This window comes from Rhipicephalus microplus, chromosome 3, assembly GCF_043290135.1.
Source record: "Rhipicephalus microplus isolate Deutch F79 chromosome 3, USDA_Rmic, whole genome shotgun sequence".
Classification (NCBI taxonomy): Eukaryota; Metazoa; Arthropoda; class Arachnida; order Ixodida; family Ixodidae; genus Rhipicephalus; species Rhipicephalus microplus.
In genome coordinates this window covers 122,668,071-122,740,159 of record NC_134702.1, presented here as the reverse complement: position 1 = coordinate 122,740,159, position 72,089 = coordinate 122,668,071, and the positions used below count along the sequence as shown (strand labels likewise).

The following is a 72,089-nucleotide window of genomic DNA, read 5'->3' as shown; positions in this document are numbered from 1 at the left end:
AATTTTTAGTTGTGAAGCATCTTACACCGGAGCTAAATCGCGTTTGCGGTGCCACGAATTATGAGCTTGTGCCAACACTGCCTTCTCTCCTCACGTCAGTGCGAGGAGAGGGAAGAGTTGGCGAGTGCGCCATGGGGGAGCGGAGCGTCGCCGAGGAGCCTCTTCTAATGTGAGCGCGAGGATGTGGGAGGAGATGGCATGACGCTGCCCTCATTTTTTAAAGACAATAGTTTTTCTTGGGGACCTTCGACGTAAAAAGTTTTGTCTGTATGTCTGTACATTTGTCTCTTTGTCAACTCCGTTGGTAGCCGCTATCAATGCCAGTGTCTTGCTGTAACATGACTTCTCTTTTACGTGTCCACAAGTGCGGCCGAAATAAACAGTTATGTATTCGACCTGCAGTCTGCTCTCTTCGTCCACGTCACGACCCCGTGGGGGGGGGGGGTACTTCTTATTCACGTACCGAATGCCTCCCTTCAGTCGAGAGCCAAGCCCCAACAGTGAAGCCAACCTCGACTTGCGAGCAAGTCGCAGGCACCACGGGCTACCTAAGGATTACGGGGCTCTAGCCGATAACTCTCGCAAGCCAAAGTCCACCACCACTACTGCGACTACTATGACATACCTTTTACTAACGCCCGCCATGGCCGTAATGCAGCAGCGAAAGGAGCCACCGATCTTTCATGGATCATCATTTGAAGAACCGGACACCTGGATGGAGACGTATGGCCTAGTGGCCGCCTTTAACAAGTGGGACTCAGAAGAAATGCTACGTCGCGTATTGTTAGTAAGCGCCGGGCTTGTTCCGCAAAAGCAGCCACTGCCGTGAGTGTGCTTTGGAACTCCAACGCAAACTTGTGCTGACAGCACTGGGTGTACAAACCACACTTATCAGGTTATCAGCGTTCAAGCATGCCGTTCGAGCCCGTCCAGCCATCTTGATAGTTATGAAGACGCGCTGAAACTGCCGATCTCTGAGTACCACTAACTGGAAATGATATTGCACCGTTAGCGTTGTGAACAACATGCTCTCTGTGGTTGAGACGTTTCGCGCTGAACGCTGCTATCGAGGGGTCGTAGATACTGATGAAACTTTTCTCGTTTCTTAAATAATTGACGACGTCATATTCGTGGTGGAAATAAGTCAGTGGAATTGTGGTGGGTCCCCACGTAAAAAACTTATGCGTTAAATGGCATTTCGCGATCGTGTTGCGTACTAACCCGTTCAGTGACCACTGTACCCCATCTATTAGGAGAGGGCAGGTTCGTTCGCGTTGTCCTTCGCTAAGTGCGTCAAGGCGTAGTATGACTAACGCGAATATACTGCCCCACTCTTCGGCCATGCGCTCGGGAGTGTAAACACAAGGTAAGCGCTTGTTGTTGGCACCAGACACCATCGTCGAACTCCGTCCGGGGGAATACCGAACGAAGGAGCTGGTGTTCGGGAACGAAACACACGTGTGCACCCTACGCTCTCTACAAAGAAAGTGTCTTCATATGATATGTGAAACGCATCTGGGGAGTTCACTTGGCGCTGGCGTCAAGGTGCGATTCCGGGTGTGGAAAGCCACCATGAGTTTCCTCGCTGCGCAAAATAAGTGCATGGTGCATGAAAGCCATCAGCAGGCGTGTTCAGAGCCGAGCTAGGCAAAATGCTTGTAGTGTCGACGGACAATCTTAAACCTGCACTTACTATACCATTCATATTTATGCTATGCTGTGCTAGCGTGCTGGTTAGCCGAGTAGCTTTCAGATTGTGTGACATATTTATGCTGATACCGGTTCATGATCATACACTTTCTAACTACAATACACGGCAAACTTCAAACATAGCAGTTCTCCTGCAAAAAAAATGCTGATATAGATCGGCTCATGACTGAACCCTCTTTTCGTATACGGAGTATAACAAGCGAAAGAAGAAAGGTCAGCCCAAGGCAGCTCTTCGTATACGGAGCCCCCTACTCATCAACCCTTTGTTACTTGCTTCATGATTTGCACATAAACATATTACGGGTCATAAGAATGTTTGGGAAGGTGGGTGTCATTCGGCGTTGACCTCATTATTAATGTACACTCTCAAACAGGTCTGCTGGCAGCCAGCACAAAACCAGTGGTCGAGAATTACACAAATGTGCTCTCGGATTACTATGAATGCTGTATTCCTACAGTGCTGTGTGCTTGCGTACGCCATTTCTCCGTCCGTTGAGTGGATGCGCCAGCAGGGAGATCATCCCAGAAGTAGTCAGTGCGCAATTGTTGGTGTGCTTTTTTTCGTTCTGTCGAGTTAACTAGAAGCTATATACACAGTAAAGAATGACACCGGGAAAAGAAGCTACGTCACGTGCACGTATTAAACGTGTCCCCACTCTCCCTCAGAAGTTTCGGTGCAGGGTGGTGTTGCCACCTCAAAACTTCAGCACAAACTTCCACATCGCGACACCCGGCACGTTGAAAATACTAGCCCCACGCAGAGCATGCGACAGAAACAGCGCTCATGTTTTACGCAAGATGTTAGTCAACCGAGCAATATGTAGTAGGGCAGCACTATGAACAGAGACGACGGCTCTCTTTTAGGAAAAGGCCGTTGTGTAAGTGTCAACTTTGTGCGCTACTTGTGAACTCTATCACACATGGCTTGATGGGTTGGCTGAGCTGATTAGAAACATGTTTGCTTTCTGCTGGGTGTCTTTTCACTAAGCATGAGGGGGTATATACGAAAATCCTGTGTGTGATAGGTCAGCAGTTATCTGCGGGCGTATATTGTGGCTGCAATACAGTATTTGGGCAGACTTGTGATCTCACGCAACCGGTTACACGGGTTGTTAGTTCGGCGCCTCATCGAAGACGGTATCTGTCAATATCGGTTGGGTGAACTATAGCTCAGTAGCAGCTATTGTTTCAATATTTTCTAAACTACCTAAGTTGATACGCCCAAGTTCGGCTGGTAATTTTTATTTATTCCTCTTCCCATTATCCTTGATATGAGAATCATGCGTATTCTTTATAAATAAATAGCTGTGAAGGAGGGCAAAAAATTTCGGCGTACCTAATGAATAAAATTTTTGCACATAATTAACCAATGATAATTCGCAGCGTGTGGCTCATGAGAGAAGGCGCATTATCTACAGTTCACGGAGATTGACAAAGGGCAATTCAAAGCTAAGTAACACAGTCATTTTTCCCCTTGTATAAACTCCGGTTCATGTGAGCGAACTTTGAATTGGAACGCCTAAATCGCAGCGAACATTATCTTCAGACTCCACAGTCGATGAAACATGGTATGGTTACCTCGAACGATTGCGTATGTGAATCGTTATTGTGTAAATTATTCATGAAGCGTTTTACTCAGTTAGCGCTGTGCATACAGACTCATGTTTTGTTTTCATTACAGGTTGAAGAATCCATACGTATGGGGATAAATCTAGGCCTCAAATATGCGGAAGCACCACCTTCCAACCAAAGTGCGTTTCAGAAGGCAGCTGCAATGTACCAAGCCTGTGTGTTTTTTGTCTCATCACACCAATCAGAGGTAACTGAAAATACCTGCTAATGTGTCATAAAATCGCTCCCTTCGACAAGACGGCATTGCAGCATGTTGTAGATACTAGCAAATTATAAGAGGTATTGCCCACTTCGGCGAATGCGTGTTGACTGATAATATAATAATAGCTTAGGTTTTACGTCACATAATAAAATTATTACATTCAAAGATCTTGACGGGGGCCGTAATGCAGAACTCAAGAAATTCACGGTCTATCTGGTTTTTTTTTACAAAGAATGCTTTACATGGCTAGGAGAAACGTAAAACTGTGCGGCAGTGGTGCCAGGAGTGGCCTACATTGGCTCTCCTATCGCTTGCGTCATTCTCAGCGTTGTATCCAACAAGCAGGTGCGTCATTGACTTCGCTTGTAGTGACGGCAATCTCGTCGCAGCCGTGGCGTGAAGCACACGTGCATGAGTTTCTCTTGAAAGCTTCCACATGAGTATGCCACGGACAACTCTATAAGAGCGCTGACAGTGGAGGCGTGAGAGCTTGTATTCTTCGGTTTAATGGTGCGGTCCTGGCCGAAAAAAAAGACCCAAAGGGCGAGTGCCTGCCGCGATTGCGTACCAATCGTGCGCCAGCCTTTAAAGCCGCACTAAACCACGAACGGCGATGCAAGTGCCGTTGGCGAGATAATTCTGCAAAATACCCAAGTTAACCACACCCTGCAATCTACACCAGACCACGCCAGTTAACCACGCTCTGCGGATCCTGCAAACCACGCCACTGAGCCCGCGTTGTCCAACGCTTCGAACAAAGCCGTGCCAAACAATGAATGAAATGCCTGGTCCCAGAAGGAGAGGGAAAGTGGTACCTAATTTTTTTTCTGCCTATAGGTGACATAGCACAGTGCTTACGCCTAACGAGTGGCGTTGCGGCGTCAACGTGATGATTTATTAGCGACTCACCGAACGCCCGCTTTCAGAGGGAGTTTCCCAAGAGGCACTTTGACTTCAGCTGCGACGTCTGTGACAGCCTGTGGTTCGAGAACAACCAGTGTGATTACCGCGTTGCGAAATGTATTTGACCGCTCAGTACACTCCTTCATGATCCTGATCACATGAGGAAGAGCGTGTGGCCTGTGAAATAACCACTGTGAAATAAACACGTTTGTCTAACCTCATTAAAAGGCACGAATATGTAACCAATAAATGGGCAAGGCTTGAGTGCCACGTCACGTGTTAACCCACTGCTAAACACCGATGCCACACGTCTCAGCTTTCGCTGGTTAAGAATTTATACGAAGTGCTTGGGCGGTGGCCTTTATAACGTGTGCTGACATGATAAAGCACACGCGCATTTGCCAGTTAGCCTTCAATAATTAAAATGCTACAACTGCGACCAAGATCTAATTCGCGATCTTAGGAACAGCAGCCAAGAACCTTAGCCCGTGGTCTAGCAAGGCGGACTTGGCTGTTAACATAAGCGGGCATGTATCTAAATGTTTTGCAAACATTTACCAGCACATGGCATCACTGATGCTACAGTTGTTAGCATTATACTTATGCGGTGGCGTGTAGTAGATTTATTTTCGAGAGATGGCATCTTAAAGGCTGGAGTTGCGATAACTGCACACCGCTTTTTCTACCACAAGCGTTAAGTAGCAGCGTGGGTAGCGAAAGCTCGTCATAGTTTTTCTCTTCTCCTTTTCTCAAAGCACATGTCCACTACCTTCATTACAATCACTCCCGGGCAATATGGGAACAATCGTGGTACCCCAAGGGCAGGAACACAGGGGAATCACAGTACTTCATGAGTCTGAAAACGTGGACAGTTTCTCGTTCACGGGGACGCTTCTGCAAACACGCCTCGCCCGGCTCCACGAGATAATTGGCTGCAGACGTTTGTTGCGTTAACCAATAAGGGCCGCAGTACTTCTAAGATAGCTTGTGGTGAAGCCCTGCAGGAGTATATAAAACCCACAAGCTAACCAGTATGTACCGGGATCAAATTATGTGACAGTAGTCGATTCATCGTGGTGATATTTCTGATGACTTTGGTTGTGTGATGTGAATGAATGAACAAGCTGGCGACATTCTTCGGCATATCAAGCTGCTCTTGAAATGGTTGTGAACTCTGAAGGGTAAGGCTAGTATGGAAGTACTGTATTCAATATGAAAGAAAGTTCATATTCCCAAAGAAGATAGAAATGGGCGAAACCAGTGGTGCTGTGTGTTGTCCCGTTGTATGCACCCGTGACGGAAGGAAGTATGCTGTCTCAGATGGTATGGTCATGATGAGCGTAAATGGAAAAAATATCGCCAAAGCTGCAATTGAAACGCTCCATTGTCCCATTAGTTAGGGTATGACATGTCATGGTAGTGTGGTGGATGAGGTGGCGCTCCTTCAGCAATGCTGTATTGTCGTCGCCCAAAAAACATGGTCGTGGGTGCTGAGCATTTTTGGATGCTTCATATCTTTAGAGAAGATTTAGGAGTGTAAAGTTAGCAACGTCTTTTGCGGTAGCAGGAATTAGCGCTGATGTTCTCTGTACCGCATCACGTGATCGACGCCTGCCTTTTAACCCAGCACTTTACACTTGGAGTGTAAGTAAGCGGACCGTGTAAGTCCATTTCCACGCGCTCACGAGGTTGGTCTGAACAAAAAGTGCGGGTGAAATCTTGAGGTAGCATTTTGCGTCGTTTGAACGTAGGGCTCGAGCGGATGGACTGGTGAACGAAATAGTACATACCACTCCACTAGTACCAAAGGTACAGGTGTGTGTACGTATTTAATACAATACCGTGACCGCATTGTGGAATATCGTGAACCGTGCCCAGATCTCGGAGCGGAGTAGTTGGGGAATAAGAAGAAGCCACTTTCGGCCACTCTAACCGTAGCTGCGTTGATTATTTCAAACGGCGAAGTGTTGTGCTTGACGTCCAAGTACCCGATAGACAGTGGAAGGTGTTTTTCTTGAGAGAATCCCAAAGAGAAGTGAGCCAAGGACCTTTACGTTGCTCGGAAGGCATGTCAAAAATATTGATGGCAAAGGCACCACAACGAGCAGATAAGCCTGCCAAGCAAAGGTGAGTGGGATGAGGCACTCGCATCAGAATGCTTCTTAGCAGAATGGTCAACATTACGGAAGAAATTTATGTAGCGTGAGGCGAAAAAACGAACACAGGAAAGAATAGACTGAGAGGACAGAGCGACATTACGGATGTTGAAATTATGTGGGTGCAAAGCCCAGCAGCTGAGCCGATTATTCGGATCTTTTAGTGAAGGTAGCTAGCGCAGTGCATGATTATCAATCCCAGCATCAATTTTATGTCCGTACAGGCAAAAATGAAATTCCCAATCACTTCTATAATTAGGCATAAATGAAATTACCAATCACTCCTATAATAGCGAGACTTTCTTTTTCTGTGACTGAGTAGTTCTTCTCAGATTAGGTGAGCATGCGTATGGAGTAAGCAACGATGTACTGTTCAAAGCCACCTTTGTGTTGGCAAAGTACGGCTCCCAGCCGGCGGCCACGAGCGTCAGTGTGAAGCTCTATGGCGCTGACGGATCGAAAACTTGCGCTTTTGGCGGGTAAGTGAGGAGGCACCAAAGTCGTTGAAAAGCACCGTCAAACGCCAGCGACCAGGCTGAGGTATCGCAATTGCCAGCAAGAAAGTTGGTCAAAGGGGCCATGACTGAAGCAAGATCATTGATAAAACGTCAGAAAGCGGAGCACGAACCGATGAAGCTTCGAAGCTCTACAACGTTGATGGGTTCCGAAAACTCCATAACGGCACAAATTTTAGCAGGGTCCGGAATGATAAAATCTTTCGAAACTACATGGTCAAGAACGGTAACATTGCGGGCAGACAACTATAATTTCATTCTTGAATTAGGTTGAAGACCCTTCGTTGAATGGCACGTATAGTCTTGCTCGAGGCGAATAAGACGGGATGCGAGGTCGATTCAAAATACTACAATGCCATTGAAGTAGCAAAGACGTGTGTTCCATTTTCAGACCACGAAAAGTAGCGTCAGTCATTCTTTATTTTGTGGCTGAGACACTGTAGATGCCCAAGGGCATAACGGTGAATCCGTAGAGCCCACTAGGTGTAACAAAGGCCGTCTTCGGATGATCGGGCTCTGCCATTGACACCTGCGAATAGCCGGTAGGCAAATATAATGAAGGAAAATATTGTGGTCCCTGCAACTAGTTCATTGCCTCATCAATACAAGGTCAAGGGGTTAGGTATTCATGAAGAGTGTTGTTTATTGTGCGGTAGTCGACACAGAGCCCGAGGAACCCGTCTTTTCTTTAACGGGGACTGCAGGGGAAGCTCAGGGGTGGATGAATGGCTTCACAATGGTACGTTACGTCATGTCATGGACTGATTGGTTGCTAATATGGTGTTCAGCAGATGACACATGGTATGGTATGGACGCTGTAGTTGAGGGGCTTGCTGGCCAGTGTAAATTGTTTGAACGACTGTTCAGGTTCTGTCAAAAGATGGCTGTTCGAGAATGAATCAATCGCGAAGACGCCGGCTAACAATTTTCAGCCCAGGATCAATAGCAGTGGAAAAAAACGTCTAAGTGATCACCGGTCGCAATAAATTGTTTGGTAGTCAAATCGAGACAGACACAGAAGGGTTGGGCATAGCAGTGAGGCTGATTCAGTTGAAAGCTTTGTAGCCTCAGAGACAATCTCCACGCGGTAATAATAAAGGGCTAGCCACAAGAATACACGCGTACCCCTCCAATTAACTGTTGTAGAAACTGACAATGAGAAACAAAATGGAGGACATTTCGACTGCGCTTGGAATAGCTAATTGCGTAAACAGAACAGGCGTGGTCGCAACAGGGAAACATGCGACCGCCATGAGATTAACGGAGAATGGAGCAATGGTGACGCCCGATGCTGAAAACGCTTTAATAGATTGGCGGTCTTATGGGTCAAAGCACGCCATAGATATTGTTAGTTGAATGAGCACAATCCACTATAGCAGAATGCGATGATATGAATATATATCCAAGAATATTGTGGAGCAAGAAACGGAACAGGACAACAAATCTGACAGCATATATGACACCCCGAATGGCGGCTCGTGCGAGGCACATTGCTGACGTCTGAATGTTGTGTGACGTAGCCATTCGCAAAGAGATAATTGTAAGGGTATAGTGGTCACGTTGTTCAAATTGCGGCAGAGCTTTTCGCTAACGACATATGTAGCAGCAACAGTGTCGACAAGGTGGCACACATTGACGCCATCTACAGGTAGTTCACTTTTGTTTGGAGGACGATGATCAGGTTTTGAAATGTTCTCCAGTAACGCAGCTCTTGAATTTGAAACTGCGGCTGTCAGTTTTTCTCTCGCGGTGGGCTGTGGTAACTTAAGATTGGGGAGATGAATGGGTGACGAGGAGAAGTTGACCGGTGTTCGTCGCATTGTCGGTCACTTGGCAGTCACCCTCTAAGGAGGATCAGCAGGAACGATATAGAGATGTTAAACGCAAACTCAGTTGGAGGCCGCGGCATACGGCGGTTGAGGCTGAACGTAGTTTGAGGCCTCTGCACTGTGACCACGGGGAAAGCTGCGACGGCGGCAGTGGCGAGTGGCGGGGCCTTGAATGACACAGAAGAAAAATATGGGCTGACTGTCCTGTATACACCATGGGCTGAGAACAGTGGCACTGTTGGCTGAATGAGAAACTGAAGGCAGGACTGCCGGTATTGGCTAAGACGTGTAAACTGTGCCAGTGGCTTGGTAGGCAGCAGGAGGCAGCGGAAACCACGCTGAAGCAGCAACGGGAGCGTAGATCAGTAGGCCAAGAACAGACAATGCAATGTAACTAGAGGGCAATCCTTCGGCAAATTGGTATTGATAAATTGACAAAGACAAGGCATCAAGGACGACATCGACTCCGATCTGATCGTGGTGAAAGAGAGTTGTCATGCGGCTTTCTCACGAATGAACTGCTTTATCTGTGGAAGCAAAATGTTATTTCTGGGTCAGTGCTGTCACGGCGCAAGCCCATAAATGAAAGATCTGCAGTATCTTGAGCAGCACCATGTTTGAAAACACGCCGCCTGCGCAACTCATCGTAACTCTGACAGAAGAGAATGACATCGGCGACAATTTGAGGGCTTTTTTTGGATGCACCTGGATCGCATCATGATGAATGCCTCTCTGTATGTGCTAGATCTTTCCCGTTTGTTCCAGGAATGAGTCGACGAGTTGCCAGAAAGAAAGCCCATACTCAATGAAACTCGTTAACGTTCCGCCCTTCCTATAGATTCTTCCACGCAAGCGCTATTCAGCTCGAAGACAGTGTACAGCAGAGTAAACATACCCCCGGGAACGTTGTCGTGAAATTCTATCAAGTGGTGTAATCGTTCCGGTGATTCTTGTAGCAGAGTTTTTGAAACGTAGGTTAAGTATAAGTTCAAGCATGTCAGCTTGTCCCTGGTGTCCGATTTATTGCCCACAGCCACCAACTCATACTTGGTCATCAAGTCTCCTACGTTGAGCTCATCTTAACCACTTAACATAGGAAGATCACGCTGTCGGAGTGCGTCAGGCCATAAAACAGGCATTGGTGCAACATCAAGAGCGTCATGAGACAGTACTGAATCGGCCATCGTGACAGGTCGTGGCAGTGTCCGGCTGCGCAGTTCCAGCAGTTCCTCGATGAAGACCAGGCTTACCCCCACCTCCACCAACTAAAACGAGCGTGTTCTAAGGGCAGGAGTCGCGACAACTGGACACCACTTTTACAATATAAGGATGAACTAGCAGTGCGGGTGGCGATCGCTCATCGTAGTCTTTTTCTTTGCCCTTGGTCAAACCGCGTGACAAAATACCTTAGCTACAATTTATGAATGATCTGTTACACTACCAACGGTCAAGATTGCAGACCTTTGAGAGATTTGTTCTGCCTGAGGTCTGAACAAATGAAAAAAGTAAGTTCCACCACAAGGACCAATACGAAATGCAGAAAAAACAAACAAATCAAATTGTTACTTGAAGAACGGCACGTACAGCTAAAAAACTGCAGTGTGTTGATTTATATTTTGGGTTTAAGGTCCCAAAGCCACGATATGATTATGAGAAATGCAGTAGTGGAGGGCTCTAAAAATTTCGAGCTCCTGTGGTTCTTTAACGTGCACCCAAATCTGAGCACACGAGCCTACTGCATTTTCGCCTCCAACGAAAATGCAGCCGCCATGGCCGGGATTCAATCCCACAACCTGTGGCTCAACAACAAAACTGCAGTAAGTTTGCTCGCGTACAAAGCACAGCAAAAAAAAAAGAAAGTGGCAGATTTCACGTAACGTGGGAATCGATGCTATGTGAAGCGTGTCGACGGAATTGTGTCTGGGACGCAATCTTGTTGAGCAGAGCGTTACAAAATGACGCTCAAGATATATAGAGTCGCTCACAAAACCTTACACACCACGTGTTAGCGAGGCCAGGAACTTATTCGGGCCATTTCTGGTATGTAAGCAGCCATTTACTTCAGCACCGAGCCCAAAATGCATCAATCCCTTATTCAAGGGCTTCTTTATTTCCCGGTTGGCATGAATGATTTCCACCTTTCACCTTATAGCGCGGCAAACGTTTCGGCAACCGACGCGACGAGTTTCTGCCACAAAAGCAGTCTATAAGCATAAGGTATCAGTCATCATCCTCCCAAGGTGACTTGTAGCGAACAACACATCATTCAAATCACGCCATCGTAACTTTGATTCACCTACCATTTTAGAAATACGATGCTCATATTGCAGATTAACGCTTTTAGGAAAACAACGGTGTTCTGCGGGTCGATAGAAACTTGATTTACTACTGTATAACAAGAATACGGGTTTCCGGCCTGGTGCTGCTGTCAATGGTAGATAGCTAGGTGACGCGGTCAGGCAGTTTGGCACGCGCTGGTGCAGTCATTAAGCTTTTGTTGATGAGTTTACAAATACAGTCAGCACTGACATACGTGAAACAATTGAATAAATTTTAAATAACCGGTTATGGGTCATGGGTGGATCAACAACATAGCTCCTACCAACACGAAAAGCGGTGAACTGTTTATCTAGGGCTTGCTAATATGGTAGTCGTCAGTGCTACACAAATGAACTTGAGTGAGTAACCCCTAACTACAACTTGCGGTAATTCGACGTGACGTTAGTGTCATTGGAGTACATAGTCATGTTGATAAAATTTTTTAACCACCAGTGCAACTACACTTTACCTTTAACCGACATTACACTCACATGTGGTGTTTTTGCAAAGCAGTTCCGAGACAAGACATGGCACTGTTGGTGAATTCCTTATTGCCACACAGAATGATTGACATTGATTGCAGCATGAGCCCTGATTATTCTTTGCTTTCGTCCTGTCAACGCCATCATTGTCTTTCATTATTCTCTACAGCGAGAGTTGTTGTGGAGATCGCAAACAAGGGTAGTTTTTAGCACCGTAGTTGTATGCCACAGATTCCATCACAGCTGCTTGTTTGCGTAACTATTATCTTGCGAAAAAAGAAATAAAACTAAAGAATTAAATTATTCTCGAATAAAACGCAATTAGAACTTGGGTCCCAAAAAAATATAAACCAGGAGAGCAAAAATAACGTGGACGTAAAAAAGTGAAACCAAACAGACGCAAAGAAGACTGTCCAGGTCCACTGTTCTTTCAGACTGGGCCTCACTCATGCGAATCTGTCTCAACTTCTTTTAAAGCGATAGCGTAACAGAGCTCATGTCGCAGAAATTCTACCGTTTGGTGTGAGCGAAAAATTACCCGCGAGCAAAACTCGAGAAAAGAGCAAATAAAATAAACAATTGTATTTTTGCGCCTAATAAGGATTGAACCGGGCGCATTCGCGTGGCAAGCCGATATCTTAGCACAAAGCTGCCATGTTACTTGCAGCTGCTTCACAAGAAAAAACACTGCGTAAAGTACATGTAGAGGAAGGAGTTTCCTTAACGCATTTTGTTTGACAAGCGTCACGACGAAAACAAGCCCTTAGAAGTGTGGCAGCTTGACCTAGTTGGTATGGCATGACGATAGTTATAGCATGAGAACGCGTGTTATAGCGCTCGTGTCTTTCGTGCCCTTCTTGTCTCTGTGTAGTCGTTTTGTTCTCGCGCAATAACTATCATCAAAACAAGCCCATTCGGCGATTTGCAGGCGAATTTGGGAGGCCATCAAACTACGTCAAAAAAGGCCAGGATAGTGCAGCTATCGCCGCTAAAGACACACAGGAACTTTCCAACAGCTTTGAAAATGGACAACTATGTCCATGTAGTAGAAAACATATCATGCCTCTCCAGATGCGTTGATCAAGCAAACAGCAAACGCTAAAAAATGTGCTGCCATCTGTGAGGCACTGTGATGCTCTTACTGACCTTTCCCTGGCCGCATGAGTTTGGTGCGCACACCGCCACGCGCACCCGATCCAGGCGGCCGTGGCCTCTCAGATGGGAAGCGCTCGGCGTGTATCTTAGAGGCAATGCGACTCTTGCTTTAAATCAAAAACCTTTATGCACCATTCACGCGCACGCGGATGTGTGTGTGAGTTTGTTTGCCATCTGCCGGACATCGTGAAAAACGTGTCTTGACTACAGCAGAGCGCTGTTTTAGCAGAGCGAAGTTCCCACAATGCACATTCTTTGCATTACTATAGATAGGTCGCACGCGCACGCACGTGTGTGCGTGTGCGTGTGCGTGTGCGTGTGTGCGTGTGCGTGCGTGTGCGTGCATGTGCGCGCGTGTGTGCGTGCGCGTGCGTGTGTGTGTGTGTGTGTGAGGGAGAGAGAGAGAGAGAGAACAAAGCATATTAATAAGTATGAACTTAGCGGTTGAAGGGCGTACTAGGGGCTAGATTTCGCTATCGCGTTCAACTCTTCAAGGCGAAGCTTAAGGGTCCCCCACTTTTTTATCTTCTCTTTGGATTGTTTTGAATAATGTAATACATATACAATGATATACACTGAAATATACAGAATTCGATCACTTAACAAATGTTACAATATTGACGCATTTATGCCACAGACCGTAGAGCTGGTGAAGTGGATGAACGCGATGAACCTGGACTTTCAGAACAAGACAAGACTTCAAAGTGTCGATCCGGTTGAGATGATGGTGCGTGGCTCTCTTGACTTGGGAGTGTATGTCATCATCTCTATTATAGTATCCGGCAAACGATTCGACTACGGGAGGAGAGTGGTTGAGGTGCGTCAATGAATTCGCGCTGTCTATAAGTTCAGATAACAAGGTCAGTTGATGGTGTGCGTCACATAACATACAAATTTGTAGTATAGGTACTGTTATGGTTAATGTGCATGATGATCTTTAGGATCCAAATGGAGCAACTTGGGCTTCGTGGTATTGGTTAGTTGCGTTAACGGTTAAGTAAAAGTGCTTGAACAGAGTGTGTGGAATCGAGCCATAAAGCAGTCCATGTGTGCTTCAGCAGTGTGTCAGTACAAGTGGTGAACAGCGTGGCTGGGGCCTATGAAGTGCTTACATTTAGTTCGAGGTCAATTTATGCGCAGTGCCTTCACTAATGCTGTCGTAATATTAATGGTTTATGTGTATTTTGGGTATAAACAATATTTCAATATAAAGAATGAACTTTTTTGCTGATCGAACTATGTAACGGGGACGACGGACGCACCTGCAATTTTTATTTCTGTGTGCAACTTTTGAGAAGCAATTGCTAAAAAATTGCAGAATTTTGGATGAACTTGTAGCTTCGGGCATAGTGGCCCATATTTCTGTCCGTTTAAAAAAAGTATTGATAACACACAAGGCAAGAGACACTGCGAATCTGTCAGTGGAAATGAAACACACGTAGCGTTCAGCACACGAACCCTTCCAAATGAACACAGCTTAGCCACTCTCCTAAATAAAATATGCTTAATTATCTGAAGTTCAGGTTTTTTCTTTGTTAACTATTACGCTTGGTATAGTTTCGAACTGGATCACATTAAAGACTAAGGTAATGCTTATTGATGGCGCAGAACTTCTCCATAGCATATGCCTGAGAGTACGAGAATATAGGCATAGGGCCCAGTATTTTTGCTATTGTTCATAAAGCTATGGCTTTCTTATTGAACAGCGTTTGCAGACGTATTAGTTTTTTTGCTATTTTTGTTTTTTTTGCTATATCCACTTGGAACACTTTCTTTTAACAAGATATTATTGTGTGGAATTTGTGTAATTAAAACATACAAGGATATAATTTCATGACTAAGAGTAGTAGCAACGACTGTTGTAACAAATCAATGCTTGTCTTATACTCTACATGCACTGTCACTATCAGCTGTGAAGCATGGACGAAAGGGAAATACAATAGTGTTTGTACGTCCTAGTTCTTGACGAGATAAGTGCAAACTGTATTGACGTATTGATTTGGTCACTTCGTTCGCCTACGTGGAAAAGCCGTTAGGGTGCTCCGCTGCTGGCCCAAAGGTCGCTGGTTTGATTCCAGCTATGGCGGTTGCATTTCAATGAAGTGTAAATGGTAGAAGCCCCTCTACTGTGCGATAACGGTGCGCGTTAGAGAACACCAGATGGTCAAAATTTTCAGAGCTCTCAACTGTGGCGTCCTCCATAATGACATCATGGTTTCGTGATGTAAAACCGCAATTATTATAACATAAAATGTTAAGTCCAAAAAAAAGGTTTAGCAAGATGGCATACATTGAAAAAGTAAGGGCGAAACACTGGTAGAATCGCTGTCATTATTTGGCAAGTAATACCTCAAATTGCCTAAGGTCTGAGCATGGACCAAAAGTGAATTTTGTTTTATACACCCTGCCTGATTACGTAATAATGAAAAATTGTGGGTACAAACGTGCCGTAAATTTTGGGCTCATTTTATTGGGTGACAGATTATGGAATTCTAGCTATAAAAACGCCTGAGAGTGCTTATAAAATTTTTTTAACCATCCTTATATTATGTAACTTTAATCGCAGCCAAACCTGGTAAATTACGTGCCCAATCAACTAAATACATGATTTCTAGCCTTATGTTCAATTCGTTAATTTGCAAAAAGTTTTAAAGCTACAATGCTACCACAGTGCAAATTTTCGTATGTACAGATACTACGCACCCGTACATGGGGAATAAAGGTATTATATGGATCTGCATGACACCACTCCCTCATATATGAAAATACAGTCAACATATAACACTACCAATTATAAAAATATATTTGGACAACGATGAGCAACGATCATATTATCCTCTTTTGTATGCTTTCTATGGTAAATGGAACCACCTAGTACGATACTTCAGTGAACCCGTAAGGAACATAGCTATTGATTCAGGCTACAGCGCATACCGAAATTGGCTCTGCGCGCCGATGCCATCTATTGCTATGAAACCCGCAGCAAGCCCACACCGACAGAAAATAGAATCGCTGCATATCCAGGAAGGGCATGATGACGAGTGGGTGAAGCACTGAGGATCATCGGGTAACAGTGTATCCCTTAGACTACCCGCTCTACTTCATATAATCAGCGAGAATATTTGTGACATTAGTGAAGTTGTTATCAAACCATAAATGATCGTACACTATGCGACAGTATCAGAAGCTGTGGCCGAAGAAATTATGTTTTAAGTGGGCGTCAGCACCATTCACGTCGGGTACCGTGCACTCATACGTTTGGCCTCAGATGATCGAGCTCTCACTACTGGGTCCACTTGCCTTCGCTGTCACTTTCCCCTTCTTCAAACGTTCTCACCGCCTCTCGTTGCACTTGCGTTCTTTGCCCATGCGCTACAGATTTCAGCGCTCTCACTGCGTGTGGTTCTGCTTGCTTTGTCGTCGTTATGCTGCGAATTCGCGACCTCTCAACTGCAGCTTTGGTTGCCGATGCCTTCGCACCACTTCGGCTTTGCGAGCCTTCAATGCTTGATTTCGATCGTGATGTTTTTAGTGGTGTGTTACACAGATTGCATCGTCGAAGTGGTAGAGGGTCAGCAATTACGCGCCTAAAGCACTTCTAGCGGTCGCCATGGAAACCTGATCCCAGCAGTGCCCTTGATGGGCGTCAATGTATTCAGGGGGCTACGCCGGGGGTGTGCCGCAAACTCGGTCTCAAGGTGCTTCGGATATAAAAGAGTTGACTGGGCCGCTAACAAGAAAGTATTGATTGATATGTAGGGTTTATCGTCCCAAAACTACCATAATATTATGAGAGACACCATAGTGTAGGGCTCCGGAAATTTCGACCACTGGGGTTCTTTAACGTGCACCCAAATCTGAGCAAACGGGCCTACATTTCCGCCTCCATCGAAAATGCAGCCGCCGCAGCCGGGATTCAATCCCGCAACCTGCGGGTCAGCAGCCGAGTACCTTAGCCACTATACCACCGCGGCGGGGCTCTAACGAGCAAGTAAAAGGATGAGGAGCTTTCCTTCAGAACTTCCGAAGCAATCCCAGCAGAGGCCCATGAATTGTCTGTCGACAATGAACTATTGCAGTTGTGGTCAGCGCTTAAGAAATATCCGTCGTCTCTGAACCACTAACTTCATGGGGACCATAGCCTCTGAGACAGTGGGTGCGTGGTGGGTTTCTGTCCGGCCATCCCAATCACACGGAGCGAGTGAGTTCGCAGAGGTGGGCGTCTCCCCCTCGTTTCTCCTCACCGCGGCGCTTCTTCGTAGGCTGCCGCGCTGTTGGTTGTCGCGCTGTTGGTCGGCTGTTGGACAGCCAAAAAAGGCTGCTGCGCTGTAGGTGAAGCTTGCATAGGGCGAGAAAAAAAAGGGTTTTGTGCTTTTATGTAATTTTGCGCTCATTTTCGAATGTCAGGCCATGGTATACAAGAAGTAAAGCCAATGCTTGGGCGTATACATTCTCAAATTAAGTTTTTTTCTTTTTGCTGTAGACTTGGGCCACCCATATTCGAGCATTTATAATTGCAATGCCTTCGCAAAAAATACAGATCTGCTGGAAACTTTCTTCACTTTGAAATTTTCAGGCTGTATAGTAGGAATGGTACTGGCGATGAAAAAAAGGCAGCCCCATCAACAAGCGAAGCCAGAATTCAGACATCAAAAATATGAAAGCAGAAACCGCCTAAACGAAGTTTCGCTTTCAAAAAAACAGTCTATTGGTGAAATATTCAGTCACGCTTTGCTGCTTGAAACGTAAATAATAGGTATTCAGTAATCAAGGAATTGAGCAGAGCGCAATAATAATTGCAGTTCGTGCAATTATCAACAACATCCCATTGGTCAAGGTGTCCCATAGAACGTCGGCATAAGGTACGACGCACTCTATTTGAAGATATGGAGTTGTGCCAGCCCATAGGGTGAAACCATGGGCCGCTCCCACATGGGCGTATTTTTTAAAGATATCTTTGGCAGCTTGTTTATTGTAGGAAGCCAAAGCAAGTCTAACCTAAAATACCGCGATTCAATGCTGGTGTACAATGCCGATGCGTCAATTGCACAGGTCTTAACGTGACGGAGCACGTCATATAAAGGGAGGGGGGAAGGGGGGTGCGACACCTACAACGGCGGCACACCATCAGAACACATCTACAGCAAAAAGAAGGTCTTTGTGGAGTGTATGAAGTGTAAATATAGCAGTCACTCTGTATTTGCTCCTTCCAACGAGCTTGCAATTTTTTCTACAGAGTCTCAAACGCTATTCAAGATCATTTGATTGCCACGCCCGAGGCATTGTTGTACAGAACCTAATAAAGACGCTATTTTGAACTGTGTGTCCTACGTAAACCTGAGTCTGTTATATCACCACCAAATAGTGAAAAAGATGCGTATTCTTTTATTCGCACCTTACCAATTCCCTTTCTCATGAGGTAGATTTAGTTGTTGGTTGTCACCGCGAAAGTCGACAGGGATGGTGCCATCTCTATCGTCACAGGGAATGACGAATGCAACACAAATATTCTTCTTCTATTAATCGTAGATGAAATACAGCAGCGAACAAGAAAGCTGGCTAAAGCGGAGGAGCCAGCAACCGGCATGGATGAACACAGACTACTACGTCAGGCTTTTCCTTATGTATGGAATACCCTTTGCAGAAGTCTACCCATACGCTGAAAAAATACTCGCCTACGAGGAACAATGTGAGTATAGCTAGTTTTGTTGTTTACCATTTTCAGTGCACAGATTCAAAACAGATGATCACGTGGTTGCGAGGGAGACTGCACAGTAGTATTCTTTGCTATATGGCTTTCACGTTAACTGCATTTTTCCCGAAAATTTGTATTCATTAATAATTGTTCCTATGTTGATGCTGCGAATTCACAATCAATAATGCTAAAATTACTTTTACGAGTTTTCCACAGACGTTTGATGTCATAGAATAACCTTGGCTTTTGTACAAGAATGGCGCATTCTAGAAAAAAATATTATCCTGTAAATTTGTCGTTTTCATATTCTTTAACAAGACTAAGATCTCATAATACACGGGACTCCTCTATTCTACCTTCATAGAAATGCAACCGCCGCGGCCGGGATTGAACCCGTGGGCATTGGGTACCAAGTACCATAATCATTGTTCCACCTAAGCGGACGCATTTCGCCGAGGATTCGGTATAAACTCCCAGAACGTCATCCCGCTTATACGCTTTGGCCTGTTCGTTTGTGCCCCTACATGTCTGTGCGTTAGTACGCCAGTTAACTAGTCCATCTACCCGCCTACCCTGCCTGCCGACGCTCCAGCCGCTTTCCCCACGTTTCCCTTCTTCAAGGATCCCAGTGTTTTCTGCCGCCTCGAGGGTTGTGACATTCACCGATGGCTGCTCCTTTACGAATGAGTCAGCACTATTTGTAGGTGGGACCCACATTCTTGGTGGCTAACATTACAGTTTACTTCGACGTAATTTCTCGTACTTCGCATGACACCAACGAGCATGACATACCAAGCTGAGACAACTTCGAGGAAAAGATTTGTGAACTTTTTGCTAACCCTTTGCTTCGTAGCTTTGCCATCGACAAGCTGCAAAGAATGAATTATGTACTCCTGCTGAAGCTTCCACCGAGTCCTACACCAGTAATGGTGAAAATGTCCAAGCCCACTGCCACAAAGCCGTTGAGAACATGTCCCAGCCGGAAAAGGCTGGGAACTTCCTCAAGCGTTTTGCCGATGAAGCGTTCAACAGGCTGATATTTATGAACGCTTCGTCCATTTTATCAATTCCGCTATGCGGTTTGACTCAAACCCGTTAAGGGCTCACAAAGGTGGGGGAGAGAGCCTTCATTCGCCTCTACCCAAAACTTTATTGTTCTAGGCAATCTTCAACACTTCAACCCTGCTTGCAAGGGAAAGTGCCCAAACTGCAACGAAATTCCTGTGAGACTTCTCACATGGCGTGGGTGTGCCGAAAAACTCCCAACCTCGTCACTCTAACAAATACTTTCGGGAAGGCTGGTAGGCAGCCCTGATCAGCTGCTGTTACCAGACGGCCCTCGGTTCAGCGATGCAAGAGAGCTCCTGTAAAGGAGGGCCCACCTAGTGTTTGTGCGGGATGACCGATCAAGGGCCACTCCCCACACTCCCTGTACATAACTTGTAGAAATAAACCTTTTCCATCATCATCACTATCAACGCCTGTTGATGCCATAATTCAAGAATGTCGCCGCATGTAACATGCTCAAACCAAGCGCATCCCAAAGCAGTTGTAGCACCTTCCGCATACGGCGGCCACCTTATTGTGACTCAACACGTATCGCCAACCACACACTTGCAATTATTTAGCACCAATTCTCAGGCGTGATCTTGAAGCGGCCGCCCCCAGCTACAATAGGACACATACTCTGGCCTTCTCGTAGGTTACGCTTGGCGATCGTTCAAGTGGTAGTACGGCGAAAAATCACCAGCATAGGTATTTGCTTTATTTCGACGCTTTTCCGCGCCGACTTCCAACCACAATTAACAACTACTAGTCGACCTCTGTCCTGCTCTCCATCAGCCTTCCGCAATTAGGCATTTCAACTGAGTGCTCGCCCCTTAGTGGCCGCGCCTGAGAACGGTGCTATCAAGGCCAATCTTGAGAGTAGATGTTACTATGTTGTTCGTTCATAAATGACCACATAGTTTCTTTTATTTATGCCTTGCCGCACTCCCGAATCCAAAAAAAGAAAACGATGCTCAAAGACCATTGCTGTGTGCCGCAATGTGTGGAATTTCGGGGGAAATATTGAAACGTGTCGTTCTATAACTTCCAGAAGGATGCAGAAGACGCGTTATGGAGAATGGTGTAAATAAGAAACTTACGCTTTGTAACGAAGGTAACGGACAATATATGGTAGCTTATTTTAATCGATTCGCTCACGACAAACTCATTCTGCCTGGTGAATACTTAGTTACTTATAGTTTGTACAATCCTGTCGATAGGCGCGTTTCCCAAAGAGAAGGAAATACAGTTTTGTTTATTTAGCTGAGCGCTTTACGGAATTCGTTATCTTGTGTGAGTGAGCCTATTTTTAACGAATGATTCTTTTCAACTCAAGTCGTAGTGCTTGCTACCTATTTTAAAATTAGGTCCATGTATTCTCTCCTCTTACGTTTTCTTTATTTCGCATATCTGTACACATAGGCACAAGCACATGCGCGAGTATGCATAATGCATAAAGAATGAATGTATCTCACAGGAAAATTTTTTCACTCAGCCCCTGTCTCAGACACTTGCTTCTTCCACGTGAACTGTAGCAGTGAAACCTAAAACTGTTGATTATGACCAAACGTTCGGTGCTCAGGCCTGTGTTAAGCTTGAAATACCTACAGACTCTGCTATGTTCTCATTAAACGGGGTGCGCTGACAGTTTAGGCTTGTCATCTCACACTAAAATAAAGATAAACTGCAGAAAACTATCATTCCCGCTTGTGAAGCATTTACTTGTGGGCGTGCCACTTGTTCTCTTTCCGACACCGTCCAGCCCAATTTATGTTGGGACAGGCTTGTTTCTTAGTGATGTATTATTACAATTTTTCTGCAACACCAAACGCTAGTTTGCATAAACGTTACGAAACTCATAAAATATTTTACTTTGATTTGAAATGAGTTTGTGACATTTAATATTACGCTTGCTGTTATGAGGAATATTACTCTCACCTGGGTCGTACGGCTGACATTTTTGTAGGCTCTGCAGCGTCTAACACACATGTGCAACTCCGTGCATGCGTAGCGTGTGTGAGTGTATCTGCTTTCACTATCAAGCATTGCGAACACAAAGAAGGTAGTGTTCAGATGCACAAGGCCTTATTTATTGAAAACCTTATCATAAGCACCAGGGAAAGAAAAGATAGTGGCGTTCCTGTTACAATCAAAACAACAATCTGACTTATATGAAGATACACGGACCCAAATATAACTCTGTTTGTTAGGAAAACGAACGCCATTCACAGTCAGCTTTTAGCGGGACGACGTAACTCAATAGGGTACAAGCAATCGGAAACATTAGCCGCAGCACAGAGTTACTTAAAAAAAATTGGCAGCATATCCACGGAGTGAATGATCGAGAGTGGGGCGGAGCATTTGTTCGTCCATTCGTTCTTGCTTCTGTCCGTCCATGCGTCCGTCTGTGTGACCGTCCATGCATCCATACGCCCATCCATGCCTCAGTATGTTCGTGCGTCCGTCCCTGCATTCGTACATGCATCCGTCCCTGCGTCCGTTCATGCGTCCATCCATGCACCTGTCTGTGTGTGCGTTCGTCCATTATTCAACACTCGAAGTACCACCATCTCATATATTTTCATCATATATTTCCCATATAGAAGCACCGCCATCCAGCGGACATTCCAAGGACTATACGAGAGATGGCACACGCACACTTTCTTACGGCTTGCGCTTCGGGTCTACTTCCCACCTTTTCACCTCGAGTTGATGGTATATACTAGTTTACGGTACTCATGGAACTGCGGCCCAACGCTCGCTAACCCTTTCTAAAACCAAGGAGGTTACGCCCAGCGAGTATAACGTAGCAACCTTTTCCTGGCAGATAGTGCTCAATGTACATACCAATGGCTGCTAATGTGAAACGAAAGACAGAAGAATTCGGCTGTTACTTTCTTATGGCTTGCGCTTCGTATCTACTTCAAACTTTAACGACCTCGAGTTCATTCATGGTATATTCTATAGTTCATTGTAAACATGGCACTGCGGCTCAACGCTCACTAAACCTTTCTAAAACTAAGGAGGTTGCACGCAGCGAGTATAACGTAGTAACCCTTTCTTGTCAGATAGTGCTGAATGTACATGCCAATGGCTGCTATTGGGGATCGCAGCATGCGCGTTAACTAAAAGCCGAATGATCTTGTCTCTCATTCCCTATTAGCAGCCATTGACATGTACATTGAGCACTATTTTTTATTGTTCAACAACGCACAAAAAAAGTTTCTCCCCGGCGCCACCTTCGAGATCAAAATGTTATACTTGTTACATAGTACAACGGCTACGAGGGACGAACGAGTTACGCTATATGGAGCTTCGCACCTAAAATGACGTCTGTTTTTTTCATCAACTTTAGAGTATGTCAAAGAAGGAAGTGTGCTGTTGAGTGTTATTAACGTTTTTGGCAATAATTTTTTCTAAACAAACTGTTAAAGCCTTACCTGTAGAAGTGCAGCAATGCAGCGCACAAGTGCTTCAATCTTTCGGAGAGGCTCGCTTCACATGCGCAGTCGCCTTCTTCAACTTCGACTTCACTGAACTGGTTGTAGATTTAAAACAAAATCTAACACGCTTCGTAAAGAAGCTCACTGTTTGCTGGCACAGCGCGACTACTTTCGTTGTTACGCCTGTGAAATTCAGTATGCTGATGTAAACAAGGCAGTGGGCAACGAGCACCCTTTCACCTTCCGAAAGCAAAAATAAAAAATCTTGAGCACAGCGCCAATGCACAGTGCCGCGTTCACACTAATTCAAAAATATATAACTGCACTAGAAACGAGGAGGATAGAACAATCGCTGGGTGAGCGCAGATCGACGTGTACAGGTCTACGATTATCCTGTCCACTTCAATTTTGGTGTCTCGTACAGTTAGATTTTCCGTACAGTCAGTACAGTGAAATTTTATTGCGACAGCAATTATTAGGACACTCTCAGTTGGATTTTGCGCTGGCGTCGGCGTCGACGTCGATGTCATGCTCCGTATATATATACGTATCTATATATATGAAAACGCAAATAAGGAAAAAAATCCAGAAATAAGACTCCGGCGCTAGGAATCGAAAGTTGGACCTCGGCGTGGTGAATGCGAGGGCGTTAACCACTGAGCTACCGATGGGTAGCTTCTTGAACTTCAAAACGGCAAGCTATTCATATCTATCACTTACCGCTGTTGCAGGCATCTCAGGGGGTGGGGAGACTTTCGTGTTTCCAGCATTATCAGCAAGACGGTGCAGTGAGCGCACAGCGGCTCTCATTTCTCACACGTGCTTTGGCCCGCGTAGACAATAAGGGGATGTACGCTCAATCGCGCGCCCTTATCTTGCAGTGGGGCGGATTGCAAGTCTTGGCTAGCCTTGCGCCCTTCGCCGGAACGATTCTGTCGTAGTTACTGGGTGCATAAAGGTCACTGTCATCGTTTCACCACCTCCGTTTGCGAAAAGGGCGCACTTTTCAGGCACGGCGAAGTGAGAACTGAGACGCTGACTCGCGTTCATCTGTACCTGTGAGCGCGTTTCGCGCGTCATTTTGGCATGAGAAACGCCGGGAACGTCTAGATATGCTTGCAATTTTGCACGTGGCCTTCCAGTTTGTTGCTATCGCGTTCATTTCTTCACCTTTGCGGCGAAGTTGTGGCTTTCTTTTTAGATGCAAAGCACCTCTTTGACCAGCCTGTATAACGCTGTCCTGTTTCTCCGTGCAAACGCGCCACACCGGGTACCCCCCCCCCCCCCCCCGCAGTTGTAACGATGCCAATTCAGTCAAGTCGCAGCTGCGGGTTGATGTCGCTTTCTCCCTCACCCACAGGACCTGCCGGGTTCTTTCAACACACCTAGGTGGTGTTGCTTCTCCGCCCACTCGCAACACACTTTTCTATCATGTCACCTTCTCCACTACCCGCAATGCTCGAGCGCACATCAAGTGGAAACACTTTTTGGGCTCGTTTCCCTACAATGAAATTTAGACGAAACCCACCCCTCCCACCGTGTCTTTGTGGTTCATTCAAGTAAAGGCGACACCGAGTGTCGCTTGAAACCGTTCTGCAAGCACTCACGTCAATGCCTATTTCAGTCGTGTCAACGTCGTGCGCACTGCTGCTGCTTCTCATCTCATCATGGTTAGCTTCAGGGGGGTTGCCTATGATTTTTTTAATAATCTCTTACCAACTAGCCCCCTGACATATGCTTTTGGCGTTGACCTTGTTTCACGTAGCCATGTTTGTTAATTCAAATAGTGTTGCCAGCAAACGGAGTGCTTTTAGAAGGGCCGAATCCTCTCGTACCCGTAGAAAACACATGATGACACACCAGTATGCTTCTCCTGGCACCGTATCGAGCACATGTGTTGCCATTGCAAGAGTCACTGGGGTCCAACCATACTTACTTGCGTTCCTTCACTGCTCACCATGTTTACCGCAATGAGACCAGCCCAGACCAGCACGCCCACCAGAAATCTAAGAGTGATCCCCGATATTGCCTCTCTCCACAATACCAACTTCACCACCCCAGGCCCACCAGCCACTTTCCTCCCACCTTCTAACGGCGTCCACGTTCAGGAAACTAAGTGTTGCAGTTCAATAAAGTGGAATACCGGGCCAGTTGTGGACATAATGTGGACGTATATGAGCGCAGAAGGTAGAAGAAAGGAAGCACTTGACAGGATAGCTCGACACCGCGATGGCCATCGCAAGGCATCTCTGTTGCATTACTTCGTAACTCAGAAGACAATGCAGTGGATGCTTTAATGGTGGCTCCTTCTTTTAATCCTTTGTTCAACACCCGCCAAATACGTGCCCTAGTTGTGCTAGTATGCCGAATATTGTTCCGAGTTTAACACCGCAGCAGATTGGCCAACTACACCGGGCTCTGTGGTCATATACATCGACGTTTCTTATACCATCGATCGTCTATTGGGGAAAGCAATTTGTGTCGTCGACGGCATCAACACTGCTGATGGGTCTAACATTTATAGGCATTCATATTGCGCATCAGCGACATAGCGTCAATTTTTTTCCGTCAGCGTCCTTCGTGTCAAGTGCTTCCTTCCTTCTACATTGTGCGCTCATATATTCCCAAATAAGTGTTGCAGCCGCTTGAGGGGGCGCTGGATCACTTACAGCAACCAAAAACTCTGTCATACCTACTCATTTTAACAACAGAACCTGTTGAAATTAGCTCCACTCAAGTAAGCACCGCTAATCACCACACAACTGGTCTCTTCGCTGTCCTCTAAATGTGTCCGCATTACTTATTCCTAGGCATTGACTTCCTGTCCGTGCATTCTGCACCTATTGACTACTCTGCGAGCAAGCACCGTGTTCTTTTGTCCAACACCAACCCTTTCGCACCACGGCCCAGTCTCTTCTGAACTGCCGGAGAGCGCTTCCGACCCAAACGCTTACCTACGTTGAGTTTGCATCAAAACCACCATTTCTCGAGAACGGCTATTTACTGAAACCTGCCACGGATGTTCTCATTACCAACGGTGTTACGTTGCCACACATCTTTTTATTTCTTATTTCTCCCAGAGAACTCAAATTCTCTCCTGAAACGCAGTTTTAGCTCGACACCACCAGGGCCATCTCAAGGCATTTCTGTGGTATTGCTTTGCACCTCAAAAGACAATGCAGATGATACTTTCACAGTGGCTGCTTATTTTATTGTTATGCTCAGCACCAGCCGAATATTTGTCCTGACAGCACTATTAGGTCGATCATCGCTCCGAGTTAAACACCGCAGCAGATTGGCGAACTCCACCGGGTGTTTCGGCCGTATACATAGACGATTTTCATATCACTGGTTGCATAGTGGGGAAAGCCATTGACGTTGCCCATGACATCAACACCGCTGATGGGCCGCACATTCATAAGCATCCGTATCGCATGTCAGCGACACAGCGTCGATTTATCTATAGTGTAGTCAACAAAATGTTCACCAAGCACTTAATTCTGTCGTCGTGTAGCTCTTCGGTATCACATGTGTTAGCTCCTAAAAAGTGGCTCACGACGTTTCTGCGTCGGCCACACACCTTACGAAAATAACAAAAAATGTTTACCCTCTGCCACAAACAAATTATGTCGTTGGTTGCCTTTAAGGCGTCAGCTATTTCTCTTCGAAAGAGTTACGTTTCGGCCAATGGCACATCGAAATTGGTTATATGGAACGTAAAAATACGGCATTTGTCGCTTTAGATTGGCTATAAAAATTCAATGTAACGCCACTCAGCATTTGTAATACTGCAGCAACTTTAGAACACATGATAGACTCCGCGCAGTGGCTTGGAATGGTCAGTTGTTTATTTTGCATGAACGATGCCATTATTTTGCCTTTTCCCAAACTAACATGAAACTTCTGTTGCCATCATGTACATTTTCCATCGCGTTGGCCAGCTGTTGAACTGATCGAAATGTTATGGCGGACGCCACCAAATAACTATTCTTGGCCATTAGGTGGAAACTAATGATGTACAACCACATCCAGAAAAACATCAATGCAGTCAAGAACTTTCTTATGCCATACTCTGTAAAGAAAAATCTTTGAAACGTTGTGGCGTGCACACAGTAGACGGGAAAACGGAAGGCGAGAATGTCCTCAAATCAACTCGCGCAACATTTTATACTATTACACAATATTTGAAGGAACGTTGGCTGCTTGTTCAGAATATGTTCTTACTTCCAGCGATTCATGCAAAATTTTGCGAAAATAGCGAGGCCTCTTACGAAGCTCCTCAAGCAAGGTGTCTTTTTTTTTCATGGGGCTCAGGAGACAGCTCTGCGTTCTCGATTCTCTACACACTCCTCACAACTCCTCTGATTTTGGCTTACTGTGACCCTGCTGTTCCTACTAAGATTTACATGGATGCAGATGGTCATGACATCGGCGCAGTGCTAGCTTTACGTCAACATTGCCATGATTTCATTATCTCATACGCCACCCGTCTCTTATCTGCCCCGAAGGTAATAATTTCATGGCAGAGCGCAATTCCATTGCTCTCGTTTTGGCGGTTACGAAACTCACACTTTACTATTATGGATGCCCAGTTTCTCAAAGCACGAACCTACACCCGCTCTACTTTCTGCACTCTCTTAAAGATACAATCAGGGTGCCTTGGTCGCTGGAATTTGTAGCCTGAAAGAATTCTCTGACTCAGCCGCATCTACCAAGATACTGATTTACCTTCTCTTAGCCAGAACTGATTCACATTGCCGTAAAACAGGAATGGTTGTCATGCGCGTTGCGACATTGCAGCTAGATACTGACCACAGTACAATATTGCAGTTCGTGTAATTCACACCATGCTGCACATCACATGCCTTACGTAATTCGCGTGAGATAACACGAACAATAAACGAAGCTTCATGATTGTTGGAAACAGTGGCAAATTCACTACTGTTGGCATCAGTGGCTCTATTAGAGCTATCGATTGAGTAGGAAACTGCAGATTTTTCCTGTGCCGCTGAACTATGCTTGCATCCATAAATATGCATAGGGAAATCAGAAAGTCAGTCCCTAATATTAGTAACGGCAATTATCTTGTCGCGTAATTCAGAATACGCCATTGCTGAACGTGAATATTAAAAACACATATGAAAGAGCCTGATATCTGCAATAGCCTATTCGCTTAGTTCTTGTGCAATTTTCTTTTTGAGACATATTTTGTCCGGAGTGAAAATGACGGCTTCGGTGTTCACGCAACAAATATTCAAAAGCAACCACTACTCCTTTACTAATAACAAGCATAAACATACATATTTCCATTTCAAAATCATAAAATGTAACATCAATTTGAAGCCGTGCAGTTCCGGCTTTTAAACAGCTTCCACCCCTATACAGCTCAATATGTCACCTTGATTATGTATCAGGCCTCACGCAGAAACACGAGGTTGTCGAATTTCTCGCCCTTCAGTCCTCTCTTCCTTCTCCACCATTTACCAAACACTTCAGCACCAGAGATTACGCTTGAATAAATTCGCGTGGTAAGTTTCATATATTCTGAAGTGCTATTGAATCAACTATAAATAGCACTATTTATACTTTGATTGTTGGCACTGACAGTTCGGGAGTAACTCATCTACTGGTAGTGTTGATACCACCTTCATTAGTTGTGCATCACTGATTGTCTTTTTTTCATGTTGATGGAAGCGTACACATTTCATCATAACCGCACTCTCCAAAACTTGGCGAACAAAGTCTGGTTTCATGGCAGGCATATTCGCTGGATACATTAAACAAGTGTTTCTTCTTATATTACGCATAACGTGTATACATGTTGGACGCATTGATCGAAATGTGACGTTAATCCAAACACTGCGAAAAGCGACGTGAAACGTGTGTACAGCTCGAAGCAATGAAGTGATTTTTCTTTTACTGGGTTCATGGTGTATTGGTTTGATGTACGGCTGATTACCAGAAAACCGTGCGTTCAAAAGTGGTCGTAGTAGTCGCATTTGTATGAAGGCAATATTCTTCAAGCGGCATAAATTTTCTGAGCCCTTCGCTAAGATGAGCTTCTCAATGATGTCAATATTTGGCATGTAAAATACCCTGATGTTCTTACGGGGATAATCACTTATTATCTTTTTCATCTTTCTGTAGTACGACAGATAGAGAAAGAAACAGCCAACGTGACCCAGAACGAGTTCGTTCGCATTTATGGTCTGGGCCGACGCACGGATCCATACGTCACTGCAAGTAGGTGAAATATTTGAGTACTTTCGCTGTACTTATGCAGCAGTTTATTTTCTTCGGGCCAGCCATTCTGAGAGTAGGCATGAAAAAGTTGTCACCATGGTTTTCTTTCTTGCATATAGATTATTTTATGTGGTGTTTATATTACGTGCATATATTAAAACACGTGTCTCACCAATTTAGCATACAGACTTCTGTCATGTGTCATGGTATTTCAGGTGTCATTTTAGTACTCGAACAATACCTTAGCACAAAACCAGAAGAAATTTACAAAGTATCGAAGAAGTGACTGATTATGAGTGGGTGAAGCGTCCCTGCATTCGTTCGTACGTGCGTCTATCCGTGCGCCCGTCCATTGAACCGTCCATTCGCACCTCAGAATCTGACCGACGAGAACGAGCCACAGTTGGCTTCCACACCCAGCTCTAATTCTCGTCCATGGTCCGCCAAGCTGCACGATGCTGCAGGCTTACTCGTACGGTGACAATCCAGAAGAATAAGAGATAACGGGTGCTCCACCGGAGTCCATCGCGGCAGCCCATTGGAGAGCAGCTGCACCGCCAACGCAATCTATCGTATCTTCGCCGAACAGTCATATTGTACACATGTCTGTGGCACACCGTGCAGGACTCGCTTTTTAGATTTCGTGCCGACCGGTTGTGCCCCCGCAATCTCCGAGGACAACGCAGTTCTAGCCGACTGGGCTCGCCCTACGCCATCTCCCGACGCCGACAAGTGCTCTCGACGAGTGGTGCCCCGTCATCGGACTTCTACGACCGTGTCCATCTTTCTTATCTCCTCTTTACTTCTGTCGTTTTCTGCCGTTCGCTGTCCATGAGCCTCGCTCTCTCCTTCTTCTTTATCTCGTTACTTTGTAATTCTATCTTTTTATTACCTGTTTTACCCCCACCCCTCGCGAGCTACTGTTGAGGTGTCCTCCCCTTATAGACAGTTACGGGGCTCACGTTTCTCTTCTTTTCATTTAAAATAACTCACACTATGGCACAGCATACTCTCAGAAACCAGACGAGAAAAATTGCAACGCGTAGGGTGCTAATGCGTACAAATGATGGTCGATGACAATACTGCTCGAGCACTGGCCAGGACTCGTCACAAGGAGCCTTGCCCCTAAAATTTAACAGGAAACATTAGGATAGGTGAATGAGTGGGATAGCTTAAGATTACTGTTCCCTTTAAGACAGCATTCAGTGCCACATAAAGTTAGGCTTTTATGTCTACTACAAAGTTGAGGCGAAACGCTTTCATGTCTGTGCTTAGAACAAGTTCGTCAAATGCAGAAAAAAAATCACTTCACTGCGCCAGGCGTCCGTCGGCCTCCTGATTCATGCGTTTACTTTACATATTCAAATTTACAGAAGTGGCCACGCAATATAACGAACCCTATAGAGAAGCCAAACCTCATAACCTTCAATTTCAAGCTTTCTACAGCGAATACTCGAGCAACCTTGCGAGATTTACGGTGGAAGAATCCTACGTAATATGCAAACATTGCCTTGAAAAAAAAAGGCTAAAAGGCATGACTCTCACATTTTAGTGTCTCGTAGCGGTACTTCGCCGTAGCATCCATGTATATCCCTTAGCACCCTAGGAGATATCATCCGCGTCACACATTGGAAGCGCACTAAACCCCCACTACTCACAACACAGCCCGCAGAGAAACTGCTGGCGTATGCGGGCAGTCGTGAGTCTCGAGACTACTTGCGCGGGCACTGAAAGAAATGTGTGAGGCGGCTCTTTTGTAACAAAACATTACTGTATCAAATAAAACATTGTTTCTTTTGAATAAAACAAACATGAAATTAAAAGTACACAAGCCAGACGCATGTTAGTAGCACGTGGTTTGTCGTAATTATACCAGATAAGGAGTGATAACAAATGCCGAGAATTTCGAGAATTTCGCAACTTACTTTAGTATTGCTGTGACGCTTCAATTATTTCGTCAAGCATGTCCTGAAGGCTTAGTTTAAGGATTTCCATGCTTTTACTCGGCCGAAGGACTAGCGCTGGTTTATAAACTTCTCTATTAGGTTTGTTGAGTTGTTTTCCTTCTGCCGCGGACAACCGGTGGTGGGTAACGACATAGATAATTCACATAAAAAACAGCGCCAATAACGAGAGACAAGAAAAAGAAGGAGACAGACAGCGGCACTGAACTGACAACAAGATTTATTTGCCAGAACCGCACAATATATACTTGGGCAGTATCTAACAAAAAAAGAAAATACAAAACAAACAAAACAGAATCCACCTAACGACCACATAGTCATCTTCACAACGCACCATGAGCAGCACGTGTGCTAACGTGCCGAAGGAAATCTATTTCTTTTAATGATAGCGCATTCGAAGGTCTGCTGACACATGCACTGCCCAGCCTTTCTATTTCTGAAGCCTCATAAATTTCACGTATCAACTGGTCCCGATGCCGCCTAATAACGGTACAAGGCTGAAAATCAGGGACACAGCCGCAGTCTCGGCAATGAATGCCGAGATGGCCCGAAACTGTAGAGGAGACGTTGTGAGCGTGCTCTTTCAGCCGCTCATTTAAACACCTGCCTGTTTGGCCGATGTACCACTTGCCGCAAGACAGGGGTAGTCAGTACACCACTCCTTCAATGCATGGAACGTACTTCTTTCGATGCTTGACTTTGCAGCCTCGCTCGCCCCTCGAACCAGGATTCACGGCTCTGCACAACCTAGCCAGTTTTTCTGGGGCAGAAAAAACCAGGTCTACGTCGCACCTGCTGGCTACTTTTTTGAGATTGTGGGTGACGCCGTGGATATAGGGAATAACGACGAAGTTTCGTTTCCCACGTCCCTTATCCTTTGTACGGTTCTGAGCATTATTTTCTGGGCTCGTTCTGATTTCTCTGAGTAGACACTCAGCAACAGCGGTCAAAACGTACATCGGGAAACCAGCTTCTGTAAGGCGTTGAGTTTGCTTATTAAAGCTGGACAGAATTGTGTGATAGCAGGACTTTCGCAACGCGTTTGTGTAGAAAGTCTTAGCAATAGCGCGCTTCACCACTTTCGAATGTGCTGAACCAAAAGGGAGGATTGGCTTGTTGGCGCGTGGCTCATAGGCCCAACCCACGTGGGAAGGACTCAACGTTAACATTAAATCTAGGAACCTGATGGCTCCTCTGTCCGGAACTTCATGTGTTATAACAAGCGGAAAAAGACACTTACTGAAAATTTCTAAAATACTAGTCAAAGGCGGACCATCCGTGAAGGTTCCAGCTTGAAACAACACAAGGAAATCGTCAACATAGCGGAATACTCTCTTAACAGATGTGTATCCCAAGCAATTCTGAATGGCACGATCACGGATGGCTAAAAAAAAATCACTTAAAATGGGCGCAAGGCATGATTCTATGCACACCCCTTGACGTTGCAAGTAAATATGATCGTCCCATTCTGCAAATGTCGACCTCAGGTAATACTGTAGCAGTTCCATAAAACCTTCAACAGATATGCCTACTGCATTCTGGTAATTCACAACGCCAAAACTGTCAATGCACCCGCGAATGCAAGCTAGAAGCTCACTGTGTGGCAATGAGTAGTACAGATCTTTAATATCTAGTATCATGCCTGGTAGCCATAAAATTTGTTGTCTTTCAGCAGGGAAATCACATCATCAGAACTTTTTGCTAGGAATGGATCGTCTATGCTTAATAACATCAGTTTTCCCTGAAGAAATTGTGCCAGTATTTTTTGCCACGAGTTGGCCTCTGATACTATAACACGAAAAGGACAGTTAACTTTGTGCGTTTTCGCGTTAAAGAAAATTTCCATGCTAAGGTTTTTCTCGCCATCCATCTTTTTTGCCAAACCATCAAGATTCAATCTTTTACAGATACTTTTTGCATAGGTTTTAACCTTCGGAAGCGACACATTAGCTTGGGGCTGAAGAACAGACAAAAGCGCATCACCTGCTTTTTTCTTATAGATTTCATTCGGAATATTAACAAAACCTCCCTCCTTATCTGCTGCTACCAAAGACAATGACTTATCCTTCAGGAAGGTTTTTACCTTCTTTACAGGAACCCTGGTTACGCCTGCTCTATGGTACAAAGAATGTCACAACCCTCAGAAACACACCTCTCGGCACAGTCAGCAGGTACCTTTCTAGAAATGCTGCGGACCAGGCCCAGAAGTTCTGCCCTTGACCTTCTTGGTTCAACCACATATTTGGGGCCACGGCTAAGCACACTGCGTATGTTCTCAGGCACAGACACATTCCTCAGAGAATGCACTCCTTCCTTGCTCGGAGAGGGCTTTTTTGGCAGCGAAGCTCGTAGCTCAGTCATCATTTGCCGCCAACGGAATTCCGCCGCGGCATTAGCTAGGTCAAGGTGATCGAGCCACTTCTTGCCTCTATTGTTGTTCGTAGTCCCTTGAAGCGAGAGAAACAAACACTGCTTGTAGAAACGAGCTTGTCGGTGCCACTCAGAACTAAGGACCTTTAGAAGCCGAAGACCGTGCCCCTGCGAAGGTCTGAAACCGCCGAACTTTAATAAGCAAACTAAACGCCTTACAGAAGCTGGTTTCCCGATGTACGTTTTGACCGCCGTTGCTGAGTGTCTACTCGGAGAAATCAGAACGAGTCCAGAAAATAATGCTCAGAACCGTACAAAGGATAAGGGACGGGGGAAACGAAACTTCGTCGTTATTCCTTATATCCACGGCGTCACCCACAATCTCAAAAAAAAGTAGCCAGCAGGTGCGACGTAGACCTGGTTTTTTCTGCCCCAGAAAAACTGGCTAGGCTGTGCAGAGCCGTGAATCCTGGTTCGAGGGGCGAGCGAGGCTGCAAAGTCAAGCATCGAAAGAAGTACGTTCCATGCTTTGAAGGAGTGGTGTACTCACTACCCCTGTCTTGCGGCAAGTGGTACATCGGATATCAGGCAGGTGTTTAAATGAGCGGCTGAAAGAGCACGCTCACAACGTCTCCTCTACAGTTTCGGGCCATCTCGGCATTCATTGCCGAGACTGCGGCTGTGTCCCTGATTTTCAGCTTTGTACCGTCATTAGGCGGCATCGGGACTAGTTGATACGTGAAATTTATGAGGCTTCAGAAATAGAAAGGCTGGGCAGTACATGTGTCAGCAGGCCTTCGATTGCGCTATCATTAAAAGAAATAGATTTCCTTCGGCACGTTAGCACACGTGCTGCTCATGGTGCGTTGTGAAGATGACTATGTGGTTGTTAGGTGGATTCTGTTTTGTTTGTTTTGTATTTTCTTCTTTTGTTAGATACTGCCCAAGTATATATTGTGCAGTTCTGGCAAATAAATCTTGTTGTTAGTTCAGTGCCGCTGTCTGTCTCCTTCTTTTTCTTGTCTCTCGTTATTGGCGCTGTTTTTTATGTGAATCATGTTGTACCAACTCACCCAAGCAACCACGTTAGCGACATAGGTAAAGTGGCTTGGCAGAAAGGAGTGGATAAGCCAAAGAATACTCGATTGCTTCGTTGCCTAATGTAGCGAATATTTTAATGAGTCACATAGTCTACGCAATCTTGGCTTCCAATTTGCGCTTTGTCCCACTCCTTGTACCTTTGCTTTCAATAAGAAGTTCTAAAACCCGTATTTAACTACGGTTGGTATAATACACCCGTCAGCCGTCGTCAGGGTAATGTCTCTATATAAGCATGTTGAACATCATTTTTTGGGGGTGTCTGCCTTTGAGTGTAAAGTTGTAAAGAAAGAGTTTGGTCTTTTCTGTCGAACAAAAAGTACTCTTCCTCCTATGTATTGTTCCCACACGTCAACCGCATCCTTTAGTTGTTCTTCTTCAGAGCCGTCACTGCCGTAACCTATCGCGAGGGTAATGTTGGCATAGATGCAGCGATGAAGCCCGGCTGTCATGGAAACTTTGTATGCTTCCACCGAAGCAACTGTGTATGCGGTGTGTGTGTCTGTTATGTGCAATATGTATCTCCTCTCTATTTCTCTTTCTCTCCCTTATTGTCCTCTCCCCCACGTATAGTAGTAAACTGGCCTTAGACTTGTTAACCTTCCTACCTTTCTGATATTTTTTTTGTCACCCTCCCTCTCTCTACCGAAAAAACCTCTTTTAATTCAACCATAAATAAAGCAGTAAACACTGACATGAAAGGCACAGTTTAGGCAGATAGTCAAATAATGCATGGCAAGGTGCCGTTACCCGTTCCAGTCAATGAGGCACACAAAGAGTGGCGACGTACAGTACTGTCCACTGTTAAAGGGAACACTTCAATGAGCACCGTTGATATTACCGGCCTCTAACAGCAACTGCAACAGCAAACAGTGTTCATGCATGGCAATAGTCTGTCAAAGGAAGTCAGAACTCTCAATCAGCGGTAGCTTTATGCAAATTTAAGCTGCTGTATTTTCGCATTGAGTTAATTCCGAACAAACCATGCAGGCATGTGCTTCTTTTATTAGTGCGCCTGCCTGTACATGCGTTAAAGCACTGATAAACAAAGAAGAAGCGACAGTTTCATACTTTTTATAACAGTTCATAAAACATCATGAGGAATATTGATGCTTCGAGACCTCTTTGTAAGACCTAATTTATAGTAATACTGTATGTGTAATATTTTTTTCAGACACAAAAACACTAATTGTGTAGAAATACCTAGACTTTTTAAATAACAACCATGCAATTCTAGCTCGGTGAATTCAATTGAGAGAGATAATTATACACAATTTTTAACAAAAACCTGTGTGATTTCACGAACACTTTGGAGGGCAAGCCGAGAAGATCGAAGTTGAATAACTTGGGAGTTATCACGGAGCCTTGCGGAGTTCCCGCGCTTCGTGTGGTATCGTAGGGTATGTGAGATAGGCCACATCGAATAAATATTGTCGTTTCGTGGGAAAGCTTCAAATAAACCTATGCGTTCCTGTTCCCAGATTTACGCACGCTAGCGAATCCTGGCTGCGGCGGCTGCATTTCTGATGGAGGCGGAAATGTTGTAGGCCCGTGCACTCAGATTTGGGTGCACGTTAAAGAACCCCAGGTGGTCGAAATTTCCAGAGCTCTCCACTACGACGTCTTTCATAATCATACGCTGGTTTTCGGATGTTAATTTTCACATATCAGTCCCAGGTTTACCACACAAACCTGTTGGAGTATTGTACTGCGTGTAACGCTATCTAATGCTTCCTGTAGATCTAAACCTAGTAATGTTTTGGCTGGGTGTGTGGCATCTCTGACTTGGCGCTTCTACTGGAGCATGGTGTGCTAGCATGATGGTGCCTTCTAAAACCTAACATAGTGCATGGGAGAACGTGATTGTCATCAACGTATTTTGTTAGTCGGGTTAAAAATGCCTGTTTTATAAGTCTGCGCACGCATGAAGTTAGAGATGAATCTCATGGTGTTGATGTCAAATGGCTCCCCTTTTGGGGGGATAAGAATCATCTCGGCAACGTTTCATTGTGAAGACAGACTTACTCTAGGGCAACATGCATGAATGAGATCATTAGGATAAGTAAGAGATTACTCGTCTCGATTACTTAATGTCTCCTTTGGAATGGACTCAAAGCCTCATGCGGATTTCGTATAAAACTGGTGTGAAGCACCCAAAGTAAATGTAACTGGTAGCGAAGGTTCGATAGAAGCCCATAAGTTCAGAAAATGACAGCTGACCAAGCTCATTGGGCTTAGCGCCATCTCTTTGAGGAGGGAACATTTTTGGTGGAACGAAAAAGCAACGTGGATTTGACGCAATGTTGATTAACAAGGGACGTCAGTTGGTTGTCACAAGCGCGAAATTCGATCTCAAGTTACTTGTCATAGGCACCGGCTAGCCAAGAACTCGAGCTGAGGCGACAGCCGGCGATTTATACACGAGTGCGCTTTCATGATTGATTGATTGGTGGGGTTTAACGTCCCAAAACCACCATATGAATATGAAAGACGCCGTAGTGGAGGGCTCCGGAAATTTCGACCACATGGGGTTCTTTAACGTGCACCCAAATCTGAGCACACGGGCCTACGACATTTCCGCCTCCATCGGAAATGCAGCCGCCCTTGCCGGAATTTGAACCCACGACCTGCGGGTCAGCGGCCGAGTATCTCAGCCTCTAGACCACCGCGGCGGGGCGTGAGGGCGCTTTAAGTCAACGTCAGCTAATTCATTGTCTACTCATGAGTAGATAGTGATAGTTAAGTGTACTACCGTTCATTTTGCTTCAGTTTCTCAGGGACAACACTTCTTGGAACTTTTAATCAGCGTTCGTGGCATTTCCGCAGATTTATAAAAGCAATCAACGGTGTACTTGTTCCATCCGCGTTGCCTATTTGCTTGTCGACGTGTTCTGTGACCATGCGGTGGTCCAGGGACCCCGGACAAGTCAAATACATTTCCTAATAAACTTTTTCTGCCTGTCTGCATGTCTGTCTCCTATACACACGTTTTTAGCGTGCACAGCACTTGTGTTCTTCAGTTCTATGACATTTCAATTTATTCAATGGTCACAATATCTCCTCAAATTTATCACACTGCACGCAATAGCCACAAGCGCAAAAGTCTGAAGGCCCTATATGCGCTTTGTTTTGCATTATGCTTTTATAAATTAACCGTTACGTGTATGCGAATGTAGGCATGCGAGTTGTAGCACGATAGCTATCTTAGCGATCAGCTCACCAATGACGCGAATAATAGTAGACACTGCGTGTTAAGTAAAGAAACTGGGCCACAGGAATATTGATGCATGAAAGCCCAGCGAGCACTCCATTGCGCACCAATGCCCTTGTTTCTTATCTAGAAGACATTGGTCACCAGGTATGCTTTTGTCGCGGCTGAATCTTCGCGCAGCACATAGTTTTCGCAAGTACTGACGCAAGAATTTGGCGTTAAATTTAATACTAAACGTTCCACTGCCCATCGGACACTGCAGAAGACGTTGACCAGCAAAAAAAAAAGCACCTCACAGCTTCGCGATCAGCATGGAGCTAAAGCCAGTGCGGAACACTTAAGCAGGCGAGGGGGTGTGTTATCGCAGACGCATTTTACTAGCGCACCTTTCAATCTAGTGCAAGGGCAGCACTGAATAATACTTACTCGAGTAAAGGGCGCTAAAGCTGCTTTTCGTAGTAATAAAAAACTGTCATAAATTATTTACCCATAACACTTACATCATAGAGGGGGGAGAAGAAATGTTACTTGTAATTGTGACAATATTGTTGGTTATTCTTGTAATGGGGGTAAAAGATAACGGAGAAGCACTGAGCACGTTATGAGGCAAATACAAATGCCAGACTTCTAATGCTGTGGCATGCTCACTGAAAACTGCATCTTTTATAGTGGTTTATGGAAAAACAGCTAGGATTCACGCATTTTGTTTCAAATGAAAGTGTATAGATCAAATCAAGAGTTTTATGTACACGAAGACGAACGCGGGAATACACACCACCTAAACTCACTCAGATGTATACGCGTTCTCGGTCATACGTGGGAGGAATTAGATTAGATTTTCTTGTACGTTCGTTAACCTTAATGTCAACTCTTAGAGCGGGAAAGTTGCGGTCTACCGCGGTTCTCTCGACATCAGGAGGTGGTGCCCGTCGTGGTTCCCACGTCCGTTGCCTGGCCAAGCAGGTAACTGCCAGAGACATCGCCGCTCGGCAGTCACCGCCTGGTCTCACGCCTGGTGCCACGATGGAAATAGCTCTTTAACGGCCGGCGCGAACATATACTGGATAGCCCCCTGGACAGAGCCTCGCTTCGCGTCAGCAACACCGGCCTGCTGCGCGAGACATCACTCCAAACCAAACCCGAAGGCAGTTGGGGCAACACCCTGGCCATGAAAAACCACAGGGTCGGTGACGAGCAATCCAGGCGACGCCCGAACCCCGAACACCAACGCTTCTCTGCCGTAAGCTGTGCGACCCCGTCGCCCGAAAACTTGCCTTGAGACCACCGCACGAACGCGCACGTAGTCGCGCTTCTTCAGTTCATTACCGCCATCACGGTGATTTCAGCGTGCGTCAAATTGCCTCCACACACCCATAACAAACAGAGAATCGACCCCGCACACAGATAACAAATACAGATACGGCTGACGCAGAGTACCCAGGTCAATGTTTTACCACAGTAGTTAACAAAAAGTACATTAATTTTCTGTAGCGAGGAGCCGCATTTTCTTCATCGTGGCACCATCACTCTTGATAGCTAAAATTAGGCTTTGGTAATACAATCGTTCACATTCACCGGGCATTTTTCGTGTGCGATGTTTTCCTTTGTGCGATGAAATTCGCTACATTGTAGTAATAGGCAGTCAATAATGTTGTTAGTGGCAACTTCATCATATTAGGCAAAATGATAGTTTTGTATTTGAAGTTATAACAGATATACAGCAGTATAGTTCCACCGATAAATTATTGATGTGACTATATCATCGTTTATCATTTTGATCCATGTCTTACCAGAGGAATGGACCAGTCTCTTCACCAAGTACACTGACGGTATATATACAAGTCCCCAACCTATTTATAACTTCCTACGCAGTACTAGTATCATCAAGAAGCTCTTCGATGACAAAAATGTTGGCAAAACCGGTCTGCAATACCTGGTCGCCTGGAGCATCTATAGGCAGCTGGCCGAATTCACCGACCCATACATGTTTCTCGGCGCAAGGAAGGTTGATGAAGCTTGCCTCGTGCACGTCAAGAATGTCATGAACTTTGCTATTCTCAGCAACTTCTTCGAGTTTGGTAAGTACATGCACTGCCCATCTTTCAAGAAATCATCTTCATCATTCCGGAAATGCGTTCAGGTGTCCAGCAAACACCATAAATGCAGCGAGGTGGAGTCTTTCTCATTAACTAAAGTAGTTGTGATCACTTGAGATCGCAAGAGCTTGCAGCAAATTGCACACGTGCGATTCCGAATCTCTATAGACTGTCAGACTGCCAAGCTGACGTCAGGAAAACCCCAATAGAGAGAATGAGCAGACTACAAACTGGTACTTCCGGAAGCCTTTCTCGTGATGGTCTTTTTTGGTCGAATAATCGTGTCAGCGTGAAAAATAAAATTGGAAGATCACACGTACAGTGCATGGGAATCGATGACCTGTGAAGCATGAATGAGAAGTGTTGATATGTCACTTAAAAATCAGCACAACGTTCCGAGGTGGAGGTAAATGATGCCGTACATGTCTTTCGTGTCATCATTATTATGTTTGGATGTGTCGTTTACCTTCGTCATCTATTTACTTCACGGGATACCGAATTTTGTATATTTGAAGCTAGCAAAACGGTCGCGAGCATGCTATGAGCGTGGTATGTTGTCGTGTTCTTATATTACATGCGTGTCAGGATTATCATGTTTGCACCAGTCATATATTTCGTCATCCATTGACGTCACGTAACACAAAATTTTAAATATGTGGAGTTATGAAAACAGCCTCGAGTGCATCATAAAGGGCCCATTATACTCAAATGTAGCGTTGACATGCGCGCGCGCAAGCTGCGCACAGCGACGTCACGTTAGCAAAACGCCAGCACTTATAGTCTGACGTCAGGTGCGACTAGCGTTTGCAGGCGCGGCCCAACGGCAACCGCCGCAAAATGCGACACGCTGCACTTCGTGCTGATGCGTTACCCAGACAACACTGCGTCTCCTTCTCTTCGGGACGGAGAACGTTGGACGCGCTCATACGCGTATGCGTCAAAACAACGCATGCGGTGCGCGCCTGTGAGTATATTACAGGGCTAGCGCCTGGCGTGGCAACGCCGGTATGACACGACGAAAAGAACGCCGGTGAGCACGCGCACCGCGTCGCGTCGACATGAACTGGCGTCTTGACTGTGGCATGTAGTCATGTTCTCACGTGACACGCATTTCATCATAATATGTTTGCACCAGTCACATACCTTAGTTATCCATTGGAATCGTTACCGAGTTTAGTACATGTGAAACTAGCAAAATGGCGCGAGCGCATCGTGAGCATAGCATGGAGTCATGCTGTTACGTGACACGCATCTCATGTTTATCATGTTTTCACCAGTATCATACCTTCGTCATCCATTCACGTCCCGTAATAGCAAATTTGGCATGTGTGAAGCTAGCGATATGGCCGCAAGCGCATAATGAGTGTGGCATGTAGTCATGTTGTTACAGGACATGCACGTCGTGATTACCTTTTTTGAATGTGTCGTTTACCTATGCCGTCCGTTCGCGTGACGTAAATACCGAGTTTGGCACATGTTAGGCTGGCCAAATAGCTGCGAGCGCATCATGAGCGTTGCATGTAGTCATGTTGTTACATGACACGCATGCCATGATTTTCATGTTAGGGTCTCCCGCTTGTGTTCGCCATGCAGCCATGTTATACCATACCAGTTTTCGAAGATGCCACGTGAGTGAAACCACCGCAAGAGCTGCAGAACCATCGAATGTAAATCATTACATTCATTACATATATGTCATGATTTTCTTGTTATGACTAGTCAAATATGTTCTTCATACAGTCATGTTACGCCTTACCATGTTTGGTATCGATACCATTATCGAAACGGCCAGGAGAGCTAAAAGTCGTAGGTGGCTAGATAGGTAGATAGATGCGCTCATTGTCGCTGAAGTTCGCTAAAAAAGCTTCGCATTTAAAATGAACATGGCGATTTTGCATGTTACCTGTATAGAAGAACGTACTGGCCTCTCCATGACGCAATAATTCATTCGTTTTAACTAATGCTACCCATAATTGCGACGCTTGAAAATTTGACGCGAATAATCAGGACGGAGCAGTGGGAAACCATACTCGTCATTGAGTGAAACAAGGCCCACGTGGCACTCTTTGACCAGGCATGGCGGGCACCTGAAGCCTGTGGGGCTCTCTACTGGGGGCTTACCATCCAGCTTCGAACAGTTTTAGATGCGGAGAATCTCTTGCTCCCGGGTATCTCACGCATGAACAACGCCGACTAAATTTCAAGGCCGAAAGGCTGCCGCAGTGACGTCAGAGCGTGAGGGCCCAGTTACGCCTCGTTCGCGGCGTAAAGCCTTTGGTTTGTTCGCGTTTTAGGAGAACCAACGCGCCCGCTCTCGCAGCTGCTGCGGCTTGATTGGGCCTAATAAAAGATGTGGAAAAAAATTTCTTACTGAGCATGCTCAGTTGGGCAACAGGGCCCCCAACCTCTGACGTCACTGCGGCAGCCTTTCGGCCTTGAAATTTAGTCGGCGTTGGCATGAACCACCGTCCGCACTCACAATATATGCTCGCCCGACTCTTCTCTTTTCTGCTCTCTAACAGGTACGCGCTACTCTCTCCACATCTATGCTACCACCAACGCCGACTAAATTTCAAGGCCGAAAGGCTGCCGCAGTGACGACAGAGGTTGGAGGCCCAGTTACCCAACTGAGCATGCTCAGTAAGACTTTTTTTTCACATCTTTTATTCGGCCCAATCAAGCCGCAGCAGCTGCGAGAGCGGGAGCGTTGGTTCTCCTAAAACGTGAATATATAAGTGGTTATATCAGAAGAATAGAAAAGAAAGGTGCCGACCCGTAACTGTCTCTCCTTACGAGGACACCTCAACAGGTCAGCAGAGGAATGGGATATGGGGAATAAAAGATATAGGGAAAAAGAAGGAGGGATAAAAAGAATAGAAGGAAAATAGACGGAGAAGAAGCCAGCCAACGAGAGGAAAAAGAAGGAGATAGGAAAGTGGGGATCCGGTCGAAGCAGTCCAAGGGCGGGGTGCCACAATGCGAGAGCTGCACGGCTTCAGGAGACCGCGGAGGGCGAACCAGTCGGCGGGAGCTACGCTGAAGTCGGAGATCGCGAGGGCACAACCGTCCAGCTTGAAATCCTGCGAGCGAATGTAAAACGTGAACGAAACACCGGCTTTCCGCCGCGTTCGCGGCGTAACTGGGCTCCCACCCTCTGACGTCACTGCGGCAGCCTTTCGGCCTTAAAATTTAGTCGGCGTTGCTACCACCCATAGAGTTTCCTAAATATACACTAGAAGGAACTCTGGTGTTAGGGTCTGTGGGAGCTGTAAATCACGGCACTTCAAAGGTCATAGGAATAATGCGCAGTACACGGATTCATTTATTCTTCGTACTTCTGGCTCCGTGTTTTATCGTGAGGCTGGGAGCTCTTTTCGCACCAAACAAAAATCAGCAAATGTTCAGTAGTTGCACTTTCATAAGTTCCAAAGTGTTCGTCCTTTCCTTCAAAAAAAAAAAAAACGAAACACAGCGATAGACGAAGCCACAAGTGCCATTCGCTGTCCACAGTTACGGAAACAAGTCGAATTCGTGCACTACCCTACACTACTATGGTCGCTGAACGATTGCAGCGCCAGAGTCCCCTCTAGTGGATTTTAATAAATAAACTCTATGCTACCACCTGCTTGCGCTCGCTACACCCTCTCTTAGGCATTCCTCCCAGTGCCATACCAACCCCATTGCGCATGCGATCCCTCCTCTCTCCTCTTCTAGGCTCCCCTCTTCTACCTCGCAACGCCGATGCAGGGAGCGCCTGTTAACCTACGCTCGCTCTCCCTGTCTTCTAGCAACGTTGCTTCTAGTCATTCCTCCTCACACCGCCTTGCATAGTCGACCCAGGCAGCGTCTGCTAGCGAGCTTCTTGATTCAAAAAAATTCACAGCTTATCCACGAAGTGAATGATGATAAGTGGGGCGAAGCGTCCGTCAGTCCGATCGACCGTCCGTGCTTCCGTCCATCCATTCGTTCTTGCTTCCGTCCATCCATGCGGCCGTCTGAGTGTCCATGCTTTGCTTCTGTCCGTTTGTCCATGCTTTCTTCTGTGCGTCTGTCTGTCTGCACGTCTGTTCGTCCGTCCGTCCATCTAGTGAACTCCCCGAGTACCGTCATCTCACGTATTTTCATCATATGTTCATCATATACAAGTACCACAATCCAGCGGACATTCTAAGGACTGAACGAGAGATGGCTACCTACTACTACTACTACTACTACTACTACTACTACTACATGCATCGGGAACGCTCGAGACACGGCTTAATGAAGCTTTACCCTTGAAACCGACAGCTCGCGCTGCACAACAGTTTCCACCCCGTACTTATAGCCACTGGATCTGGACCTCCAAGGCAGTGCAAGTAGGACATTTTTCTTGTACGTTGTTGAACAATAAAAAATCGGACCGCTTGCGCTAACTGACAGCATGTCCACAGAGTTAATGGTGATGAATGGGGCGAAGCATCCGTCAGTACGTCCATGCGCTGCTGGTCGTCTATGCCTCCGTCCATCCGTACGTCCGCCTGTCCAACCATCTGTCCATACATCTGTCCGTCCGCGCGTCCCTCTTCCATGAGTGCATCTGTCTAACCGTCTTTCTGTCCGTCCCTACATCCATCTGTCTGTCTGCCTGCCCGTATAGTGAACACTCAAAGAACCACCATCTCGCATCTTTTCATCATATATTATTCATATAGAAGTACCGCCATGCAGCAGACATTTCAAAGACTACGAGAAGTGGCTATCTTGTACTGCTATTACTACTACCACTACTGCTGATGCTACTACTACTACTACACATACTGCATACATACACAGGGGATGCATGACCCATGGCTTAAGAAGCTCTGCACCTTAAAATACACCATCCCTTCATGGGGATAATAGCGTGACGCGGAGCATCGCGAGAGTCTCCAAAACAACGTTCTCGTGATACGTGGTAACGAAAAAGTTTAAAAACGTATTTACGTGCAAGGCTCCTCGCAAAGGTAACACCGCAAACCAGTGAACACCGTCGTTAAGTCACAGTTAACATTCTCCGTGATGCACCGCATCACCTCGTGGTCCGCTTCGGGGAGATGATGTCATTTTTACATGCTAAGCATATGTTGTTCGGGCCTATGTCCCGTGCTGTCGGCGGCTTTTGCATTCGCACTACACATGCGGAACTCCACTCGCTTTCTCTCTGAAACAGCTCCAAGTTACTCTCTCACCTTCTCTGCTACCACCTCATTGCGTTGGCTCCCCCTCTCTCTTCTCTAGACATCTCGCCGTGCGCCGTTAACACACTCATTGCGCATGAGCGTCGTACCCTCTCTTCTATGCTCCCTTCTCTCTCACCTTGCAGCGACGACACAGGGAGCATCTGCTAATCTGTGCTCTCTCCGGTGCTCTTCTAGACACTCAGCGCCGATCACGTGAATGCGCATGTACGTGCCCCCCTCTCTCTCCTCTCCTACGCTCTCTCTCACTGGCCTCGCTACGTCGACGCAGGCAGTGGCTTCTAGAGAGTTTTTTTTTTAATAAGAAACCGCCTGCACGCGCTCCATAACCGTTCACTGTCCACCCAGTATATGTAATATAATAAGCACTGCATCTTCCCCTTCAAGTTAGTGCCGGTGGAAAATTTCTACTGTGCGTTGTTGAACAATGAAAATTTGCACCGTGCGCGGTACCTAAAAAAATTGGCTTCTTATCTTCATGTTTCACTGCAAATGTCGTCGAAAGGAGTGAGTCTTCCGTGTGGAGAGAGTGAACAAAATCTTTATTTGATATTCTGCGTGAGAAAATCGGTGAAATGTATTTTGAAAGCGTTGCGTTTGAGAGTCTCGATCCGTGCAGCGAAGGTTAGCGCGTCGAGGCACGTTAGACACGAGCGCCATCTGTCAGTTATCTTCGAAAACAAAGGAAGGCGTGCGCGCCCGTGGAGAAAGATGCGTGCCCATCTCGAAGGCGATAAGGAGTAGAACGCAAAGCCACGGGCAGGTGCCACGACCGTGTCATCTTATCAATGCGTCATCTTGGAAACACTTGCCTTTTTGAGCATCGCATTAGAATTACTTCTTGGTGCCTTCTGTAGTACGAAGGCACACATACAAAACATCGACGTGTTGTTATGGTGTCTCAGGTATGCGCAATAATTGCATCTTGATTGACAATCGCACAAGTATGAACGCTGAAACGTGACCAATATTGGTGGGTGCTGCGGACAAGGTTGGCTGTTTGAGGTATTGTTGCCGCGGACAAACAGACAAATGTACAGACAGACAGACAGACAGACAGACAGACAGGATGGCAGGCAGGCAGGCAGGCAGACCAAAATTTTGGCGTCGAAATGCCAAAGACAGACTGTTATCTTTGTAATTGCCGCCTGCAACTTCCCATTGAAGACGTTGTGTATATGCGGCGAGAATAGGGGGGGGTATCGTGAATGTTGCGTAATAGAGCATTGTTTGAGAATGCCTAATACTTTTTTCGTCTTTAGTATCCCTGTTTATTTATTGAAGTAGGAACGTTGCTTACAACATTCATAAAAAGCCAACCAAAGACGCCCTTGAATAAATTCCGAAAGCACAATCCAATGCCTTTATATACGGGGTGGAAATGGTTGTGTAGCGCAAGCAGCCACTTTTTTTTTTATGCGAAGCATTTTTTGACGAACTTAGGCGACTTTGAACGTATATCTATCTATCTATCTATCTATCTATCTATCTATCTATCTATCTATCTATCTATCTATCTATCTATCTATCTATCTATCTATCTATCTATCTATCTATCTATCTATCTATCTATCTATCTATCTATCTACCCACCTACGATTTCTAGCTCTCCTGGCCGCTTCTATAATGGTATCGATACCAATCTTGGTATGGCATAGCATGACTGTATAAATAACATATTTCACTGGTCATAGCATGAAAATCACATGTATGTCATAAATGTCATCATTTACTGTTCATGGTCCTACAGCTCTTGTGGTGGTTTCGTTCACATGGAATGTTTCAAAACTGGTATGGTATACCACGACATCATGGCGAGCACAAGCGACAGACCCTGACATGAAAATCATTACATGCTTGTCATGTTACAACATGTCTACACTCCGCGCTCATCATGCGCTCGCGGCCGTTTCGCTAGCGTCACATATACCAAGTTTTGTATTACAGTACGTGAATGGATGACGAAGGTATGCGACGGGTGCAACCATCATAATCATGAGATGCGTGCCAAGTAACAACATGACTACATGCTACGCTCATAATGTGCTCGCAGCCGTTTCGGTAGCTTCACATGTACCAAACTCGGTATTACGTGAAGCGAACGGATGACATAGGTAAATGACACGTCCAAGTATGATAATCACGACATGCGTGTCATGTAATAAATAACAAGACTATATGTCACCCTGATGACGCGCTCGCCTCAGTTTCGCTAGCTTCACATATGAACATTTTGTATTACGTGACTCCAAGGGGTGGCGAAGGTTTATGAGTGGTGCAAACATGATAATGATGAGATGTGTCTGATGTGAGAACGTGACTTCATGCCACAGTCCAGGCGCCAATACATTTCGACGTGACGCGGTGCGCGTGCCCGCCGCCGTTCACTTAATCGCGTCACGCCGGCGTTGCCATGCCAGGCGCCGGTCCTGCCAAATACTCGCAGGAGCGCGCCGCGCTGCGTTGCTTTGACATATGCATTGATGCACGGCATGCATGAATGAAGACGGTGTAAAGAGTATTCCATGACGGGGTTACTCTTCGCTACAGGGTCGACGGCAGTGGTCTGAATAAATATTCGATTTTTAAGTTTGTTTTGGTTATACTTCACAGTGGTAGGCTGAAGAGAAAATATAGAGAAAAATGATTGCGTTTGTTTTAGCCCTAGCGTTCTCACGCCCCTCATTTCGGACAGGCGGGTGCCTTCTAAGCGACTATATACAACGGTCTGCCAAGCACCACGCCAGGAGTGACATGTACCAATTTACCGGTAGGTACTCCTTCACAGCTATTCGGTGCATATCAGAGCAGCGCACGGTGCTCCACTGTTTTATCAATGCTATGTTGAGCTGAGTTGCGCCAGCGGCTTCTACAAACTTTTACCATGCCAGCATTCACTTCGAGTACAGAGAAACAACCAAACGCTAAGTCGATGTACTCTTCCACACATTAGCAAAAGCGGTCACCACTGTCCGTTGGCCGTGCCACTGGGAATTAAAAGCAATGTCGGCCGCAGTTGAAATGGACGTTCAGCCACGTAGTCACCCATATTATTGGGCTACATTTTGAATGCGAAGCATTTCTTAGTGAATTTCAGCGACTTTAAGGGTATCTATCTATCTATCTATCTATCTATCTATCTATCTATCTATCTATCTATCTATCTATCTATCTATCTATCTATATTTCTATCTATCTATCTATCTATCTATCTATCTATCTATCTATCTATCTATCTATCTACCTATCTATCTATCTATCTATCTATCTATCTATCATCTATCTATCTATCTATCTATATTTCTATCTATCTATCTATCTATCTATCTATCTATCTATCTATCTATCTATCTATCTATCTATCATCTATCTATCTATCTATCTATCTATCTATCTGTCTGTCTGTCTGTCTGTCTGTCTGTCTGTCTGTCTGTCTGTCTGTCTATCTATCTATCTATCTATCTATCTATCTATCTATCTATCTATCTATCTATCTATCTATCTATCTATCTATCTATCTAGCCGCCTACGACTTTTAGCTCTCCTGGCCGTTTCGATAATGGTAACGATACCAAACTTTTTATGGCATAACACGACTGTTTGAAGAACAAATTTGGCTATTCATAACTTGAAAGTTATGACAAGGATGTCGTGAATGTCATCATTTACATTTTATGGTCCTGCTGCCCTTGCGGCGGTTTCGTTCACATGGCATGTTGCCAAACTGGTATGGTATGACAAGATTGCATGGTGAACACAAACGACAGACCCTAACACGAAAATCATTGCATACATGTCATGTAACAACATGACTAGATGCTAAAATCATGATGCGCTCGCGGCCGTTTCGCTAGCCTCACCTGTGCCAATCTCGGTATTGCGCCACGCGAACGAACGACATAGGTAAACGACACATACAAACATGATAATCACGACATGCGTGTCATGTCGTGATTGACAACATGGCTACTGTCGTTGCCACACTCATGATGCGCTTGCGGCCATTTCGCTAGGTTCATACATGCCAAACTCGGTATAACGTGACGTAAATGAATGACAAAGGTATGTGACTTTCAAACATAGTAATCATGAGATGTGTGTCATGTGAGAACATGACTACATGCCACAGTCAAGGCACCATTACATTTAGACGCGTTAAGCCAGCGTTTTCTTCACAACTGGGGCTGTGAAGAAAACCACAGCGACAGATAGTCTTTGAGTACCGAACGTTGAATCCAGAGTGTGCAGAACCATTTTATCACAAGTATACGTGTGTATTCTTATTAAAAAATTCTTACGAATAAATTTGCGGCGAATATTATATTGAGAAAGAAATTGTCGCGCAGGCGAGCCTAGCTAAGACGTTCTGGGAACGCATTGGTGAAATCAACGTGTCATAAGAGGTGAGTACCGGCCATTGCACTCATATATATGACAACAAGCGCGAAAGCTTCACTCAAGAGTAAGTTTACACGAAGCACTGGATGAGTCCATTTGCGTTTATCTTGGTCAAACCGTGCGCCAGGACGGCACCTAAATGAAGAAGTTCATTAAACAAGCGCAGGGTTTCGATTACTCAGCGCCGTCTATGTCTGGCTGTATTGGTTATGTACCACCATGCCGTGCAGCTTGGCCAAGATCAGCGTTCAAATAAGCGTCTGGCTTCGACCAAGAAATGTATCTTATAGCACGCTGAAGGCTAGAAAAGGCTAGTGAATGATGAAGGAGAGTGGGGCGAAGCATTCGTCCGTCCATTCGTTCTTGCTTCCCTCTGTCCATACGTCCGTCTGTGTGACCGTCCATGCGTCCATCCGCCCATCCGTGCATGCATCTGTTCGTGCGTCTGTGCATGCGTTCATTCATGCATCCGCCCCTGCGTCCGTTCATGCGTTCATCCATGCATCTGTCTGTGTGTGCGTTCGTCCATCTATTCAACACTCCAAGTACCACCATCTCGCATCTTTTCATCATATATTCCCCACATAGAAGCACCGCCATCCAGTGGACATTCCAAAATCTAAACGAGAGGTGGCGCACGCACACTTTCTTACGGCTTGCACTTCGTATTTACTTCCCACCTTTAACCACCTCAAGTTCATGGTATATACTAGTTCACTGTATTCATGGCACTGCGGCCCAGCGCTCGCTAAACCTTTTAAAACCAAGCAGGTTACGCCCAGCGAGGACAGCGTAGCAACCCTTTCTTGTCAGATAGTACTCAATGTGCATGCCAATTGCTCCTAATGGGGAATGAGACAGGAGCATTCGGCTTTTAGTCAACGCGCACGCCGCGAACTTTTTATTGTTTAACAAAGCACAGAAGAAACCTCCCACCGGCACCTCCTTGCAGGTCAAAATGCAAGACTGGTTACACACTACGACTACGACGGACAAACGGGTGCCACATTAAGGAGCTTCGCCCCTGAAAAAAAATATCCCAGCACGCTCAATAATTCCTGAGCTTCATGCCAATCGACCGACAAAGTCAGTCGAAGCAGCGGTCCTGAAATTATTTCGTAGCACACTGCTACAGTGATCGCCATTCACTGAGATCTTTAAAATGGTTTTTTGTATATGCAGTAACGTATCATAAAATGGAAACTGTTTTCTATGTCAACTGATCTGCTAGCAAAACTGACAGTATCCCCGAGGAGCATAAAGGCATTGCAGATCATTTTACTGTGATAAATAAGTTTCTTTACCGTTCATGGCTTTCGTAGTTTGTCATAGTCACAGTCAGGGTTAGCAAGAACAAAAAAAAACAACTTCTCAAACACTGCCATTGCACCGAGAGGTGCTTTTCTTTAACAGAGCCGTACAAAAATGCATGTATGCCACTGCTAACCCACGTGGTGCGTCATACCAGAAGCCGTCCTGTCCCACAGTTCCTAGCGATTGCTCATAATACCGGTCACCTATTGCCAGGCCCACGGGGCACTCGGAACACACACGTGCTGCGAAAGTGCCAGCCAGTACAAGGTCTTAGAATGCTACTGTGACGCCGGCCGAAAGCTCGTGTAAATTCGCCTAGTGACAGTCAAGGCATGTCGCAGTTTGACCGAGACGAAAGTCATGCTTTCCGTGCAGTTCACATTTCTTTTCTTTGCATCGCTATAGTTGGCCCTTATGTATCAAGCATGTGGGGTGCGTGCATCTACGCATGATTGCCCCGCCGCGGTGGTCTAGTGGCTAAGGTACTCGGCTATTGACCCGCAGGTCGCGGGTTCAAATCCCGGCTGCGGCGGCTGCATTTCCGATGGAGGCGGAAATGTTGTAGGCCCGTGTGCTCAGATTTGGGCGCACGTTAAAGAACCCCAGGTGGTCGAAATTTCCGGAGCCCTCCAACACGGCGTCTCTCATAATCATATGGTGGTTTTGGGACGTTAAACCCCACATATCAATCAATCAAATCTACGCATGATTCGCAATAAGTATATAATATATTATTGACATGTGGCGTGCGAAAGAGCACGGCAATAGTTTTGTGCCTCATACTACAGGCATACTGCACGCAAATCGCTGCTGTAAAAGGAAACAGCTGGAGTAACGCTTGAATAAACGCAATTAGTGTACTTACAAGTACACTTCATTGGGCTCGTAGTTTTTCCTGCTGATGGTGAATATATCCTAAGGCGGTGGAACTCTGCGTTTTTCGTTGTGGATGGAAATCTGTGTCATCGCAAAACACCCTACTGGCACGATTCCATCGATGCGCTGTGAGCTTCACAGGTGGTGCTCAGCAATCGCTTCCACTTGCGCTAAATTTTCACATAAAATGACAGCGCAGTGGTGCCCAGATGACATTGTATAAGCGGGCGCAGCGTGAACAGGTGCTCTTTTGCATTTTAAGCTCTAAGAGCCACTGCATTCTATGCTAGCGAGGCGCGCCTTGGCAGTTGCAACAAATTATGGCGACTCTGGGAGCGAGGGTATACCACCGAAACGCCTAGGTGTAAGATAGGCGTGCTCTCGTCTATAGAGTGCTCGCGTTTTGATAACGTAGCGTCACTGTACCAAGCGTGCGCGTCATCGGTACATCGGAGTATAATGAGCCATTCTTTATGGACTCGCGGTCGTTTTGCTAGCTCCACATTTACCAAATTTAGTGTTAATTGACCTCAATGAATGACGAAAGTAATGACTGGTGCAAACATGATAATCCCGACACGCGTGTCTTGTAAGAACATGACAACATACCACGCTCATAGCGGGGCTCACGGTCGTTTCGCTAGCTCCACATATACTAAATTTGTTATCACATGATTTGAATTGATGGCGAAGGTGAACGACATATCCAAACATGATAATCACCTGATCATCCAACGCTACACAAAAAAACAGATGCCGTAGCGACGCCGTCCAAAATGGTGGTGTGCTGTGATCTACAAATAGTCCATACAACGAACCCTACGATTAGGTTTCACCTGGAACGCTGACTAACGCGACAGCAGAAATGATAGACGCCGTAGTGACGCTGGTCGATAATGGCTCAGTGCTGTTACGTACAACTTTACACACATTAGACAGGTGTCAGAGAAAGAAATTGTCACGGCTTTCTTTTTTTTTAGAAAAAAGGAATGAGTGCAATGGTAGCCAGGCACGCAAAGGTTTGTCTTTTGTGAGTGATCCGTGACGCAATCCGTGATTCGTGTGAACCACTTCAATGCACCTCCATAAAAAATAGGCGGTAAAATACCACCAAATGCTCGCAGAATGTATTGATTATAGTTTTGATGTACTTATGTGTAAAATGTTTTCGTGTTGACGATTCCGGCCGATTTTCAAAGACCACAGCAATCTACAGGCCAGCATTTCATTCAAAATTCACAGTTTTACCGGAAAGATGAAGCAATGAACGCGATAGCAACAAATTGAAAGGTCACGCGCAGAATGGAAAGCACACCAAAACATGCCCCACGTTCCTCACACACAAATGACGGACAAAACTCGCAGGTAAAGATGCACGCGAATAAGCGTCTCGCTGATTACTTCGCTGACTCTGAAAAGCGCACGCTTTTCTTGAACGGAGACAGCACTGATTGCAGTGACCTTTGTACACCCTGTAACTACAGCAGAATCATTCCAGGTAAAGCCCAAGGCCGTCCAAGGCCTACGACCTTCCCCTCTTCGCCACAGCGAGATAAGGGCGCGTGACGGAGCTTCGTTCTTCTCTAAGCCGGGAAAAGTGCGCGTAAGAGATTATAGCTTGTACCGCCACGCAATGTAGCGATGCTAAAGCTCTGGATATTCTTGGGAAAGTACCGTGTTTCTTTTAACTGGAGCCGCCACGCTGAGCACCCTCCTCTTCCACCTTCCACCTCTCCGCTACACGCGCTGTCGCCCGGGAAATACGCGCGAACCTCTTTCTTTTTTTATGTTTTTTTTTGTTGTAACCGGCTCTCGCCACTATCCTATCAAGAATGTCGTGTCACACTGATAATGAACGTGCTGTGCGGGATGGTGCGCGCCTTATGAGCATCACAAGGCATTCTCGATAGGAAAGTAGCGTGGGCTGTTTAATTGGGCTGGCGCCCGCACGGTGGTCGTTTGGGAGAGGATACTAATAGGGTTTGGACACTTGGGAGAAGAGGGATGAACACTTTGGAGAGGAGGTTTGGACACTTTTGAGAGGATATGGAGGACAGTGTTGCTACTTTCTCTATAAGGGAACTTTACTCCGCCGCGGTGGTCTAGTGGCTAAGGGACTCGGCTGCTGACCCGCAGGTCGCGGGATCGAATCCTGGCTGCGGCGGCTGCATTTGCGATGGAGGTGGAAATGTTGTAGGCCCATGTGCTCAGATTAGGGTGCATGTTAAAGAACCCCAGGTGGTCCAAATTTCCGGAGCCCTCCACTACGGCGTCTCTCATAATCATATGGTGGCTTTGGGACGTTAAAATATCAATCATTGTAGAGGGACTTTATCGCGACGCGCGCTCATTGCGCCATCTCGCGGGTGATGCTGAAAACACAATTTGCCCCCGAGATGCTCGTGAGCAGCGGTAAGTGGTAGACACAAGTAGCTTGCAATTTAAATGGTGAAGGTTGTGGTCCGGGGTGGCTCAGTGGTTACCACCTCGCTTTCACGACGCACAGGTCCCACGTTCGACATCGCGCGCTGGTGTGTTTTCTTTCCTTTCATAAGTTTTCTTATATGTAAATACGTATACATATACGGTGCGTGACATTGACGCTGATGCCCACGCCGACTTCGACGCTGACGCCAGGGGCAAAATCCAGCTGAGAGGGACTATAATTGTTGTCGCAATAAAAGCCCTCACGCCCCCAGCAGGCGACTGCTCATGGCGGTGGCTTTCGGGACACCGATGGAGTCTTCCGGTGGCTTCAACCCCCCGTGCTCAATGCTCCATCTAGCTCCCCTTAGTAGAGATCAATGGGCTGGACTGACTGACGCTTTGCCTCACTCATCATCATTTCCTGCGTGGATATGCTGTGATTTTTTGTTATTTCTTATATAGTGTTCCTTTGACCAACTTGCACATAAAAACCGAACGAGCTAAATGGTTTTCGTTCTTTCTGACCATTTTGTTGAAAGTGAATTAACTGCGTTCATTTTTGTTGAACATTGCCTAAGAATTAGGTCACTTCTAATGAAATCACCTTGTTAACTAAAGATGAATATAGCCGGTGTAAAGTGTTAACGTTCACTTGATTAATGTTCACTCTATTATAAGTCAGCTGAATGTAATTGACCCTTGTACTGCTATTATGCCTGCACATTTAGGAAGAATGCCTTTTGCGTATTTCTCTACTAAACAGTACGACCAGCGATGCTAGACGAGGTGAGGCACATGGTGTTTCGAGTCAAGGCAGTCTTCTCCGAAGCCCTCAACTCCTCAAGTTGGCTGACTTCCACCTTTCGAACACGTTTTATGAACACGCTGGATGGAATCAAGGTTCTAATAGGAAGCCCAGGAGATCGAATAAAACCCGAGTTCGTCGAAAGATTTTACGGTCAGTACACTCTATGTTTTGTCATCAGCTCTCCAGACGTTAAACATCCACCGTTAAAATTACTCCTAGTGAGCAAAATGACATAAAACACGGAAATTACCATATGAAGGACAAATCAGTTGAACGGAGTAGGCAAGGTAAAAGTGTTTGTGGCACCGAATACTCATATGGCAAGTTTACGAGGTGATTCTGCGCGTCACAGGTCTGGGCATTCAATGCAGTCACTGAAATAACTGAGCGTAGTAATCCACTTCCCAAAGCTCACCATAAGAAATATACAATGCAGTATGATGTAGTAGAATAGATCATTGCCGCAAACTTCTTGATAAATTCGTGTATAATCGCCAACGTGCTGTTTCATGGAAGCGTGTGAACATTTTGTATTTATTAAGCGTAAACAGTCAACTCAGTCGTTCTTATCAGAAATGAACTAAGCTTTTAGTTTCCACAAGCTACCATCCACTATGCCTAGAGACGCAAATCGGACCCATCTGATCATCTACCTCACGGCATCAGATATTGACACAGGTGTTTAAATATAGAAGGCGGAATATTTGATTTCTTAGGCGTCGTTTATTGATTGATATGTGGGGTTTAACGTCCCAATGTCACTATATGATTATGAGAGACGCCGTAGTGGAGGGCTCCGGAAATTTTGACCACCTGAGGTTCTTTAACGTGCACGCAAATCTGAGCACAGGGGCCTACAACATTTCTGCCTCCATGGGAAATGCAGCCGCCACAGCCGGGATTCGAACCCGCGACCTGCGGGTCAGCATCCGAGTACCTTAGCCACTAGACCACCACGGCGGGGCTTTCTGCGCCGTCGTACTCAAGCGAGTACTGACAAATTGATTTTTTTTGTGTGTGACAAGTAGCACTAACATTTCAATCTGATCATATTCTCTTTATTTTTGGACTCCGATTTTCTGGCAATTTCCAGAAACACGTGTTTTACGTAGCTGCATGATGAACACTAGTGGCGCAATCTAGCTGGCGAACCACTGTGAAATAAGAATAATGTGCCACTAATCTTTCGTGCAACAGATGTTTATTATACAAGTGTAATTGCCATTCAATGTCCTTTGAGATAACATGAGAGGCGTGTAGGCTCTTACGTTTTGCTGTTTTCGATTAGGGATTGATGACATACGATGGGGTTTCCATAAAAGAAACATAAAAAGGTGTCTTCTAAATTTTCAATATTAAGTGTCACACAGAATGAGTACACCTAAACTCAAAGCCTGTACAGAGAATATAAACATATTTACGAGACAGTTAAACACATACATAAATTTGCACTATGATTGAAAACAAACTTAAAAGCAGCCTGTCGCATTTTATTAGACACATAATCATTTTACCTTAATACTTCGATGGTAATTTAGGTGATATTGCTTCCGCAGTGTCAAACCACTCTTTTTCAGTACGCGTATGCAGTGTTCAAAGGTCCAGATTTAGGTGCACGGTAAAGAACCCCAGGTGGTCAAAATTTCCGGAGCCCTTCTCTACGGCGTCTCTCATAATCATATGGTGGTGTTGGGACGTGAAACCCCAAAAACCAATCAAGTGTTCAAAGGTCATTTATTATATTTCGGGTAAAACAATTGTACGGGTAGTATGTTTCGGGTGAAAATAAAAGTTCGTAATATTGTTCTAGTTTTCCCGAAACAAAAAAAATGTACTATGAATCACTCCCCTGATCTGTTCCTTTAGCCAATTCGCCATCCGTCATAGAGATCCTGCCCACGCACGTCCAGAATATTCATCCCAATCTAGGCAAACTTCTGTATGCACCATGAAACATGCTGACGTCAGTTGTCTTGCTACAATGTTATACTTTTTATCATGAATCACTCGTAGGTAGTTTTCCTGAAGCTTCTATGCATTAAGAATGTTTCACATAACAATGTGTTGTCATTTGTATGCGCAGAACCCCTTCACGACGTACCAGTCGACCGACTCTTCCCCTCATGGATACAAGGTCGTCGTCTTAACACTCACTATCAGTGGAAAGAACAGAAAAGTTGGCTTTATAACGAGCAGAGCGCCCGTGCCTTTTTCACGGGGAGTACGGTTGTAATTCCAACGGGACATGTGCATCAACCAATCTTTTACGAGTACGGACCACCAGCACTCAACTATGCTGGCATAGGGATGGTAAGCACTCATTTTCATTTCTATTAGACATCAAGCATGCTGAACTTCTGGCCCATTCCCCTCACTTTACTAACCAGTACTACCGTATTCTAGGAATAAATCAACTGTTGGTTTTTACATCCGCAAAAAACAAATTGAGAAGAAGGACCGCATTTCGTTTCTGAAAAATCTCTTCAGTGTTCGTTCTCGGAATAAACCTCGCTTTGCGCGGATATATTTCGACGCCTAAGTGCATCTTCCAGCCATCAGGAACGTGCAGCTATCGGTTATGATTAAATGGTTAAACGGCCACTCACCAGGTTTGACAATTTTGAGCTGACAAGTGCAATGCGTAGACGAGGCGTTCATGATCCCGTCTGCCAAACTTTGCAACGCTACGCGCCGCGGAAATGGGTCAAATTGCAAGATGAAAGCTGCTCCCCCTCCCCTCTGCCAGCGCACGCATAGAGAATGAGGGCATCACGTAGGCGTAGCAATGGCCCTACGTACACGGCAATGCAGGGACGTTGGTCCTCTACGTAGATGAGTCTGCTCTGACGTTATCAACAGTATACCACGTGACACGGCAAGAAATATTTAACACAACATGCGTAGTTTATGTATTTGTTGCTTGAAGAGATAAATAAAACTTGAAATAAATAATGAGACCCAATAAAAAATTGTGCGCGTTTTTCTTTCATTTTCACCCTTGAAATGCTACCAGATGTGGGGCTAATGTGCCAGCATTTCGCATGCGTTCGTGTCCCCGTGGTCAGCGCATTGAGCAGACAACTGCCGTGGAACGCTCCGACGCGTTCCCGCACTCATTGTGCTCATGTACTCTACCACGTCTAAGCCAGCGTTTCCAAACCATCCCGCAGAAACAGGCAGAAGGCCACAAAACAACGCTGGTCAACAAAGCAACGCTGCTCGCGTGCTCGGGGGCTGGGCTTGTTTGGCACGTCATGCGCACGTCCCCTCTTGGTCAGATGCCAGAGAGGGTGGGGAAGAGATTTGGCTTGCGAAGGCTAAGCGGTGTAGCACCAAAGATTTCGAGCTCGCCTCCTCTCACCCTCGTTTCGGGCCGCTTCAATAAACCTGTTTTCTCCGCTGGTAATGAACCGATTCAAAAAATTTTTGTGGCAAAATGTTCCTCATCGGACACCTAACAGCTTCCACTGTCTAACTAAAATTCGGTATTGGGCCCGGTGAGCGGCCCTTTAAGGCTCCAGTAAACGCAGATGAGTGCGTGTGCCGGAACAATACCGAGGGTGAGCGAACGCCGCCTACGATGACTCCGGACCACAGCCAAGAGATAGCACTGCGTACATGCCTCGTCCACCTAATTTTTTAAATCGAAGCAGCTGATAGTTAGGGCTTGTTTCTTATCCGTCGTCGCACCCACGCTTGTACTCGGAGTGTTCGTTGATTGATTTGTGGGGTTTAACGTCCCAAAACCACGCAATGATTATGAGAGACGCCGTAGTGGAGGGCTCCGGAAGTTTCGACCACCTGGGGTTCTTTAACGTGCACCCAAATCTCGGAGTGTTCGTTAAATGACTCTGCGGTAGAACTCTACCAGAGCACGTCCACTCGGGCGCATCCTCTAGCGTGAGCAGATACCGTCAGCGGTACTGCTCTGCACTGTATCATAAAGGCATTTACGCCTCGTTGGTGTCTGCTGTAGAGCGCTCGTTCCATTCCGCCGCGTGGTCTGGTATGAGTGGAGACCACTAGCAGTGCCTCGCTGCTCGGTATAATAAACGTGCTTACTCCTTCTAGGTGGCTCGTCGGTAGAGCGCTCACTCCACTCCTCCGCGTGTTGTGGTATGAGTGGAGACCACTAGTGCCGCTGCACTGCACTGTAAAATAATGTCCCCTAGTATATAGAAAGTAGTGACACTTTCCTTCATAACTTCAGCAAAATATCCTAGTGTCCCAGACGTATTCTTATCCTGTCCTTAACGGCCACCGTGTGGACGCCGACCTTGTAACCAATCTCTCACCACTTTCCTAAGAAGAATGCAATGTCATGCTTATAACACGTGTAATGTCCGTGACCTTTTTCGAGTGGCGGCCTGAGAAGCGAGATGCGGGAGACGAGGTGCATGGCATGGCGGCTCGGTTAAAAAATTGACGGCACTTTCCAACAAAATATGTAGTGACATTACTGTGTATTAAAGTGCATAGATGCACTCAATCGCCCCTGCTCTCTCGAGGGTAGAGAAGTGCGTCATCTGCTGCATTGGTCCCCATTATTCGGCCCGCTCCTCAGGGCACTTACTGCCAGCACACGAATTCGCAGCGTCTTACTCTCGAGTAAACGTCCTTTGGGCAGGACTTGCCTTCGAGATAGCAAAATGATTCACGGATATTACTAGTTATGTGTTTCAGAGCCTGATGACCCATGGACCCATATTGACTTTTTTATTAGACTACCACCACAGTATGTGTGTACACACACTGCGCACAAATATAGCAAATGGGAGTTCACCTGCCTTTTCCCCTTCACTCCTTCATCTAATACACTTGAAATATATCCAGGATATTCTTGAACAAATAAATCGGATACATTAATCAAAATTTTAAGTGAAGAAAGGCAACAATTTGAATGTAATTTAGCCACGATAATTCGAAAAAACTTCGCCAATGTCATCAGTCTGGCAGCGTGTATTGCGCTTGGTTGTCAATATTTGAAGGCGAGAAACATATGATGCATTTTTTCTAGTGTTATAACCTTTGTGATGCATCGGCGGGGTTTTATAAGGGCCGTGTTACGTTTTGATTCACATATAAACGCATTGTGTGATGAGTGTGTGTGAGAACGAAAAAGTGAAGGCATGCACCATCCCTTATCATCAGAAACTCTCAAGCATCTTCATTTATTAAAAAAAATCAACTAGAATATCTATTGCACGCAAAGAAATACAGCCGTCTCTCTTAAATTACTTGGCAGTACTACCCGTCTTGCTTCGTCCAACGTAGGACTTCGCCTTTCCGGAAGAATTAAAAAAATGTCCAATGAACACTCGCCAGTAAAATTTGTCAGCATTCGAATGAATGTGGTAAGCTCTGATTTTAAAATATTGTTTTCTAATTACAAACAGCATTTTCCAATCTGATGTTCATCGGTTGAATATAGCAAACATTCATCACTGGCAGCAACCTTGTAAAATATAGTAGCGTCCATTAAAAGAGGCTAACAAACGTAGGTGTTTTGTATTCAAGTATGTGTGCTTCTGTACATGTCTTTGTGTGTTGAAACCTTCAAGCCATTTAAAATATCTACTAAGTGTGTTTTCATGTTGTCATATTTTGATACAATTTTATATACTATTTGGTCGTATGGAATGTTCAAAATAGTAGACGAAAAGAACAATGATGAGACTGGCGGCGAGATTTGGAAGCATCGTAACTTTGGCCCAGGCAATAAAGTAGCCGCTTTCTATTTTTTTTTTTCACGAGAAGCCTTAGTTTCTTCCTTATTGAACATATAAATATTAACGGGTCCTTTATTATTTATCAAGATGAGGAAAGAAAAGCAGATTTTTTAGCTCTTGCCCCCGAAATGTATACTTGGTGGAGTTCACAGCAGCTCAGAGCAGTGTTTCATGAGTAAAATACAGCCTTGTTAAGAGTAATATAAAAACAAGTACGAGATAAATCACAAAAAAGGAAATATTCGGCAGCGAGGTTTATTTTTCAAGAAAAATAAACCTCGCAAACACAGGTCCCTAGTTATACGTAAATCCTTTTTTGAATTGCGAGAACAAAATGATATCACACTGAAATTGAGAGACGCATCAAAGCCCTAGTTCACACAAGGAATATTGTACGCATGATGCCATCATGCTATACATGCAGCGTGCTGAAGAATCCTCTAGGGGCAAGAATGAGAGCAAATTTTCAACACGAACACAGGAAGCAGAGAAATCCGTAGCGTGCTCAGTGAAAGAAAAAAAAACAGAATAAGGGGGGCAGGGCGGGAGATCACCACAAGGAAGGATCGTGCCTCCGTCTTGTAATTATTACGTCTGCACAGCTGAAAGTTCTGATAAAAGGGGTCCCTGTGTAGCACAGCGGACGTCAACCACAACCACCGTTCTATCTTCTGAGTAGTATCACGCGATACCAGGGCTTCAGTGACACGGATACCGAGTTTATCTATCGGAGTGGTTGTCTCCGCTCCGACGTCACACTAGTATCTTTTTGAACTGACACGCTACGCTGCAGCTTCTGTATTCGCTAAGCATGGCTTCTGAAGACGCTAAGCGTTCTGAAATCCAGTGCTTGAAGCCATGCACTTAGAAGTGCCCGCGTTTGCTCTAAGCGCACAGGGTGTTCTTTTTATTGATTGATATGTGGGGTTTAACGTCCCAAAACCACTATATGATTATGAGAGACGCCGTAGTGGAGGGCTCCGGAAATTTCGACCACCTGGGATTCTTTAACGCGCACCCAAATCTGAGCACACGGGTCTACAACATTTCCGCCTCCATCGGAAATGCAGCCGCCGAAGCCGGGATTTGAACCCGCGACCTACGGGTCAGCAGCCGAGTACCTTAGCCACTAGATCACCACGGCGGGGCAGGGTGTTCTTTTTTTTTAAAGTACAGACTACTTGAATGTTATTGCAGTTCGCAGCACTGATGACTGGATAGATATTTTCAAAGGGCATTGATGAATTGCTATAACGATACCATGTCGGGCTTAACTGCGACTTTTATATACCTCTATATTTTTACATTGCAGACATTAGGCCACGAGTTCATGCACGCATTCGACGTGGGACACTTGCGCAAGGATTTCTGGGAGTTTAAAGAGGTGAAAAACGAATACACGAAGAGAGCGCTCTGCTTGCGTAGATCGCATAGATCAGTTGTAAGCATTTTTGCCCCTTTTATATGCTTTCACACCAACATACGCAAACGTGGGATGTTCCAACTATCGCGCAGCACGATCTGAAAACAATGTAACGGGGTTACGCAGAGAAAGCCTGGAACATACCGCACTGTACCTACTACAAAGTTTTTGCCAAGGGTGTTTCAATAATTAGTCATTATTATGCATGTACTTGCATGAATACTTGTCTAAATATTATAATGTCATTGAGTCATATGTAGGCATATTCAAATGACACCTAACTGCGCTGTTTTATTAACGCAACAAATATTTAGTTTTATTTATTCAGATACCCTCTATACGAAAACGGTAGTGTTGGATAATGAATGATTAGAGTTTGTGACGATGAAAGCGGGTTGGTAGCTGGTGATGTCTTCGGTACGCAATAGTGAGTGTTCGATATGTTGGTCTGGCAGAACGACACTCAGACTTCTAAATTATGGTCGACGCGAGAAGAAACGTAACAGGGTGACATTAGAAGTTTTTGTCTGTCCGGTATTCCGGTAACGCAAAGGATGGGCGTATTACTGTATAGCGTGTCCCGTAGCTGCCACCACGCCATGCAGTGCCCTGTGTAGATGAAAGGAGACAACTAATAAACGCGTGGTTTCACACCTTTGAGATTCCGGGAGCATAACTGACTAAGCCCACAACATTGGTTGCTTCAGTAAATTTCTTGAAAACATTGCCAAATCGACACAAATACTTCACTGTCGAAGACTAACCCCCGTTTTCTAGAACATCCCTTCACTCAAGCTTCACATTCACTTGAGAAAACCGGCGGAAGTGCCTTCTCTAGGCACGGCAAGTCACTGCATATCAGTGATAATCTGCTGCGATTCCTCAGTATCGCCACGTCATTTTCAGCTGAGTGCTGGCGCAGTAGTAAACTCTGTCAAGAGAAGGAAGAAAGTCGAGTCGAGGAGCGTTTGTGAATACGGGGATAAGGCGATGAATCTCAAGCAAGTGAAAGCATCTACTGGAAGCTATCGAGCTACAAAGCGCGCGAAGGCCACTCGATAGATTCGAGGTCGAAAGCAATCGCTTTCAGCGGCGCACCCACGTCTTACAGGAAAAAAACACTCGGTACACGCTAAGTATTTTTTGTATAGTGGTGGGCTGGAGTGACTAAAAACGTTTATTAATAATGATGATTTTATTTCAGGATTGCGTGTCGTGCTTATTTTTTCCCCGTTGAGAAAGTAGGCTCGCGAAATCTGACAAATGCATGTAACTGCTTCCAACCTGCAAAAAAGAGCATCACGCTGAAGTGAGCTTACCACTAGCAAGAACTTTGCGGGCTTCCGTTGCCAGTGATAGCGTTGCACTCTTCACAAAGAAAACGGGACCAGACGCAACAACATGCATCGCCATTTGACACGAAGTCTTCCCACTCTGTTGTACTCCACTATTGATATCCACACCTCCAGGCCAACTTTTGCCATTGATAATGTAACCAAGTCACTGTCCTTATTACAGGTGACAACAAAAGAACAAAAAGACGTGTTTGTTATGCTGGCGAGTGGTAGAGTGGGTGAATCATTTTTTCACGGTCCTTCATACAGGCTACCTCCCAGTGAGCATAGTTTCAGACGTTGTTTCTTGATGCGCCCTCGAGTCTAGTCACCTCTATGTACTTCATATTTCATGAGATATCTCATTATCTTGCAAATATTTAGGAAGCACTACGCGTCAGGAAGCAGCGGCCTCAAACATTCTCAATGTGAGGTAGGAAGTGAAAAAAAAACGATGTGCACCGCGCAGCAAATGATCGAGTTGTAATAGCTCCGCTGTTATTTAAAAGTTTACGAGGTCGTGCTTTATTGAAAACATTATGAGCAAAGTGTTTTCATCTTTCTTTGTTAGTTTGATTGGTGGAATTATGAAAGAGCGCCGCAAAATAAAAATTGTCTTAGTTTTACGAACTTCAAAAGCAACCTTTCCTTGATACTGCACTTACTTAATCTAAAATTCTACTTTAATGCATACATTTAAACATGTAGCAAATTCCCCATATCAGACAGAAGCGAGGGCCCTGGAACAGAAGACGTGCTTGAGAACTACGGAACAAGTCCTCTGGTCCATCTTGGGTGTTTACACAACAAACAAACAAAATTCTTTGTTGTACAACTAACGTTACCGATTACACACAGGACGAAGTGAAAGCTGTTGCACGTGCTTCGCGTTCTTTGCCATCAGCTACAAACAAAAAGGGTTATACCATAGGATACCTTCCACTAGACGGTGCCACACTTTTCATGCTGGGAGCCACCTTCCCTGTGAGCACTTCGCAACTGCTAATAAATGCGGCACTCATTTCGTTTCTGGCTTGCTCGAAGTTTTTAATTCTTGACACTCAGCAGTAAAAGGATTTAGCGGATTGAACATAACCCCTACTGACAGTGTGGTTGCTACATTCCAGAAGTTGAAGGGTCATACACGGATTTGTACCAGAACACTTAGATTTGTGTAGGCAAGAGAGAAAGCCGTGCGTTCACTTTCAGGAAACAATGATGTGCGGCAACATGAAATGTGGTACATCGTCAAAACATCAGACTGCCGCTCAAAAGCAGCTAATAGTATACAATCCCACGCTAGCGCTACAAATCGGTGAATTAAAGGGCGTGTTATCAGAGCATCTGAATTCGATGGCCTCGGTGGCACTACACAATACTTTCCTTCTTTTTTTTGCAATTTTGCTGGCCGCATGTATAACACAACGAGATTTACAAGGCAACTCGAAAATCACCTGAATATTCAATGCTTGGAAGCAAATGGGGATATGCCAGGCTGCGCACCATTACATACGGGCACGATCCACGGAGGCATTCCAGTGTCAGAGCTTCAAAAACACGAGGTTTTCGGCAGTGTATCAAGCGATAAGCTGTTATACAGTCAATAGAGAAAGATATTATCCTTATATTTGTTAACGTGCAGCAAACTTCCGTTTGGTGGAACGCTCCATCCAGGCCTCTTTGGCCTTGTATGACACTTCGCGTGTGCTGGACAAGCTGCTGCTGTCCCTGTCCGCATACGCTGACCAGTGCCGACTGTCTAGAAGAAGGCAGAGGTTGTCGAGGGAATTGACGCCCCGTGCGTCAGGGCATTCATTCCCTCGTCCAATAGTACGATTTTATGCAGGTCAATAAAGTTACTAGAGGAGGCTCATTGTGTTAGATGATCGATATTTAGCATGTAGGCGCAAGGAGATGAGTAAGTTTGCACTTACCGACAAACGACAATGTCTGATCTGTACAGTGCAAGATCACGAGCATATGTCTAACGGCATGGTCAGTAGTAGTAGGTCGTCGCGCAGTAGCTTAGTGTTGGTGTGTCGTGTGCGTAGGATACTTCTCCAATTGGTGCCCTTGGGGTCATACTTCAGGCAACTGCATGAACGGGACGATTTCCAAGTTTAGATTCACGTCCAGGTTTGCAGACGATATACACTGAACTTTGTGCTTGAAGCGACACAGGAGACATGATATTTTTCGTATGCGCTGCCACAAGTCTCACTGATGACACAGCAAGCAACCTGTGAGTCTATCAATATTGCTACAGAATCATCAGGTGACAATGTCGTAGAGCGTGCAATTGCCATTAAGGTAGGTATGGCTTATGCGTGATCACTGCAGGTTTTTCGAAGGGTGGCAGATGCCAAAAAGGCACCTGTGTGTTCCGTCACCTGTAAACACATCCCTGGCTTCTCTGAGTATCATAGCACTGCAGTGTAGAAGACTTGCACGCCTGTGGTGCCATCAAAAAAAATGTATGTCATAATCTGAATACGGGTACGTCGATGACCTGCATGGCTGTGGGGATTCATGTTGCGTTGAATCGGAGCCACTTTAATCAGAGCGCCAAGACGAGCAGCTAGTTTATGTCATGATGCCTCATTAGGTTTTGCAAGAATTGTGTAGACAAGACAAAAAAGAATGACCCAGCTCTGATGCGTCTGCTTCGGGCACTGGAGCCGAGTTTTGCTGGGCCTCGAGTTGTTAGTTCAATTAAAGCATTGTGGACATATGTTGAAGGAGGTATTGCGCAGGTGCCCCTGGAAGTAAGCCAATAACAACCCGAAACTCCATCTATAAAAGGATGCTCATATTTTCGGTTTGGGCTGGTGTAAAATTATGTAAGGAACGGGATAAGTGAGCCGACAACACATTAGTGCTTGTACCAAACGGAGGACATCCTTCTTACAGATACCTCTCCTACGATTGGTGATGCCGTGAAGCATGTGTGTAACTTGTGTTGTCAGCCGAGTCACAGGGTGTGCAGTTTACGAAGCCCGAAGTACGGGTGTTCGAAGCTAACTTGTGAGCTGCTTTGTGCGCTGAAGATAATGTGCCCTACTTTATTCTAGCTGGTCGGATTTAAAGTTATCTAGTAGTACCTGATGTCTGCTACTTGTGACAAACTTCTATGCGTTTTATGGCTTTCTCTAGAGTGCCTTGTCACTGGCTTTTGGAGTGTACGGAAGCCCAGTGCGTCATGGCGTTAGCCTAAGAGGCATATCTGAACGTGCAAATGTTTCAAGAAGTAGAACGACTTTCGTAGGTCCACTGCTGAGATTCTCACGAGTAATGTTATTCGACCATGACAATGCTAATAAAGGTTTTGTGAGTTTTGCGGAAACGACGGGTTGTGGATTTTTTTTCAACTGAAGCATCCAGAGAAGGCATTCAAAATGGTGCTTCAACATCCGTCTCATGAACAGAACAAGCATGTGCGGATGTGCAAAGGTATTTAAATACCTGCCAGATTTCTCGACTCCGCGACAGGACAAGGCAAAAATACTTTCACGAGACTTCAGCAGTGCAGGAGTCTTTTTTTATCATGGTGCAGGCAGCTCTCGAAAAGTGCGTCCGTCGCGGTATGCTATCGAGTGGCGAAGCAGTGCACGATCTTCGTTTCGAGAGGGAGAGCCGCTCTTGCACTCAATTCCTTGCTTGTGCCAGTACCGGGATAAAGGTGCACTTAGTTCTAGAACAACGTCGATCATGCCAAATCGCCTTCTTGGTTGTATGTTTAGCAGCGCTTCACTAAATAACCTTATAAATCTGCGATGTGACTGTTTTTGCAGCTAACTGCAGGTGGCCAAGAAGCGTTGAATAATACTGTGGACTCGGAGAACCTAGCTGACTTTGTGGGAACCAAGCTTGCTTATGCCGCCTACGATTCATTGCCGGAAGAGGATAAGAGGGTTAAGCTTGCTGGCTTTATTGCGTCACCTGATCAGCTGTTCTTCATGAACTACTGCGTGGGATGGTGCGCTAGGTATGCCAGTCTACCGAAGCGCTACTCACCGTACCGTTCACGGTGTATAGTGCCACTGATGAACATGCCTGAATTTGCCCGTGCATTTGGCTGTGATGCAGGGACACCGATGAATCCTGATAACAGGTGTACTTTTTGGTAGTGCATGAGCATCAACGATGTGAGTCTATATGTACTAAATCAAACATGAAAAGTAATTGAGGTGCTGAGAATGAGTAAGTGATGAAGGGTGAAGAATTTGTGAACTTCAGCTCTTGGACGGACCGTCATGACTGGGCGGAGTCAACGCTTTTGCTTGGTTGTTATCATCCGTGCATTTGTATACCTTTATTCCTTCACCAAAATCCGGCAAAACAGCCTGACCCGTAAGTTTCCACATATTACAGGCGTTGTTACTGAGATGTATAACACAAACGTACCACCCTTTCGAATTAAAATTAAACGCTGACCGAAACCGTATACTCCATTCAGGATGTCCCGAATTTACAAACCCTTTCCCGCGCATTGGGCTGTGTGGCAGGAACACTGATGAACTCAGATGAAAAGTACACGTTTCGGTAGCGCACAACGCGTTTGAATTTTGATGTTCAGCCAAGTTGTATGCGTTTCTCTTCCACATTTTAGGCCGAATAGACTAATAATGACATTAGTTTACAACGAAGCTCTCAAAAATAGCAGGATGTGTGTTACAGTGATTGAAGCACTTTGCGAGAAAAGCTGTTTCTTGTAAAAACTGCAATTGCTCATTGCTGCCTTAGAAAAAAAATACGCACCCTTCAAAGAACAGCAGGGCATCTGCCAATAGGGTAGCAATGGGGGCTAGTATGTACCCTGCAGCGCATCACAAGCATGAGGGCATCCGCCCTGGATCTCCGAAGGAGAGTTGTGATTCATGTTTTCTGTTGCAGCCCATGTAGTCTTTTTTTGTTGTGCGTAAATGTCTTGCATACAAGCAATTATAGATCTTCTTTATAAGATGAAATGATATTTTACAATTAACGAAGATGTCACAATTTCCGAGTTACTGTGGCAGGCAGTCCAAGTCACCGGCTTACAACGAGCGTCGATGACTTTTCTTTGTATAATAAAATAAGAATGGAAAAGTAATTGACCTCTTGAAAATGAGTGTGTGTTATTGACTGGAGCATTTTTGTCAATCAGCTCCTGGACGTACAGCCATAGGTGTATGTAGAATGAACGTTTTAGTTTAGCTGTAGTCAATCATACCCTCCTAGTGCTTATTTTCATTAGTCATAGAAGATGCAGCTAAAAGCTTCATACTACTTAACTTTAATTAAACAATATACTCCGCTAACCACCATATAAAACAGGGTTTGTTATTCAGATATGTAGCACAAACGTACCAGCATTTTGATTAAAGTCGAGGCCTGACTGAAACCGTAGACGCTATAGATGCAGAATTTCTCGAATTAGAAGAAACTCGTACTTCTGAGCGCAAATAGAAGAACTGGGATAAAAACAACGTTCCTCCATAGGTGCGCTTTAGTTTTGTTTTTTATCCAAATTGACTGTGGACTGATGTCATGGTGACATATTATGTTCAAGAGTTCAAATAGTTGATGGTCCTTTTTTTTTCGTTTTATGAATGCTGCATGGAGTAATTTATTTCGGCAAAGAGTGTGCTTGCTGCTGTGACAGTTGACCAGAACAGCTTTGTAACTAAGTTTGAGGTAGTTTATCAGAGTTTTGCAGCGAAAGCTATTATTTGATCACAACAACAGCGAGGTACGTAGTTGTGAACCGCCACCGGCGTCCGTAACGCCATCAGAAAAATAGGAAAATATTGGCAGATCCCACGTGCAGTTGGAATCGATGATATGCGAAGCACGAATGAGAAATATTGATATGTCACTTTAAAATCAGCACAACGTTACGAGAATGAGGTAAATGACGCCGTACATGACATCATGTTGGGATGTGCCGTGTACCTTCCTCATCTATTCATGTCACGTGATATAAAATTTAGTGTATGTGGAGCTAGCGAAACGGCGGCGAGCACGCTTGTGCGTGGTATGCTGTCATGTTCTTACACGACACGCATGTCAGGAATATCATCTTTGCACCAGTCGTGTATTACGTCATCCATTGACGTCACGTAACACCAAATTTGGTATATGTGGAGCTTGCAAAATGACCGGGAGCGCATCATGAAGGGCCCAGGCGCTGGCCCAGTATACTCCTATGTAGCGTTGACGCGCGCGCACGCTGGACACAGCGACGCTAAGTTAGCAAAACGCAAGCACTCTATAGTCTGACGCCAGGCGTGACTAGCGTCCGTCGGCGCGGCCCGATGGCAACCGGCGTGAAATGCGACATGCTGCATTTCACGCCGATTCGTTACCCAGACAACACTGCGTCTCCCTCTTTTCGTGATGGAAGAACGCCGGACGCGCTGAAATGCGCATGCTTCAAATCAACGCAGCGTGGCACGCGCCTGCGAGTATATGGCAGGACTGATGTCTGACGTGGCAACGCCTGCGTGACGCGACGCAATGAACGCCGGCGAGCAAGCGCACCGCGTGACGTCGAAGTGTATTAGCGCCTTGACTTTGGCGTGTAGTCATGTTCTAACATGACACGCATGTCATGATTATCACGTCTCACCAGTCAGATACTTCCGTGATTAATTGGCGTCACGTAATACCGAATTTCGCATATGTGAAGCTAGCGAAACAGCCGCTATCGCATTATCAGTGTGGCGTGTAGTCATGTTACATGACAGGCATCTCATTTTTATTATGTTTGCACTACTATCATACTGCCACGTTCCATTTCCCAAGTTTTGTTATCGTTCCGAAACACCACACGATTCTCGGCGCAAACCGCGCCTGCAGGTTTCGAGAAGGTTCCGGACTGTAGTAGATCATTTCGATAAGATCACGCCCATTGTGTGAACGTACAGATTGTTCTGGAACCTACGCCACCACCAGCGATAACGCTAGAACATTCGACGGCAAGGGTATAAATACCGACGCGCTTCGCCGCTTGTCAGTTGTTGATCGAAGGCCGACGCTGCGTTCGCCGCTATCAGTCCGAGACTGCTATCTGTGCAAGACTGCTGCTGTAATTAGACTTTCCCTTTACCGGGCACAGGTTCGCCCAAATAAACAGTGAAATCCCAACACGAAGTTTCCTGTCTTCGGCCACGTCAAGACCCCGTGACAATACCTTCGGCAATCTTTCACGTCCCGTAATACCAAATTTGGTATAAGTGAAGCAAGTGAAACGGCCGCCAGCGCATCATGAGCGTGGCATGTACTCATGTTGTTACATGACACGCATCTCATGATTATCATGTTTGCACCTTTCGCATACCTTGGTCATTAATTCACGTATTGTAATAACAAATTCGGTATATGTAACGCTAGTGAAACGGCTGCGAGCGCATAATGAACGTGGCATGTAGTCATAATGTTACATGACACGCATCTCATGATTTTTCATGTTAGGGTCTCTCGCTTGTGTTTGCTAAGCAATCATGCCCTACCATACCAGTTTTGCAGCATCCCATCTGAATGAAATCACCGCGAGAGCTGCAGGACCTCGAAATGTAAATCATGATATACATAACATGCATGTCTTGATTTTCATGTTATGACTAATCAAATATGATCTGCACACAGTCATGATATACTTACTAAGTGTGATATATATGCCATTATCAAAACGGCCAGGAGAGATAAATGTCGTAGGGGACTAGATAAATAGATGGATAGATAGATACGCTCGAAGTTGTCGAAGCTCGCTATGAATGCTTTGCATTTATTAATAATATTGTAAACCAGCGTTTGGACCACAGGACACTTCCTTTACTCGCCAAGACTCTGCCCCACAATACCGGTCAGGCTCGTGATGATGAGTATATACATATGAGAAAACAACGACTATGACTATTGCACATGCTAATCCCCCCCCCCCCCCCCCCACACACGTGAGCGGCCAGCCCGGCGGCGTTTTAGGAAACAGTGTCAAGCGAAATACTTCTTGCGTGATGCACGGACAACCTCCTAACCACGACAGTGACGATCCAAAGAAAGCAACAAAGCTCGGTGAGAGTGACACGATAGTTAACCGTTGACGTTTGTTCATTGTTTATATAGGCTACATTGAAGAAAGACCGTAGCTTGTCGCACAAATCTTACGAATGGGCAACAGTTCTTCCCAAAGCTTGAAGGATACATCGCGATGACAATTGTCATAGCCTTGCTTGCGATGTTCTTTATTGACTTCTGTAATAAGGCGAGCTCTTGGCCGACATTCCTCAAGCCCTGATATGAATTGATCTGATATGGCTGCCGAGATTTCAGTTAGAACATTCAAGATTGAGACGTCGATGGTGGGTGTCGTGGAACGGCCATCACAAGTTAGAAAAAAAGAGTTGCCTGTAATTTCTTGAACAGCGATGCTATGGACAAGCACCACTAAAGGCAACATTAAATACCAGTTGTTGGGTGCGATATACATCAAAAGCATGTCTGTTAGTGTACA

The 72,089-nt window shown here is 45.5% G+C and overlaps 1 protein-coding gene across 1 annotated transcript; it reads left to right on the top strand.

Annotated features, from left to right (window-relative positions):
• The first annotated feature begins 18,573 nt into the window (after positions 1 to 18,573).
• LOC142803907 (neprilysin-1-like) lies at positions 18,574 to 68,687 on the top strand. The gene is made up of 7 exons (XM_075890198.1): positions 18,574 to 18,592; positions 29,236 to 29,331; positions 39,847 to 40,052; positions 55,065 to 55,259; positions 57,193 to 57,419; positions 62,151 to 62,279; positions 67,387 to 68,687. Exons 3-7 carry the CDS (start codon positions 39,959 to 39,961, stop codon positions 67,720 to 67,722), a joined length of 981 nt encoding a protein of 326 aa, XP_075746313.1. The 5' UTR covers positions 18,574 to 18,592; positions 29,236 to 29,331; positions 39,847 to 39,958; the 3' UTR covers positions 67,723 to 68,687.
• The last annotated feature ends 3,402 nt before the right edge of the window (positions 68,688 to 72,089 follow it).

Coding starts and splice junctions, on each gene's coding strand:
- LOC142803907 (XM_075890198.1), top strand. CDS start 39,959: ATGTTTCTCGGCGCAAGGAAGGTTGATGAAGCTTGCCTCGTGCACGTC. Junction 57,420..62,150: donor ACTATGCTGGCATAGGGATG/GTAAGCACTCAT, acceptor TTTACATTGCAG/ACATTAGGCCACGAGTTCAT. Junction 62,280..67,386: donor GTAGATCGCATAGATCAGTT/GTAAGCATTTTT, acceptor CTGTTTTTGCAG/CTAACTGCAGGTGGCCAAGA.